Source organism: Heterodontus francisci, chromosome 25 (genome assembly GCF_036365525.1).
Source record: "Heterodontus francisci isolate sHetFra1 chromosome 25, sHetFra1.hap1, whole genome shotgun sequence".
Classification (NCBI taxonomy): domain Eukaryota; kingdom Metazoa; phylum Chordata; class Chondrichthyes; order Heterodontiformes; family Heterodontidae; genus Heterodontus; species Heterodontus francisci.
Genome location: NC_090395.1, coordinates 11,311,603 through 11,378,591, shown reverse-complemented (window position 1 = coordinate 11,378,591; position 66,989 = coordinate 11,311,603).

The following is a 66,989-nucleotide window of genomic DNA, read 5'->3' as shown; positions in this document are numbered from 1 at the left end:
CAGAGAGTGTCAGAGAGTGTCAGAGACTGTCAGAGCGTTTCAGAGAGCGTCACAGACTGTCAGAGAGTGTCAGAGAGCTTCAGAGAGCGTCAGAGTGTTTCAGAGAGTTTCAGAGAGCTTCAGAGAGTGTCAGAGTGTGTCAGAGAGTGACAGAGAGTTTCAGTGAGTGTCGGAGAGTTTCAGAGAGTTTCAGAGAGTGTCAGAGATTGTCTGAGAGTGACAGAGAGTTTCAGTGAGTGTCGGAGAGTTTCAGAGAGTTTCAGAGAGTGTCAGAGATTGTCGGAGAGTTTCTGAGAGTTTCTGTGAGTGTAGGAGAGTGTCACAGAGTGTCAGAGACTGTCAGTGAGTGACAGAGTGTTTCAGAGAGTGTACAGCGTGTCAGATAGTTTCAGAGAGCTTCAGAGACTGTGACAGAGTGTCTGAGAGTTTCAGAGAGTGTCAGAGAGAGTCAGAGAGTGTCAGAGAGTGTCAGAGAGTTTCTGAGTGTTTCAGAGAGTGTCAGAGAGTTTCAGAGAGTTTCAGAGAGTGTCAGAGAGTTTCAGAGAGTTTCAGAGTCTTTCTGAGATTGTCAGAGAGTGCCAGAGAGTGTCAGAAAGTTTCAGAGAGTGTCAGATAGTGTCAGAGAGTTCAGAGAGTGCCACAGAGCGTCAGAGAGTTTCAGAGAGCTTCAGAGAGTGTCAGAGAGTGTCAGAGACTGTCAGAGAGTTTCAGAGAGCGTCACAGACTGTCAGAGAGTGTCAGAGAGCTTCAGAGAGCGTCAGAGAGTTTCAGAGAGTTTCAGAGAGCTTCAGGGAGTGTCAGTGAGTGTCAGAGAGTGACAGAGAGTTTCAGTGAGTGTCGGAGAGTTTCAGAGAGTTTCAGAGAGTGTCAGAGTTTGTCTGAGAGTATCAGAGAGTGTCAAAGAGATTCAGAGAGTGTCAGAGAGTTTCAGAGAGTGTCACAGACTGTCAGAGAGCGTCAGAGAGATTGCAGAGTGTTTCAGTGAGTGTCAGAGAGTTTCAGAGAGTGTCAGAGAGATTCAGAGAGTTTCAGAGAGTGTCAGAGAGTGTCAGAGAGTTTCAGAGAGCTTCTGAGATTGTCTGAGAGAGTCAGAGAGTGTCAAAGAATATCAGATATTGTCAGAGAGTGTCAGAGAGTTTCAGAGAATATCAGAGAGTGCCAGAGAGTGTCTGAGAGTGTCAGAGAATGTCGGAGAGTTTCTGAGAGTTTCTGTGAGTGTAAGAAAGTGTCAGAGGGTTCTGAGAATTTCGGAGTGTGTCAGGGAGCGTCACAGAGTGTCAGAGACTGTCAGAGAGTGTCAGAGAGTGACAGAGAGTTTCAGTGAGTGTCAGAGAGTTTCAGAGAGTTTCAGAGAGCTTCAGAGAGTGTCAGAGATTGTCTGAGTGTGTCAGAGAGTGTCAAAGATTTTCAGAGAGTTTCAGAGAGTGTCACAGAGTTTCAGAGAGTTTCCGAGAATGTCAGAGAGTGTCAGAGATTGTCTGAGAGTGTCAGAGAGTGTCGGAGAGATACTCAGAATATCTGTGAGTGTAAGAGAGTGTCAGAGGGTTCTGCGAGTTTCTGTGTGTGTCAGAGAGTGTCACAGAGTGTCGGAGACTGTCAGAGATTGTCAGAGAGTTTCAAATAGTTTCAGAGAGTGTCAGAGAATGTCTGAGAATGTCATAGAGTGTCAGAGAGTGTCAGAGAATGTCGGAGAGTTTCTGAGAGTTTCCGTGAGTGTCAGAGAGTTTCACAGTGTGACATAGAGTGTCAGAGAGTGTCAGAGAGTTTCAGAGATTGTCAGATAGTGTCGGAGAGTGTTTCAGTATTTCAGAGAGTGTCAGAGAGTTTCAGAGAGTGTCAGAGATTGTCAGAAAGTTTCAGAGAGTGTCAGATAGTGTCAGAGAGTTTCAGAGAGTGTCAGAGAGTGTCAGAGTGTGTCAGGGAGTGTCAGAGAGTTTCAGAGAGTTTCTGAGCGTTTCTGAGAGTGTCAGAGAGTTTCAGAGAGTTTCAGAGAGGGTCAGAGAGTGTCAGAAAGATTCAGAGAGTGTCAGATAGTGTCAGAGAGTTACAGAGAGCTTCAGAGAGTGTCAGAGAGTGTCAGAGAGTGTCAGAGAGTGTCAGAGAGTTTCAGAGAGTGTCAGAGAGTGTCAAAGAGTTTCAGAGAGTTTCAGAGTGTGTCAAAGAGTTTCAGAGAGTGTCAGAGAGTGTCGGAGAGTTTCAGAGAGTGTCAGAGATTGTCAGAGAGTTTCAGAGAGTGTCAGAGAGTTTCAGAGAGTGTCTGAGCGTGTCAAAGATTGCCAGAGAGTTTCTGAGAGTTTCTGACTGTGTCAGAGAGAGTCAGAGACTGTCAGAGAGTTTCAGAGAGTGTCACAGACTGTCAGAGAGTGTCAGGGAGCTTCCGAGAGTGCCAGAGAGTTTCAGAGTGTTTCAGAGAGCTTCAGAGAGTGTCAGAGAGTGTCAGAGAGTGACAGAGAGTTTCAGTGAGCTTCAGAGAGTTTCAGAGAGTTTCAAAGAGTGCCAGAGAGTTTCTGTGAGTGTCAGAGATTGTCCGAGGGTTCTGAGAGATTCTGAGTATGTCAGAGAGTGTCAGCGAGTTTCCGAGAGTTTCAGAGAGTGTCACAGCGTGTCAGAGAGTGTCAGAGAGTTTCACAGAGTGTCACAGAGTGTCACAGAGTGTCAGAGAGTGTCAGATAGTTTCAGAGAGTGTCAGATAGTGTCTGAGAGTGTCAGAGAGTTTCAGAGAGTGTCAGAGAGAGTCAGAGAGTGTCACAGAGTGTCAGAGAGTGTCAGAGAGTTTCAGAGAGCGTCAGATAGTGTCTGAGAGTGTCAGAGAGTTTCAGAGTGTGTCAGATAGAGTCAGAGAGTGTCAGAGAGTGTCAGAGAGTTTCTGAGTGTTTCAGAGAGTGTCAGAGAGTTTCAGTGAGTTTCAGAGAGTGTCAGAGAGTTTCAGAGAGTTGCAGAGTCTTTCTGAGATTGTCAGAGAGTGCCAGAGAGTGTGAGAAAGTTTCACAGAGTGTCACAGAGTGTCAGAGAGTGTCAGAGAGTTTCAGAGAGTGTCAGATAGTGTCTGAGAGTGTCAGAGAGTTTCAGAGAGTGTCAGAGAGAGTCAGAGAGTGTCACAGAGTGTCAGAGAGTGTCAGAGAGTTTCAGAGAGCGTCAGATAGTGTCTGAGAGTGTCAGAGAGTTTCAGAGTGTGTCAGATAGAGTCAGAGAGTGTCAGAGAGTTTCTGAGTGTTTCAGAGAGTGTCAGAGAGTTTCAGTGAGTTTCAGAGAGTGTCAGAGAGTTTCAGAGAGTTTCAGAGTCTTTCTGAGATTGTCAGAGAGTGCCAGAGAGTGTCAGAAAGTTTCAGAGAGTGTCAGAAAGTGTCAGAGAGTTTCAGAGAGTGCCACAGAGCGTTAGAGAGTTTCAGAGAGCTTCAGAGAGTGTCAGAGAGTGTCAGAGACTGTCAGAGAGTTTCAGAGAGCGTCACAGACTGTCAGAGAGTGTCAGAGAGCTTCAGAGAGCGTCAGAGCGTTTCAGAGAGTTTCAGAGAGCTTCAGAGAGTGTCAGAGTGTGTCAGAGAGTGACAGAGAGTTTCAGTGAGTGCCGGAGAGTTTCAGAGAGTTTCAGAGAGTGTCAGAGATTGTCTGAGAGTGTCAGAGAGTGTCAAAGAGATTCAGAGAGTGTCAGAGTGTGTCAGAGAGTGACAGAGAGTTTCAGAGAGTGTCAGAGATTGTCTGAGAGTGTCAGAGAGTGTCAAAGAGATTCAGAGTGTGTCAGAGAGTGACAGAGAGTTTCAGTGAGTGTCGGAGAGTTTCAGAGAGTTTCAGAGAGTGTCAGAGATTGTCTGAGAGTGTCAGAGAGTGTCAAAGAGATTCAGAGAGTGTCAGAGAGTGTCAGAGACTGTCAGAGAGTTTCAGAGAGTGTCACAGACTGTCAGAGAGCGTCAGAGAGATTGCAGAGTGTTTCAGTGAGTGTCAGAGAGTTTCAGACACTTTCAGAGAGTGTCAGAGAGTTTCAGAGAGTGTCAGAGATTGTCAGAAAGTTTCAGAGAGTGTCAGATAGTGTCAGAGAGTTTCAGAGAGTGTCACAGAGTGTCAGAGAGTGTCAGGGAGTGTCAGAGAGTTTCAGAGAGTTTCTGAGAGTTTCTGAGAGGGTCAGAGAGTTGCAGAGAGTTTCAGAGAGGGTCAGAGAGTGTCAGAAAGATTCAGAGAGTGTCAGATAGTGTCAGAGAGTTTCAGAGAGTTACAGAGAGCTTCAGAGAGTATCAGAGAGTTTCAGAGAGTGTCAGAGAGTTTCAGAGAGTGTCAGAGAGTGTCAAAGAGTTTCAGAGAGTTTCAGAGAGTTTCAGAGTGTGTCAAAGAGTTTCAGAGAGTGTCAGAGAGTGTCAGAGAGTGTCGGAGAGTTTCAGAGAGTGTCAGAGATTGTCAGAGAGTTTCAGAGAGTGTCTGAGATTGTCAGATAGTGTCGGAGACTGTTTGAGTGTTTCAGAGAGTGTCAGAGAGTTTCAGAGAGTGTCTGGGCGTGTCAACGATTGCCAGAGTGTTTCAGAGAGTTTCTGACTGTGTCAGAGAGTGTCAGAGACTGTCCGAGAGTTTCAGAGAGTGTCACAGACTGTCAGAGAGTGTCAGAGAGCTTCAGAGAGTGTCAGAGAGTTTCAGCGTGTTTCAGAGAGCTTCAGAGTGTGTCAGAGAGTTTCAGAGAGTGACAGAGAGTTTCAGTGAGTTTCAGAGAGTTTCAGAGAGTTTCAGAGAGTGCCAGAGAGTTTCTGAGAGTTTCTGAGTGCTTCAGATAGTGTCAGAGATTTTCAGAGATTGTCCGAGGGATCTGAGAGATTCTGAGTATGTCAGAGAGTGTCAGCGAGTTTCCGAGAGTTTCAGAGAGTGTCGCAGCGTGTCAGAGAGTGTCAGAGAGTTTCACAGAGTGTCACAGAGTGTCAGATAGTGTCTGAGAGTGTCAGAGAGCTTCAGAGAGTGTCAGAGAGAGTCAGAGAGTGTCAGAGAGTGTCAGAGAGTTTCTGAGTGTTTCAGAGTGTCAGAGAGTTTCAGAGAGTTTCAGAGAGTGTCAGAGAGTTTCAGAGAGTTTCAGAGTCTTTCTGAGATTGTCAGAGAGTGACAGAGAGTGTCAGAAAGTTTCAGAGAGTGTCAGATAGTATCAGAGAGTTTCAGAGAGTGCCACAGAGCGTCAGAGAGTTTCAGAGAGCTTCAGATAGTGACAGAGAGTGTCAGAGACTGTCAGAGAGTTTCAGAGAGCGTCACAGACTGTCAGAGAGTGTCAGAGAGCTTCAGAGAGCGTCAGAGAGTTTCGGAGAGTTTCAGAGAGCTTCAGAGAGTGTCAGAGAGTGTCAGAGAATGACAGAGAGTTTCAGTGAGTGTCGGAGAGTTTCAGAGAGTTTCAGAGAGTGTCAGAGATTGTCTGAGAGTGTCATAGAGTGTCAAAGAGTATCAGATAGTGTCAGAGAGTGTCAGAGAGTTTCAGAGAGTTTCAGAGACTGTCAGAGGGTGTCTGAGAGTGTCAGAGAGTATCGGAGAGATACTCAGAGTATCTGTGAGTGTAAGAGAGTTTCAGAGGGTTCTGCGAGTTTCTGAGTGTGTCAGAGAGTGTCAGAGAGTGTCAGAGACTGTCAGAGTGTGTCAGAGAGTTTCAAATAGTTTCAGAGAGTGTCAGAGAGTGTCTGAGATTGTCATAGAGTGTCAGAGAGTGTCAGAGAATGTCGGAGAGTTTCTGAGAGTGTCCGTGAGTGTCAGAGAGTTTCACAGTGCGTCACAGAGTGTCAGAGAGTGTCAGAGAGTTTCAGAGATTGCCAGATAGTGTCGGAGAGTGTTTGCGTGTTTCAGAGAGTGTCAGAGAGTTTCAGAGAGTGTCAGAGAGTGTCAGAAAGTTTCAGAGAGTGTCAGATAGTGTCAGAGAAATTCAGAGAGTGTCACAGAGTGTCAGAGAGTGTCAGGGAGTGTCAGGGAGTGTCAGTGAGTTTCAGAGAGTTTCTGAGAGTTTCTGAGAGTTTCTGAGAGTTTCTGAGAGTGTCAGAGAGTTTCAGAGAGTTTCAGAGAGGGTCAGAGAGTGTCAGAAAAATTCAGAGCGTTTCAGATAGTGTCAGAGAGTTTCAGAGAGTGTCACAGATTGTCAGAGAGTTACAGAGAGCTTCAGAGAGTGTCAGAGAGTGTCAGAGAGTTTCAGAGAGTGTCAGATAGTGTCAAAGAGTTTCAGAGAGTGTCAGAGAGTTTCAGACAGTTTCTGAGAGTGTCAGAGAGTGCCAGAGAGTTTCAGAGATTGTCAAAGAGTTTCAGAGAGTGTCAGAGAGTGTCAGAGAGTTTCGGAGAGTTTCAGAGAGTGTCAGAGAGTGTCAGAGAGTTTCAGAGAGTGTCAGAGAGTTTCAGAGGGCGTCTGAGCGTGTCAGAGATTGCCAGAGAGTTTTTGAAAGTGTCAGAGAGTGTCAGAGAGTGTCAGAGAGTTTCAGAGAGTTTCACAGAGAGTCAGAGAGATTGCAGAGAGTTTCAGAGAGTTTCAGAGAGTTTCAGAGAGTTTCAGAGAGTGTCACAGATCGTCAGAGAGTTTCAGAGAGCTTCTGAGAGTGTCAGTGAGAGTGAGATAGTGACAGAGTGTTTCATTGAGTGTCAGAGAGTTTCAGAGAGTTTCAGAGAGTGTCAGAGAGTTTCAGAGAGTTTCAGAGAGTGTCAGAGAGTTTCAGAGAGCTTCTGAGATTGTCTGAGAGTGTCAGAGAGTGTCAAAGAGTATCAGATAGTGTCAGAGAGTGTCAGAGAGGTTCAGAGAGTTTCAGAGAATATCAGAGAGTGTCAGAGAGAGTCTGAGAGTGTCAGAGACTGTCGGAGAGTTTCTGAGAGTATCTGTGAGTGTAAGAGAGTGTCAGAGGGTTCTGAGAGTTTTGGAGTGTGTCAGGGAGTGTCACAGAGTGTCAGAGACTGTCAGAGAGTGTCAAAGAGTTTCAGAGAGTTTCACAGAGTGTCAGAGAGTGTCAGAGAGTGTCAGAGAATGTCGCAGAATTTCTGAGAGTATCTGTGCGTGTCAGAGAGAGAGTCAGAGAGTTTCACAGTGTGTCACAGAGTGTCAGAGAGTGTCACAGAGTGTCACAGAGTGTCACAGAGTGTCGGAGAGTGTCACAGAGTGTCAGAGAGTGTCTGAGAGTGTCAGAGTCTGTCAGAGAATGTCGGAATGTTTCTGAGAGTATATGTGAGTTTCAGAGAGTGTCAGAGGGTTTCACAGTGTGTCACAGAGTGTCAGAGAGTGTCAGAGAGTTTCAGAGAGTGACTGAGAGTGTCATAGAGTGTCAGAGAGTGTCAGAGAATGTCGGAGAGTTTCTGAGAGTTCTGTGAGTGTCAGAGAGTGTCAGAGTCTGTCAGAGGGTTCAGAGAGATTCTGAGTGTGTCAGAGAGTGTCACAGAGTGTCAGAGAGTTTCAGAGAAGTTCAGAGAGTTTCAGAGAATATCAGAGAGTGTCAGAGAGTGTCTGAGAGTGTCAGAGAGTGTCAGAGAATGTCGGAGAGTTTCTGAGAGTATCTGTGAGTGTAAGAGAGTGTCACAGAGTGTCAGAGACTGTCAGTGAGTGACAGAGAGTTTCAGAGCGTGTCACAGCATGTCAGAGAGTTTCAGAGAGCTTCAGAGATTGTCAGAGGGTGTCTGAGAGTTTCAGAGAGTTTCAGAGAGTGTCAAAGAGTTTCAGAGAGTGTCAGAGAGTGTCAGAGAGTGTCGGAGATTTTCAGAGAGTATTAGAGAGTGTCAGACACTGTCAGAGATTTTCAGAGAATATCAGAGAGTGTCAGAGAGTGTCTGAGAGAGTCAGAGAGTGTCGGAGAGATACTCAGAGTATCTGTGAGTGTAAGAAAGTGTCAGAGGGCTCTGCGAGTTTCTGAGTGTGTCAGAGAGTATCACAGTGTCAGAGACTGTCAGAGAGTGTCACAGAGTTTCAAAGAGTTTCACAGAGTATCAGAGAGTGTCAGAGAGTGTCTGAGATTGTCATAGTGTGTCAGAGAGTGTCAGATAGTGTCGGTGAGTTTTTGAGTGTTTCAGAGAGTGTCCGAGAGTTTCAGTGAGTGTCAGAGAGTGTCAGAGAGTGTCAGAAAGTTTCAGAGAGTTTCAGATAGTGTCAGAGAGTTTCACAGAGTGTCACAGAGTGTCAGAGAGTTTCAGGGAGTGTCAGAGAGTTTCAGAGAGTTTCTGAGAGTTTCTGAGAGTGTCAGAGAGTTTCAGAGAGCTTCTGAGATTGTCTGAGAGTGTCAGAGAGTGTCAAAGAGTATACAATAGTGTCAGAGAGTGTCAGAGAGTTTCAGAGAGTTTCAGAGAATATCACAGTGTGTCAGAGAGAGTCTGAGAGTGTCAGAGACTGTCGGAGAGTTTCTGAGAGTATCTGTGAGTGTAAGAGAGTGTCAGAGGGTTCTGAGAGTTTTGGAGTGTGTCAGGGAGTGTCACAGAGTGTCAGAGACTGTCAGAGAGTGTCAAAGAGTTTCAGAGAGTTTCACAGAGTGTCAGAGAGTGTCAGAGAATGTCGCAGAATTTCTGAGAGTATCTGTGCGTGTCAGAGAGAGTCAGAGAGTTTCACAGTGTGTCACAGAGTGTCAGAGAGTGTCACAGAGTGTCAGAGAGTGTCACAGAGTGTCGGAGAGTGTCACAGAGTGTCAGAGAGTGTCTGAGAGTGTCAGAGACTGTCAGAGAATGTCGGAATGTTTCTGAGAGTATATGTGAGTTTCAGAGAGTGTCAGAGGGTTTCACAGTGTGTCACAGAGTGTCAGAGAGTGTCAGAGAGTTTCAGAGAGTGTCATAGAGTGTCAGAGAGTGTCAGAGAATGTCGGAGAGTTTCTGAGAGTTCTGTGAGTGTCAGAGAGTGTCAGAGAGTGTCAGAGTCTGTCAGAGGGTTCAGAGAGATTCTGAGTGTGTCAGAGAGTGTCACAGAGATTCAGAGAGTTTCAGAGAGGTTCAGAGAGTTTCAGAGAATATCAGAGAGTGTCAGAGAGTGTCTGAGAGTGTCAGAGAGTGTCAGAGAATGTCGGAGAGTTTCTGAGAGTATCTGTGAGTGTAAGAGAGTGTCACAGAGTGTCAGAGAGTGTCTGAGAGTGTCAGAGAGTGTCAGAGAATGTCGGAGAGTTTCTGAGAGTATCTGTGCGTGTCAGAGAGAGTCAGAGAGTTTCACAGTGTGTCACAGAGTGTCAGAGTGTGTCACAGAGTGTCAGAGAGTGTCAGAGAGTTTCAGAGAGAGTCAGATCGTGTCAGAGAGTGTCAGAGAGGTTCAGAGAGTTTCAGAAAATATCAGACAGTGTCAGAGAGTGTCTGAGAGAGTCAGACAGTGTCGGAGAGATACTCAGAGTATCTGTGAGTGTAAGAGAGTGTCAGAGGGCTCTGCGAGTTTCTGAGTGTGTCAGAGAGTATCACAGTGTCAGAGACTGTCAGAGAGTGTCACAGAGTTTCAAAGAGTTTCACAGAGTGTCAGAGAGTGTCTGAGATTGTCATAGAGTGTCAGAGAGTGTCAGATAGTGTCGGAGAGTTTTTGAGTGTTTCAGAGAGTGTCCGAGAGATTCAGAGAGTGTCAGAGAGTGTCTGAGAGTGTCAGCGAGTGATAGAGAGTGATAGAGAGTGTCAGAGTGTGTCAGATAGTGTCAGAGAGTGATAGAGATTGATAGAGAGTGTCTGAGTCTGTCAGAGTGTGTCAGAGAGTGTCAGATAGTGTCAGAGAGGGTCAGAGTGAGTCAGAGTGTGCCAGAGAGTGATAGAGAGTGATGGAGAGTGTCAGAGAGTTTCATAGTGTGATAGAAAGTGTCAGAGAGTGATATAGAGTGATAGAGAGTGTCTGAGAGTGTCTGAGAGGGTCAGAGAGTGTCTGAGAGTGCTGGAAAGTGTCCGACAGTGTCAGAGAGTGATGGAGAGTGAAAGAGAGTGTCATAGAGAATCTGAGAGTGTTCGGGAGTGATAGGGAGTGTCATAGAGGGATAGAGAGTGAAAGAGAGCGTCTGACAGCGTCAGAGATTGTCAGTCAGTGTCAGAGAGTGATAGAGAGTTTCTGATACTGGCAGAGAGTGTCAGAGTGTGTCAGAGAATGTCAGAGAGCGATAGAGAGTGTCAGAGTGTGTCACAAAGTGACAGAGAGTGTCAGAGAGTGATAGAGATTGTCAGAGAGTGTCAGAGTGTGTCAGAGAGTGTCAGAGAGTGATAGAGAGTGTCAGAGAGAATGTGAGTGTGTCAGAGTGTTTCAGAGAGTGTCAGAGAGTGAGAGAGAGTGTCTGAGAGTGTCTGAGAGTGTCTGAGAGATCCAGAGAGTATCTGAGAGTTTCAGTGAGTGTCGGAGAGTGTTAGAGAGTGTCTGAGAGTGTCTGAAAGTGTCAGCGTGTGATAGAGAGTGATAGAGAGTGTCTGAGAGTGTCTGGGAGTGTCAGCGAGTGATAGAGAGTGATGGATAGTTTCTGAGAATGTCAGAGAGTGTCAGAGAGTGATAGAGAGTGATAGAGAGTGTCTGAGAGTGTCAGAGAGTGACTGCGCGTGTCTGAGAATTTCAGTGAGTGTCAGAGAGTGTTTAGAGAGTGTCTGAGAGTGTCTGAGAGTGTCAGAGATTGTCAGAGTGTGTCAGAGAGTGATAGAGAGTGATAGAGAGTGTCTGAGCGTGTCAGAGTGTGTCAGAGAGTGTCAGTGGGTGATAGAGAATGTCAGAGAGTGATCGAGAGAGTCTGAGATTGTCTGTGAGTGACAGAGTATGTCAGAGAGTGATAGAGAGTGTCAGAGATTGTCAGAGTGTGTCAGAGAGTGTCAGAGAGTGTCAGAGTGTGTCAGAGAGTAACAGAGAGGGATAGAGAGTGATAGAGAGTGTCTGAGAGTGTCAGAGATTGATAGAGAGTGTCAGAGAATGTCAGAGTGTGTCAGAGAGTGTCAGAGAATGTCAGAGTGTGTCAGAGAGTATCAGAGAGTGATAGAGAGTGTCAGTGAGTGATAGAGAGTGTCTGAGAGTGTCAGAGTTTGATAGAGAGTGATAGAGAGTGTCTGAGAGTGTCAGAGAGTGATAGAGAGTGTCTGAGAGTTTCAGAGAATGTCAGAGAGTGATAGAGAGTGTCTGAGAGTGATGGAGATTGTCTGAGAGTGTCTGAGGGTGTCAGTCTGTGTCAGAGAATGACAGAGAGTTTCTGAGAGTGTCAGAGATTGTCAGATTGTGTCAGTGTGTGTCAGAGAGTGATGGAGAGTGATAGAGAGTGTCTGACAGTGTCGGAGAGTGTCAGAGTGTGTCAGAGAATGTCAGAGAGCGATAGAGTGTGTCAGAGTGTGTCAGAGAGTGTCAGAGAGTGTCAGAGAGTGAGCGAGAGAGTCTGAGAGTGTCTGAGAGAGACAGAGAGTGTCTGAGAGTTTCAGTGAGTGTCAGAGAGTGATAGAGAGTTTCTGAGAGTGTCTGAGAGTGTCAGCGTGTGATAGAGAGTGATAGAGAGTGTCTGAGAGTGTCTGAGAGTGTCAGCGAGTGATAGAGAGTGATAGAGAGTTTCTGAGAATGTCAGAGAGTGAAAGAGAGTGATAGAGAATGTCTGAGAGTGACAGAGCGTGTCTGAGAGTGTCAGTGAGTGTCAGAGAGTGATAGAGAGTGTCTGAGAGTGTCAGAGAGTGTCAGCGAGTGACAGAGAGTGATAGAGAGTGATAGAGAGTGTCTGAGAGTGTCAGAGTGTGTCAGAGAGTGATAGAGTGTGATAGAGAGTGTCTGAGAGTGTCTGAGAGTGTCAGAGTGTGTCGGAGAGTGTCAGTGAGTGATAGAGAGTGTCTGAGAGTGTCAGAAAGTGATAGAGAGTGTCAGAGAGTGATAGAGAGTGTCAGAGAGTGTCAGAGACAGTCAGAGTGTGTCAGAGAGTGATAGAGAGTGATAGAGTGTGATAGACAGTGATAGAGAGTGATAGAGAGTGTCTGAGTGTGTCAGAGAGTGTCAGAGAGTGTCAGATAGTGTCAGAGAGGGTCCGAGTGAGTCAGAGTGTGCCAGAGAGTGATAGAGAGTGATGGAGAGTGTCAGAGAGTTTCATAGAGAGTTAGATAGTGTCGGAGAGTGAGATAGAGTGATAGAGAGTGTCTGAGAGTGTCTGAGAGAGTCAGAGAGTGTCTGAGAGTGTCAGAGAATGTCTGACAGTGTAAGAGAGTGATGGAGAGTGAAAGAGAGTGTCATAGAGAATCTGAGAGTGTTAGGGAGTGATAGGGAGTGTCATAGAGGGATAGTGAGTGAAATAGAGTGTCTTAGAGTGTCAGAGATTGTCAGAAAGTGTCAGAGAGTGATAGAAAGTGTCTGAGACTGTCTGAGATTATGTGAGAGTGTCAGAGTGTGATAGAAAGTGTCAGAGAGTGTCTGAGAGAGTCAGAAAGTGCAGAGAGTGATAGAGAGTGTCCGAGAATGTCAGAGAGTGATAGAGATTGATAGAGTGTGATAGAGAGTGTCTTTGAGTGTCAGAGAGTGTCAGAGAGTGATAGAGAATGTCAGAGAGTGATCGAGAGTGTCTGTGAGTGACAGAGTATGTCAGAGAGTGATAGAGTGTCAGAGATTGTCAGAGATTGTCAGAGAGTGTCAGAGTGTGTCAGAGAGTAACAGAGAGGGATAGAGTGTGATAGAGAGTGTCTTTGAGTGTCAGAGAGTGATAGAGAATGTCAGAGAGTGATCGAGAGTGTCTGAGAGTGTCTGTGAGTGACAGAGTATGTCAGAGAGTGATAGAGTGTCAGAGATTGTCAGAGTGTGTCAGAGAGTGTCAGAGATTGCAAGAGAGTGTCAGAGTGTGTCAGAGAGTAACAGAGAGGGATAGAGAGTGATAGAGAGTGTCTGAGAGTGTCAGAGTGTGTCAGACTGTCAGAGATTGATAGAGAGTGTCAGTGAGTGATAGAGAGTGTCTGAGAATGTCAGAGATTGATAGAGAGTGTCTGAGAGTGTCAGAGAGTGACGGAGAGTGTCAGAGAGTGATAGAAAGTGTCAGAATGTGTCAGAGTGTGTCAGAGTGTCAGAGTGTCAGAGAGTGATAGAAAGTGTCAGAGAGTGATAGAGAGTGTGTGAGAGTGTCTGAAAATGACAGAGAGTGTCTGAGGGTGTCAGTCAGTCTCAGAGAGTGATAGAGAGTGTCTGAGAGTTTCAGAGAATGTCAGAGAGTGATAGAGAGTGTCTGAGAGTGATGGAGATTGTCTGAGAGTGTCTGAGGGTGTCAGTCTGTGTCAGAGAATGACAGAGAGTGTCTGAGAGTGTCAGAGATTGTCAGATTGTGTCAGTGTGTGTCAGAGAGTGATGGAGAGTGATAGAGAGTGTCTGACAGTGTCGGAGAGTGTCAGAGTGTGTCAGAGAATGTCAGAGAGCGATAGAGTGTGTCAGAGTGTGTCAGAGAGTGTCAGAGTGTGTCAGAGAGTGAGCGAGAGAGTCTGAGAGTGTCTGAGAGAGACAGAGAGTGTCTGAGAGTTTCAGTGAGTGTCAGAGAGTGATAGAGAGTTTCTGAGAGTGTCTGAGAGTGTCAGCGAGTGATAGAGAGTGTCTGAGAGTGTCTGAGAGTGTCAGCGAGTGATAGAGAGTGATAGAGAGTTTCTGAGAATGTCAGAGAGTGTCAGAGAGTGAAAGAGAGTGATAGAGAATGTCTGAGAGTGACAGAGCGTGTCTGAGAGTGTCAGAGAGTGTCAGCGAGTGACAGAGAGTGATAGAGAGTGTCTGAGAGTGTCAGAGATTGTCAGAGTGTGTCAGAGAGTGATAGAGTGTAATAGAGAGTGTCTGAGAGTGTCTGAGAGTGTCAGAGAGTGATAGAGAGTGATAGAGAGTGATAGAGAGTGGCAGAGAGTGTCTGAAAGTGTCAGAGAGTGTCAGAGAGTGATAGAGAGTGTCAGAGAGTGTCTGAGTGTCTATGAGAATGTCAGAGAGAGATAGAGAGTGTCAGAGTGTATTAGAGAGTATCAGAGAGTATCAGAGGGTGCCAGACAGTGTCAGAGATTGTCAGATAGTGATAGAGAGTGTCTGAGACTGTCTGAGAGTGTCAGCGAATGTCAGATAGTGATAGAGAATGTCAGAGAATGTCTGAGAGTGTAAGAGTGTATCAGAGAGTGTCAGATAGTGTGAGAGAGTGTTAGAGTGTGGTAGAGAGTGTCCGAGTGTGTCAGAGTGTGTCTGACAGTGTCAGAGTGTATCAGAGAGTGTCACAGAGTGATGGAGAGTGTAAAAGAGTGTCTGAAAGTGTCAGAGAGTGTCAGAGAGTGTCAGAGAGTGTCAGAGAGTGATAGAGAGTGATAGAGAGTGGCAGAGAGTGTCTGAAAGTGTCAGAGAGTGTCAGAGAGCGATAGAGAGTGTCAGAGAGTGTCAGAGAGTGTCTGAGTGTGTCTGAGATTGTCAGAGAGTGATAGAGATTGTCAGAGAGGGTCCGAGTGTGTGAGAGTGGCAGAGCGTGTGAGAGTGTGTGAGAGTGGCAGAGCGTGTGAGAGTGTCAGAGAGTGTGAGTGTGTCAGAGAGTGTCAGAGAGTGTGAGAGAGTGTCAGAGAGTGTGAGAGTGTCGGAGAGTGTCAGAGAGTGATAGAGAGTGGAAGAGAGTGTCTGAAAGTGTCAGAGAGTGTCAGAGAGTGATAGAGACTGTCAGAGAGTGACAGAGAGTGTCAGAGAGTGTCAGAGAGGGGCCGAGATTGTGAGAGAGTCAGCGAGTGTGAGAGTGTCAGAGTGTGTCAGAGAGTGTCAGAGAGTGATAGAGAGTGATAGAGAGTGGCAGAGAGTGTCTGAAAGTGTCAGCGAGTGATAGAGAGTGATAGAGAGTGGCAGAGAGTGTCTGAAAGTGTCAGAGAGTGTCAGAGAGTGATCGAGAGTGTCAGAGAGTGTCTGAGTGTGTCTGAGATTGTCAGAGAGTGTCAGAGAGTGTCAGAGAGTGATAGAGAGTGTCAGAGAGTGTCTGAGTGTGTTTGAGATTGTCAGAGAGTGTCAGAGAGTGATAGCGAGTGTCAGAGAGTGTCAGAGAGTGTCAGAGAGAGTGTCAGAGAGTGTCAGAGAGTGATAGAGAGTGTCAGAGAGCGTCAGAGAGTGATAGAGAGTGATAGAGATTGTCAGAGGGTGATAGAGAGTGATCGAGAGTGGCAGAGAGTGGCAGAGAGTGTCTGAAAGTGTCAGAGAGTGTCAGAGAGTGATAGAGAGGGTCAGAGAGCGTCAGAGAGTGATAGAGAGTGTCAGAGAGTGAAAGAGTGTGCCAGAGACTGTCTGAGAGTGTAAGAGAGGGTCAGAGAGTGTCAGAGAGTGATTGAGAGTGATTGAGAATGATTGACAGTGATAGAGAGTGTCAGAGAGTGATAGAGTGTGCCAGAGAGTGGCAGAGAGTGGCAGAGAGTGTCTGAAAGTCTCAGAGAGTGTCTGAGAGTGATAGATAGTGTCAGAGAGTGTCAGAGAGTGTCAGAGAGTGATTGAGAGTGATTGAGAGTGATTGAGAATGATTGACAGTGATAGAGAGTGTCAGAGAGTGATAGAGTGTGCCAGAGAGTGGCAGAGAGTGGCAGAGAGTGACAGAGAGTGACAGAGAGTGGAAGAGAGTGGCAGAGAGTGTCTGAGTGTGTCAGAGAGTGTCAGAGAGTGTCACAGAGGGTCAGAGAGGGTCAGAGAGGGTCAGAGAGTGTGAAAGAGTGTCAGAGAGTCTCAGAGAGTGTGCGAGTGTCAGAGAGTATCAGAGAGAGTCAGAGAGTGACAGAGAGTGGCAGAGAGTGGCAGAGAGTGTCTGAGAGTGTCAGAGAGTATCAGAGAATGTCAGAGACTGATAGAGAGTGTCTGAAAGTGTCAGAGAGTGATATCGAGTGACAGAGAGTGGCAGAGAGTGTCTGAACGTGTCAGAGAGTGATAGAGAGTGTCTGAGAGTGTCAGAGAGTGTCAGAGAGTGATAGAGATTGTCAGAGAGTGTCAAAGATGTCAGAGAGGGTCAGAGAGTGTCAGAGAGTGTGAGAGAATGTCAGAGAGTGTGAGAGAGTGTCAGAGAGTGTCAGATAATGTGAGAGTGTCAGAGAGTGTCAAAGAGTGTGAGTGTCAGAGAGTGTGAGAGTGTCAGAGAGTGTCCGATAGTGTCAGAGAGTGTCAGAGAGTGATAGAGAGTGTCAGAGAGTGTCTGAGTGTGTCTGAGATTGTCAGAGAGTGTCAGAGAGTGATAGAGAGTGTCAGAGAGTGTCAGAGTGTATCAGAGAGTATCAGAGAGTGTCAGAGAGTGTCAGCGAGTGATAGAGACTGTCTGAGACTGTCTGAGAGTGTCAGATTGAGTCAGTGCGTGACAGAGAGTGATAGAGAGTGTCAGAGAGTGAAACAGTGTGCCAGAGACTGTCAGAGAGTGTCAGAGAGTGTGAAAGAGTGTCAGAGAGTGTCAGAGAGTGTGCGAGTGTCAGAGAGTGTCAGAGAGTCTCAGAGAGTGATAGAGATTGGCAGAGAGTGTCTGAAAGTGTCAGAGAGTGTCTGAGAGTGATAGAGAGTGTCAGAGAGTGTCAGAGACTGATTGAGAGTGATTGAGAATGATTGACAGTGATAGAGAGTGTCAGAGAGTGATAGAGTGTGTCAGAGAGTGATAGAGAGTGTCTGAAATTGTCAGAGAGTGATATAGAGTGATAGAGAGTGGCGAGAGTGTCTGAACGTGTCAGAGAGTGATAGAGAGTGTCTGAGTGTGTCAGAGAGTGTCAGAGAGAGATAGAGTTTGTCAGAGAGTGTCAAAGATTGTCAGAGAGGGTCAGAGAGTGTCAGAGAGTGTGAGACTGTCAGAGAGTGTGCGAGTGTCACAGAGTGTCAGAGAGAGTCAGATAGTGTCAGAGAGTGTCAGAGAGGGTCAGAGTGTGTCAGAGAGTGTCAGAGAGTGTCAGAGAGTGTGAGAGTGTCAGAGAGTGTCAGAGAGTGTCAGAGAGTGATATAGAGTGGCAGACAGTGTCAGAGAGTGTCAGAGAGTGATAGAGAGTGTCAGACAGTGTCAGAGAGTGTCAGAGAGTGATAGAGAGTGATAGAGAGTGTCAGAGAGTGTCTGAAAGTGTCAGAGAGTGATATAGAGTGGCAGACAGTGTCAGAGAGTGTCAGAGAGTGATAGAGAGTGTCAGAGAGTGGCAGAGAGTGTCTGAAAGTGTCAGCGAGTGATAGAGAGTGATAGAGAGTGTCAGAGAGTGTCTGAAAGTGTCAGAGAGTGTCAGAGATTGATCGAGATTGTCAGAGAGTGTCAGAGCGTGATAGAGATTGTCAGAGAGTGTCAGAGCGTGATAGAGAGTGTCAGAGAGTGTCAGAGAGTGTCAGAGAGGGTCAGAGAGTGTGAGAGAGTGACAGAGAGTGTGAGAGAGTGTCAGAGAGTGGCAGAGAGTGTCTGAAAGTGTCAGCGAGAGATAGAGAGTGTCAGAGAGTGGCAGAGAGTTTCAGAGAGTGATAGAGATTGGCAGAGAGTGTCTGAAAGTGTCAGAGAGTGTCTGAGTGTGTCTGAGATTGTCAGAGAGTGTCAGAGAGTATCAGAGACTATCAGAGAGTGTCAGAGATTGTCTGAGACTGTCGGAGAGTGATAGAGAGTGATAGAAAGTGGCAGAGAGTGTCTGAAAGTGTCCCAGAGTGTCAGAGAGTGATAGAGAGTGTCAAAGAGTGTCAGAGAGTGTCAGAGAGTGTCAGAGAGTGTCAGAGAGTGTCTGAGTGTGTATGATAGTGTCAGAGAGTGTCAGAGAGAGATAGAGAGTGTCAGAGTGTATTAGAGACTATCAGAGAGTGTCAGAGAGTGTCAGAGAGTGTCAGAGATTGTCAGATAGTGATAGAGAGTGTCTGAGACTGTCTGAGAGTGTCAGCGAGTGTCAGATAGTGATAGAGAATGTCAGAGAGTGTCTGAGAGTGTTAGAGTGTATCAGAGAGTGTCAGACAGTGTGAGAGAGTGATAGAGTGTGGGAGAGTGTGTCTGAGTGTGTCAGAGTGTGTCTGAGAGTGTCACAGTGTATCAGAGAGTGTCAGAGAGTGATACGAGTGTCAGAGAGTGTCAGAGAGTGATAAGAGTGTCAGAGAGTGTCAGAGAGGGTCAGAGAGTGTCAGAGAGTGTCAGAGAGTGTGAGAGAGTGTCAGAGAGTGTGAGAGAGTGTCAGACAGTGTCAGAGAGTGTCAGAGAGAGTGAGAGTGTCAGCGAGTGTGAGAGTGTCAGAGAGTGTCAGACAGTGACAGAGAGTGTCAGAGTGGGTCAGAGAGTGTCAGAGAGTGTGTGGGAGTGTCAGAGAGTGTCCGAGAGTGTGAGAGTGTCAGAGAGTGTCAGAGAGTGTCAGAGAGTGTTAGAGAGTGATAGAGAGTGGCAGAGAGTGTCTGAAAGTGTCAGAGAGTGTCAGGGAGTGTCAGACAGTGTCTGAGTGTGTCTGAGATTGTCAGAGAGTGTCAGAGAGTGTCAGAGAGTGATAGAGAGTGTCAGAGAGTGATAGAGAGTGTCAGAGAGGGTCCGAGAGTGTGAGAGTGTCAGAGAGTGTCAGAGTGTCAGAGAGTGTCTGAAAGTGTCAGTGAGTGATAGAGAGTAATAGAGAGTGGCAGAGAATGTCTGAAAGTGTCAGAGAGTGTCAGAGAGTGATAGTGAGCGTCAGCGAGTGTCTGAGTGGGTCTGAGAGTGTCAGAGAGTTTCAGAGAGTGATAGAGAGTGTCAGAGAGTGTCAGAGAGTGTCAGAAAGTGATAGAGAGTGGCAGAGAGTGTCTGAAAATGTCAGAGAGTGTCAGAGAGTGATAGAGAGTGTCAGAGAGTGTCTGAGTGTGTTTGAGATTGTCAGAGAGTGTCAGAGAGTGATAGCGAGTGTCAGAGAGTGTCAGAGAGTATCAGAGAGTATCAGAGAGTGTCAGAGAGTGTCAGAGAGTGTCAGAGAGTGATAGAGAGTGTCTGAGACTGTCTGAGAGTGTCAGATTGAGTCAGAGAGTGTCAGAGAGTGTCAGAGAGTGTCAGGGAGGGTCAGAGAGTGACAGAGAGTGACAGAGAGTGTGAGAGAGTGTCAGAGAGTGGCAGAGAGTGTCTGAAAGTGTCAGCGAGAGATAGAGAGTGTCAGAGAGTGGCAGAGAGTTTCAGAGAGTGATAGAGAGTGGCAGAGAGTGTCTGAAAGTGTCAGAGAGTGTCTGAATGTGTCTGAGATTGTCAGAGAGTGTCAGAGAGTATCAGAGACTATCAGAGAGTGTCAGAGATTGTCTGAGACTGTCGGAGAGTGATAGAGAGTGATAGAAAGTGTCAGAGAGTGTCTGAAAGTGTCCGAGAGTGTCAGAGAGTGATAGAGAGTGTCAAAGAGTGTCAGAGAGTGTCAGAGAGTGTCAGAGAGTGTCAGAGAGTGTCTGAGTGTGTATGATAGTGTCAGAGAGTGTCAGAGAGAGATAGAGAGTGTCAGAGTGTATTAGAGAGTATCAGAGAGTATCAGAGAGTGTCAGAGAGTGTCAGAGAGTGTCAGAGATTGTCAGATAGTGATAGAGAGTGTCTGAGACTGTCTGAGAGTGTCAGCGAGTGTCAGATAGTGATAGAGAATGTCAGAGAGTGTCTGAGAGTGTTAGAGTGTATCAGAGAGTGTCAGACAGTGTGAGAGAGTGATAGAGTGTGGGAGAGTGTGTTTGAGTGTGTCAGAGTGTGTCTGAGAGTGTCACAGTGTATCAGAGAGTGTCAGAGAGTGATACGAGTGTCAGAGAGTGTCAGAGAGTGATAAGAGTGTCAGAGAGTGTCAGAGAGGGTCAGTGAGTGTCAGAGAGTGTCAGAGAGTGTGAGAGAGTGTCAGAGAGTGTCAGAGAGTGTCAGAAAGTGATAGAGAGTGGCAGAGAGTGTCTGAAAATGTCAGAGAGTGTCAGAGAGTGATAGAGAGTGGCAGAGAGTTTCAGAGAGTGATAGAGAGTGGCAGAGAGTGTCTGAAAGTGTCAGAGAGTGTCTGAGTGTGTCTGAGGTTGTCAGAGAGTGTCAGAGAGTATCAGAGACTATCAGAGAGTGTCAGAGATTGTCTGAGACTGTCGGAGAGTGATAGAGAGTGATAGAAAGTGTCAGAGAGTGTCTGAAAGTGTCCGAGAGTGTCAGAGAGTGATAGAGAGTGTCAAAGAGTGTCAGAGAGTGTCAGAGAGTGTCAGAGAGTTTCAGAGAGTGTCTGAGTGTGTATGATAGTGTCAGAGAGTGTCAGAGAGAGATAGAGAGTGTCAGAGTGTATTAGAGAGTATCAGAGAGTATCAGAGAGTGTCAGAGAGTGTCAGAGAGTGTCAGAGATTGTCAGATAGTGATAGAGAGTGTCTGAGACTGTCTGAGAGTGTCAGCGAGTGTCAGATAGTGATAGAGAATGTCAGAGAGTGTCTGAGAGTGTTAGAGTGTATCAGAGAGTGTCAGACAGTGTGAGAGAGTGATAGAGTGTGGGAGAGTGTGTTTGAGTGTGTCAGAGTGTGTCTGAGAGTGTCACAGTGTATCAGAGAGTGTCAGAGAGTGATACGAGTGTCAGAGAGTGTCAGAGTGTGATAAGAGTATCAGAGAGTGTCAGAGAGTGTCAGAGAGTGTGAGAGAGTGTCAGAGAGTGTCAGAGAGTGTCAGAAAGTGATAGAGAGTGGCAGAGAGTGTCTGAAAATGTCAGAGAGTGTCAGAGAGTGATAGAGAGTGGCAGAGAGTTTCAGAGAGTGATAGAGAGTGGCAGAGAGTGTCTGAAAGTGTCAGAGAGTGTCTGAGTGTGTCTGAGATTGTCAGAGAGTGTCAGAGAGTATCAGAGACTATCAGAGAGTGTCAGAGATTGTCTGAGACTGTCGGAGAGTGATAGAGAGTGATAGAAAGTGGCAGAGAGTGTCTGAAAGTGTCCGAGAGTGTCAGAGAGTGTCAGAGAGTGTCTGAGTGTGTATGATAGTGTCAGAGAGTGTCAGAGAGAGATAGAGAGTGTCAGAGTGTATTAGAGAGTATCAGAGAGTATCAGAGAGTGTCAGAGAGTGTCAGAGATTGTCAGATAGTGATAGAGAGTGTCTGAGACTGTCTGAGAGTGTCAGCGAGTGTCAGATAGTGATAGAGAATGTCAGAGAGTGTCTGAGAGTGTTAGAGTGTATCAGAGAGTGTCAGACAGTGTGAGAGAGTGATAGAGTGTGGGAGAGTGTGTCTGAGTGTGTCAGAGTGTGTCAGAGAGTGATACGAGTGTCAGAGAGTGTCAGAGAGTGATAAGAGTATCAGAGAGTGTCAGAGAGGGTCAGTGAGTGTCAGAGAGTGTCAGAGAGTGTGAGAGAGTGTCAGAGAGTGTGAGAGAGTGTCAGAGAGTGTGAGAGAGTGTCAGACAGTGTCAGAGAGTGTCAGAGAGAGTGAGAGTGTCAGCGAGTGTGAGAGTGTCAGACAGTGACAGAGAGTGTCAGAGTGGGTCAGAGAGTGTCAGAGAGTGTGTGGGAGTGTCAGAGAGTGTCCGAGAGTGTGAGAGTGTCAGAGAGTGTCAGAGAGTGTCAGAGAGTGTTAGAGAGTGATAGAGAGTGGCAGAGAGTGTCTGAAAGTGTCAGAGAGTGTCAGGGAGTGTCAGACAGTGTCTGAGTGTGTCTGAGATTGTCAGAGAGTGTCAGAGGGTGTCAGAGAGTGATAGAGAGTGTCAGAGAGTGATAGAGAGTGTCAGAGAGGGTCCAAGAGTGTGAGAGTGTCAGAGAGTGTCAGAGTGTCAGAGAGTGTGAGAGTGTCAGAGAGTGTCTGAAAGTGTCAGTGAGTGATAGAGAGTAATAGAGAGTGGCAGAGAATGTCTGAAAGTGTCAGAGAGTGTCAGAGAGTGATAGTGAGCGTCAGCGAGTGTCTGAGTGGGTCTGAGAGTGTCAGAGAGTTTCAGAGAGTGATAGAGAGTGTCAGAGAGTGTCAGAGAGTGTCAGAAAGTGATAGAGAGTGGCAGAGAGTGTCTGAAAATGTCAGAGAGTGTCAGAGAGTGATAGAGAGTGTCAGAGAGTGTCTGAGTGTGTTTGAGATTGTCAGAGAGTGTCAGAGAGTGATAGCGAGTGTCAGAGAGTGTCAGAGAGTATCAGAGAGTATCAGAGAGTGTCAGAGAGTGTCAGAGAGTGTCAGAGAGTGATAGAGAGTGTCTGAGACTGTCTGAGATTGTGAGATTGAGTCAGAGAGTGGTAGAGAGTGTCAGAGAGTGTCTGAGAGTGTTAGAGTGTATCAGAGAGTGTCAGAGAGTGATAGAGTGTGGTAGAGAGTGTCTGAGTGTGTCAGAGAGTGATAGAGAGTGTCTGAGAGTGTCATAGAGTGATAGAGTGTGTCTGAGAGTGTCAGAGAGTGATAGAGAGTGTCAAATTGTGTCAGAGAGTGATAGAGAGTGATAGAGAGTGTCAGAGAGTTTCAGAGTGTGTCAGAGAGTGTCAGAGAGTGTCAGAGTGTGTCAGAGAATGTCAGAGAGCGATAGAGTGTGTCAGAGTGTTTCAGAGAGTGTCAGAGAGTTTCAGAGAGTGATAGAGAGTGTCAGAGAGTGTCAGAGAGTGTCAGAGTGTGTCAGAGAGTGTCAGAGAGTGTTAGAGAGTGTCAGAGAGTGTTTGAGTGTGTCAGAGAGATTCAGAGAGTGTCAGAGAGTGAGAGAGAGTGTCTGAGAGTGTCTGAGAGTGACAGAGATTATCTGAGAGTTGCAGTGAGTGACCGAGAGTGATAGAGAGTGTCTGTGAATGTCAGAGAGTGTCAGCGAGTGATAGAGAGTGATAGAGAGTGTCTGAGAATGTCAGAGAGTGTCAGAGAGTGATAGAGAGTGACAGAGAGTGTCTGAGAGTGCCAGTGAGTGTCAGAGAGTGTTTAGAGAGTATCTGAGAGTGTCTGACAGTGTCACAGATTGTCAGAGTGTGTCAGAGAGTGATTGAGAGTGATAGAGAGTGTCTGAGAGGGTCTGAGAGTGTCAGAGTGCGTCCGAGAGTGTCAGTGAGTGAAAGAGAGTGTCAGAGAGTGATAGAGAGTGTCTGAGAGTGTCAGAAAGTGATGGAGAGTGTCAGAGAGTGATAGAGAGTGTCAGAGAGTGTCAGAGAGTGTCAGTGACAGTCAGAGTGTGTCAGAGAGTGATAGAGATTGATAGAGAGTGTCTGAGAGTGTCAGAGAGTGTCAGAGTGTGTCAGAGTGTGTCAGAGAGTGATAGAGAGTGATAGAGAGTGATAGACAGTAATAGAGAGTGATAGAGAGCGTCTGAGTGTTTCAGAGTGTCAGAGAGTGTCAGATAGTGTCAGAGAGTGTCAGAGAGTGTCAGAGAGTGTCCGTGAATTTCAGAGAGTGATGGAGAGTGATAGAGAGTGTCAGAGTGTGATAGAGAGTGATAGAGAGTGTCTGAGAGTGTCTGAGAGTGTTAGAGTGAGTCAGAGTGTGCCAGAGAGTGATAGAGAATGATGGAGTGTGTCAGGGAGTTTCATAGAGTGATAGATAGTGTCACAGAGTGATAGAGATTGATAGAGAGTGTCTGAGAGTGTCTGAGAGAGTCAGTGAGTGTCTGAGAGTGTCAGAGAGTGTCAGAAAGTGTCAGAGAGTGATGGAGAGTGAAATAGAGTGTCATAGAGATTCTGAGAGTGTTAGGGAGTGATAGGGAGAGTCATAGAGGGATAGAGAGTGAAAGAGAGTGTCTGAGAGTGTCAGAGATTGTCAGACAGTGTCAGAGAGTGATAGAAAGTGTCTGAGACAGTCTGAGATTATCTGAGAGTGTCAGAGTGTGATAGAAAGTGTCAGAGAGTGTCTGAGAGATTCAGAGTGTGATATAAAGTGTCAGAGAGTGTATGAGAGAGTCAGAGAGTTTCAGAGAGTAATAGAGAGTGTCCGAGAGTGTCAGAGAGTGACAGAGAGTGATAGAGTGTGATAGAGAGAACCTTTGAGTGTCAGAGAGTTTCAGAGAGTGATAGAGAATGTCAGAGAGTGATCGAGAGTGTCTGAGAGTGTCTGTGAGTGACAGAGTGTGTCAGAGAATGTCTGAGAGTGTCAGAAAGTGTCAGAACGTGTCAGAGAGTGATAGAGAGAGTCAGAGAGTGTCTGAGAGTGTCAGAGAGTGACAGAGAGTGTCAGAGAGTGACAGAAAGTGTCAGAGTGTGATAGAGAGTGTCAGAGAGTGATAGAGAGTTGCAGAGAGTTTCTGAGAGTGTCAGAGAGTGATAGAAAGTGTCAGAGAGTATCTGAGCGGGTCTGAAAGAGTCAGAGAGTGTCTGAGAGTGTCAGAGAGTGTCAGAGAGTGATAGAAAGTGTCAGAGAGTGATAGAGAGTGTCAGAGAGTGACCGAGAGTGGTAGAGAGTGTTAGAGAGTGTCAGAGAGTGACAGAGAGTGTCAGAGAGTGATAGAGAGTGCCTGAGAGTGATAGAGAGTGACAGAGAGTGTCAGAGAGTGACAGAAAGTGTCATAGATTGTCTGAGAGTGTCAGAAAGTGATAAAAAGTGTCAGAGAGAGTCTGCGAGTGTCAGAAAGTTTCAGCAAGTGATAGAGAGTTTCAGAGAATGCCTGAGAGTGTCAGTGTGTGTCAGAGAGTGTCTGAGAGTATCTGAGAGTGTCTGAGAGTGTCTGAGAGCGTCTGAGAGTGTCAGAGAGTGATAGAGAGTGATGGCGAGGGTCTGGGAGTGTCAGAGAGTGTCAGAGTGTGTCAGAGAGTGTTAGAGAGTGTCTGAGAGTTTCATAGAGTGATAGAGAGTGTCTGAGAGTGTCAGAGAGTGAAAGAGAGTGTCAAATTGTGTCAGAGAGTGATAGAGACATAGAGACTGTCAGAGAGTTTCAGAGTGTGTCAGAGAGTGTCAGAGAGTGATTGAAAGTGTCAGAGAGAGATAGAGAGTGTCTGAGAGTGTCTGAGAGTGTCTGAGAGTGACAGAGAGTGTCTGAGGGTGTCAGTCAGTGTCAGAGAGTGATAGAGAGTGTCTGAGAGTGTCAGAGATTGTCAGATTGTGTCAGAGATTGATGGAGAGTGATAGAGAGTGTCTAACAGTGTCAGAGAGAGTCAGAGTGTGACAGAGAATGTCAGAGAGCAATAGAGTGTGTCAGAGTATGTCAGAGAGTGTCAGAGAGTTTCAGAGAGTGATAGAGATTGTCAGAGAGTGTCAGAGTGTGTCAGAGAGTGTCAGAGAGTGTTAGAGAGTGTCAGAGAGTGTGTGAGTATGTCAGAGAGGTTCAGAGAGTGTTAGAGAGTGTCAGAGAGTGATAGAGAGTGATAGCGAGCGTCTGGGAGTGTCAGAGAGTGTCAGAGTGTGTCAGAGAGTGATAGAGAGTGTCAGAGAGTTTCAGAGTGTGTCAGAGAGTGTCAGAGAGTGATAGAGAGTGATAGCGAGCGTCTGGGAGTGTCAGAGAGTGTCAGAGTGTGTCAGAGAGTGATAGAGAGTGTCTGAGTGAGTCTGAGATTGTCAGAGAGTGTCAGAGAGTATCAGAGACTATCAGAGAGTGTCAGAGATTGTCTGAGACTGTCGGAGAGTGATAGAGAGTGATAGAAAGTGTCAGAGAGTGTCTGAAAGTGTCCGAGAGTGTCAGAGAGTGATAGAGAGTGTCAAAGAGTGTCAGAGAGTGTCAGAGAGTGTCAGAGAGTTTCAGAGAGTGTCTGAGTGTGTATGATAGTGTCAGAGAGTGTCAGAGAGAGATAGAGAGTGTCAGAGTGTATTAGAGAGTATCAGAGAGTATCAGAGAGTGTCAGAGAGTGTCAGAGAGTGTCAGAGATTGTCAGATAGTGATAGAGAGTGTCTGAGACTGTCTGAGAGTGTCAGCGAGTGTCAGATAGTGATAGAGAATGTCAGAGAGTGTCTGAGAGTGTTAGAGTGTATCAGAGAGTGTCAGACAGTGTGAGAGAGTGATAGAGTGTGGGAGAGTGTGTTTGAGTGTGTCAGAGTGTGTCTGAGAGTGTCACAGTGTATCAGAGAGTGTCAGAGAGTGATACGAGTGTCAGAGAGTGTCAGAGTGTGATAAGAGTATCAGAGAGTGTCAGAGAGTGTCAGAGAGTGTGAGAGAGTGTCAGAGAGTGTCAGAGAGTGTCAGAAAGTGATAGAGAGTGGCAGAGAGTGTCTGAAAATGTCAGAGAGTGTCAGAGAGTGATAGAGAGTGGCAGAGAGTTTCAGAGAGTGATAGAGAGTGGCAGAGAGTGTCTGAAAGTGTCAGAGAGTGTCTGAGTGTGTCTGAGATTGTCAGAGAGTGTCAGAGAGTATCAGAGACTATCAGAGAGTGTCAGAGATTGTCTGAGACTGTCGGAGAGTGATAGAGAGTGATAGAAAGTGGCAGAGAGTGTCTGAAAGTGTCCGAGAGTGTCAGAGAGTGTCAGAGAGTGTCTGAGTGTGTATGATAGTGTCAGAGAGTGTCAGAGAGAGATAGAGAGTGTCAGAGTGTATTAGAGAGTATCAGAGAGTATCAGAGAGTGTCAGAGAGTGTCAGAGATTGTCAGATAGTGATAGAGAGTGTCTGAGACTGTCTGAGAGTGTCAGCGAGTGTCAGATAGTGATAGAGAATGTCAGAGAGTGTCTGAGAGTGTTAGAGTGTATCAGAGAGTGTCAGACAGTGTGAGAGAGTGATAGAGTGTGGGAGAGTGTGTCTGAGTGTGTCAGAGTGTGTCAGAGAGTGATACGAGTGTCAGAGAGTGTCAGAGAGTGATAAGAGTATCAGAGAGTGTCAGAGAGGGTCAGTGAGTGTCAGAGAGTGTCAGAGAGTGTGAGAGAGTGTCAGAGAGTGTGAGAGAGTGTCAGAGAGTGTGAGAGAGTGTCAGACAGTGTCAGAGAGTGTCAGAGAGAGTGAGAGTGTCAGCGAGTGTGAGAGTGTCAGACAGTGACAGAGAGTGTCAGAGTGGGTCAGAGAGTGTCAGAGAGTGTGTGGGAGTGTCAGAGAGTGTCCGAGAGTGTGAGAGTGTCAGAGAGTGTCAGAGAGTGTCAGAGAGTGTTAGAGAGTGATAGAGAGTGGCAGAGAGTGTCTGAAAGTGTCAGAGAGTGTCAGGGAGTGTCAGACAGTGTCTGAGTGTGTCTGAGATTGTCAGAGAGTGTCAGAGGGTGTCAGAGAGTGATAGAGAGTGTCAGAGAGTGATAGAGAGTGTCAGAGAGGGTCCAAGAGTGTGAGAGTGTCAGAGAGTGTCAGAGTGTCAGAGAGTGTGAGAGTGTCAGAGAGTGTCTGAAAGTGTCAGTGAGTGATAGAGAGTAATAGAGAGTGGCAGAGAATGTCTGAAAGTGTCAGAGAGTGTCAGAGAGTGATAGTGAGCGTCAGCGAGTGTCTGAGTGGGTCTGAGAGTGTCAGAGAGTTTCAGAGAGTGATAGAGAGTGTCAGAGAGTGTCAGAGAGTGTCAGAAAGTGATAGAGAGTGGCAGAGAGTGTCTGAAAATGTCAGAGAGTGTCAGAGAGTGATAGAGAGTGTCAGAGAGTGTCTGAGTGTGTTTGAGATTGTCAGAGAGTGTCAGAGAGTGATAGCGAGTGTCAGAGAGTGTCAGAGAGTATCAGAGAGTATCAGAGAGTGTCAGAGAGTGTCAGAGAGTGTCAGAGAGTGATAGAGAGTGTCTGAGACTGTCTGAGATTGTGAGATTGAGTCAGAGAGTGGTAGAGAGTGTCAGAGAGTGTCTGAGAGTGTTAGAGTGTATCAGAGAGTGTCAGAGAGTGATAGAGTGTGGTAGAGAGTGTCTGAGTGTGTCAGAGAGTGATAGAGAGTGTCTGAGAGTGTCATAGAGTGATAGAGTGTGTCTGAGAGTGTCAGAGAGTGATAGAGAGTGTCAAATTGTGTCAGAGAGTGATAGAGAGTGATAGAGAGTGTCAGAGAGTTTCAGAGTGTGTCAGAGAGTGTCAGAGAGTGTCAGAGTGTGTCAGAGAATGTCAGAGAGCGATAGAGTGTGTCAGAGTGTTTCAGAGAGTGTCAGAGAGTTTCAGAGAGTGATAGAGAGTGTCAGAGAGTGTCAGAGAGTGTCAGAGTGTGTCAGAGAGTGTCAGAGAGTGTTAGAGAGTGTCAGAGAGTGTTTGAGTGTGTCAGAGAGATTCAGAGAGTGTCAGAGAGTGAGAGAGAGTGTCTGAGAGTGTCTGAGAGTGACAGAGAGTATCTGAGAGTTGCAGTGAGTGACCGAGAGTGATAGAGAGTGTCTGTGAATGTCAGAGAGTGTCAGCGAGTGATAGAGAGTGATAGAGAGTGTCTGAGAATGTCAGAGAGTGTCAGAGAGTGATAGAGAGTGACAGAGAGTGTCTGAGAGTGCCAGTGAGTGTCAGAGAGTGTTTAGAGAGTATCTGAGAGTGTCTGACAGTGTCACAGATTGTCAGAGTGTGTCAGAGAGTGATTGAGAGTGATAGAGAGTGTCTGAGAGGGTCTGAGAGTGTCAGAGTGCGTCCGAGAGTGTCAGTGAGTGAAAGAGAGTGTCAGAGAGTGATAGAGAGTGTCTGAGAGTGTCAGAAAGTGATGGAGAGTGTCAGAGAGTGATAGAGAGTGTCAGAGAGTGTCAGAGAGTGTCAGTGACAGTCAGAGTGTGTCAGAGAGTGATAGAGATTGATAGAGAGTGTCTGAGAGTGTCAGAGAGTGTCAGAGTGTGTCAGAGTGTGTCAGAGAGTGATAGAGAGTGATAGAGAGTGATAGACAGTAATAGAGAGTGATAGAGAGCGTCTGAGTGTATCAGAGTGTCAGAGAGTGTCAGATAGTGTCAGAGAGTGTCAGAGAGTGTCAGAGAGTGTCAGAGAGTGTCCGTGAATTTCAGAGAGTGATGGAGAGTGATAGAGAGTGTCAGAGTGTGATAGAGAGTGATAGAGAGTGTCTGAGAGTGTCTGAGAGTGTTAGAGTGAGTCAGAGTGTGCCAGAGAGTGATAGAGAATGATGGAGTGTGTCAGGGAGTTTCATAGAGTGATAGATAGTGTCACAGAGTGATAGAGATTGATAGAGAGTGTCTGAGAGTGTCTGAGAGAGTCAGTGAGTGTCTGAGAGTGTCAGAGAGTGTCAGAAAGTGTCAGAGAGTGATGGAGAGTGAAATAGAGTGTCATAGAGATTCTGAGAGTGTTAGGGAGTGATAGGGAGAGTCATAGAGGGATAGAGAGTGAAAGAGAGTGTCTGAGAGTGTCAGAGATTGTCAGACAGTGTCAGAGAGTGATAGAAAGTGTCTGAGACAGTCTGAGATTATCTGAGAGTGTCAGAGTGTGATAGAAAGTGTCAGAGAGTGTCTGAGAGATTCAGAGTGTGATATAAAGTGTCAGAGAGTGTATGAGAGAGTCAGAGAGTTTCAGAGAGTAATAGAGAGTGTCCGAGAGTGTCAGAGAGTGACAGAGAGTGATAGAGTGTGATAGAGAGAACCTTTGAGTGTCAGAGAGTTTCAGAGAGTGATAGAGAATGTCAGAGAGTGATCGAGAGTGTCTGAGAGTGTCTGTGAGTGACAGAGTGTGTCAGAGAATGTCTGAGAGTGTCAGAAAGTGTCAGAACGTGTCAGAGAGTGTCTGAGAGTGATAGAGAGAGTCAGAGAGTGTCTGAGAGTGTCAGAGAGTGACAGAGAGTGTCAGAGAGTGACAGAAAGTGTCAGAGTGTGATAGAGAGTGTCAGAGAGTGATAGAGAGTTGCAGAGAGTTTCTGAGAGTGTCAGAGAGTGATAGAAAGTGTCAGAGAGTATCTGAGCGGGTCTGAAAGAGTCAGAGAGTGTCTGAGAGTGTCAGAGAGTGTCAGAGAGTGATAGAAAGTGTCAGAGAGTGATAGAGAGTGTCAGAGAGTGACCGAGAGTGGTAGAGAGTGTTAGAGAGTGTCAGAGAGTGACAGAGAGTGTCAGAGAGTGATAGAGAGTGCCTGAGAGTGATAGAGAGTGACAGAGAGTGTCAGAGAGTGACAGAAAGTGTCATAGATTGTCTGAGAGTGTCAGAAAGTGATAAAAAGTGTCAGAGAGAGTCTGCGAGTGTCAGAAAGTTTCAGCAAGTGATAGAGAGTTTCAGAGAATGCCTGAGAGTGTCAGTGTGTGTCAGAGAGTGTCTGAGAGTGTCTGAGAGTGTCTGAGAGTGTCTGAGAGCGTCTGAGAGTGTCAGAGAGTGATAGAGAGTGATGGCGAGGGTCTGGGAGTGTCAGAGAGTGTCAGAGTGTGTCAGAGAGTGTTAGAGAGTGTCTGAGAGTTTCATAGAGTGATAGAGAGTGTCTGAGAGTGTCAGAGAGTGAAAGAGAGTGTCAAATTGTGTCAGAGAGTGATAGAGACATAGAGACTGTCAGAGAGTTTCAGAGTGTGTCAGAGAGTGTCAGAGAGTGATTGAAAGTGTCAGAGAGAGATAGAGAGTGTCTGAGAGTGTCTGAGAGTGTCTGAGAGTGACAGAGAGTGTCTGAGGGTGTCAGTCAGTGTCAGAGAGTGATAGAGAGTGTCTGAGAGTGTCAGAGATTGTCAGATTGTGTCAGAGATTGATGGAGAGTGATAGAGAGTGTCTAACAGTGTCAGAGAGAGTCAGAGTGTGACAGAGAATGTCAGAGAGCAATAGAGTGTGTCAGAGTATGTCAGAGAGTGTCAGAGAGTTTCAGAGAGTGATAGAGATTGTCAGAGAGTGTCAGAGTGTGTCAGAGAGTGTCAGAGAGTGTTAGAGAGTGTCAGAGAGTGTGTGAGTATGTCAGAGAGGTTCAGAGAGTGTTAGAGAGTGTCAGAGAGTGATAGAGAGTGATAGCGAGCGTCTGGGAGTGTCAGAGAGTGTCAGAGTGTGTCAGAGAGTGATAGAGAGTGTCATAGAGTTTCAGAGTGTGTCAGAGAGTGTCAGAGAGTGATAGAGAGTGATAGCGAGCGTCTGGGAGTGTCAGAGAGTGTCAGAGTGTGTCAGAGAGTGATAGAGAGTGTCTGAGAGGTTCATAGAGTGATAGAGTGTGTCTGAGAGTGTCAGAGGGTGATAGAGTGTGTCAAATTGTGTCAGAGAGTGATAGAGAATGATAGAGAGTGTCAGAGAGTTTCAGAGTGTGTCAGAGAGTGTCAGAGAGTGATAGAAAGTGTCAGAGAGAGATAGAGAGTGTCTGAGAGTGTTTGTGAGTGACAGAGAGTGTCTGAGGGTGTCAGTCAGTGTCAGAGAGTGATAGAGAGTGTCTGAGAGAGTCAGAGATTGTCAGATTGTGTCAGAGAGTGATGGAGAGTGATAGAGAGTGTCTGACAGTGTCAGAGAGTGTCAGAGTGTGTCAGAGAATGTCAGAGAGCAATAGAGTGTGTCAGAGTGTGTTAGAGAGTGTCAGAGAGTTTCAGAGAGTGATAGAGAGTGTCAGAGAGTGTCAGAGTGTGTCAGAGAGTGTGGGAGTGTGTCAGAGAGTGAGAAAGAGTGTCTGAGAGTGTCTGAGAGTGACAGATAGTGTCTGAGAGTTTCAGTGAGAGTCAGAGAGTGACAGAGAGTGTCTGAGAGTGTCCGCGAGTGTTCAAGAGTGATAGAGAGTGTCTGAGAGTGTCTGAGAGTGTCAGCGAGTGATAGAGAGAGTTAGAGATTGTCTGAGAATGTCAGAGAGTGTCAGAGAGTGTTAGAGATTGATAGAGAGTGTCAGAGAGTGTTTAGAGAGTGTCTGAGAGTGTCTGAGAGTGTCTGAGAGTGTCAGAGATTGTCAGAGTGTGTCAGAGAGTGATAAAGAGTGATAGAGAATGTCTGAGATTGTCTGAGAGAGTCAGAGTGTGTCCTTCAGTGTCAGTGAGTGATAGAGAGTGTCAGAGAGCGATAGAGAGTGTCTGAGAGTGTCAGAAAGTGATAGAGAGTGTCAGAGAGTGATAGAGAGTGTCAGAGAGTGTCAGAGACAGTCAGAGTGTGTCAGAGAGTGATAGAGAGTGATAGAGAGTGTCAGAGAATTTCAGAGAGTGATGGAGAGTGATAGAGAGTGTCAGAGAGTGATAGAGAGTGTCTGAGAGTGTTAGAGTGAGTCAGAGTGTGCCAGAGAGTGATAGACAGTGATAGAGAGTGATGGAGAGTGTCAGGGAATTTCATAGAGTGATAGAGAGTTTGTGAGAGAGTGATACAGATTGATAGAGAGTGTCTGAGAGTGTCTGAGAGAGTCAGTGAGTGTCTGAGAGTGTCAGCGAGTGTCTGAAAGAGTCAAAGAGTGATGGAGAGTGAAAGAATGTGTCATAGAGAATCTGAGAGTGTTAGGGAGTGATAGGGAGTGTCATAGAGGGATAGAGAGTGAAAGAGAGTGTCTAAGAGTGTCAGAGATTGTCAGACAGTGTCAGAGAGTGATATAAAGTGTCTGAGACTGTCTGAGATTATCTGAGAGTGTCAGAGTGAGATAGAAAGTGTCAGAGAGTGTCTGAGAGATTCAGAGAGTGATATAAAGTGTCAGAGAGTGTCTGAGAGAGTCAGAGAGTGTCAGAGAGTGTCAGAGAGTAATAGAGAGTGTCCGAGAGTGTCAGAGAGTGATAGAAAGTGTCAGAGAGTGTCAGAAAGTGTCAGAGAGTGTCAGAGAGTTTCAGATAGTGATAGAGATTGTCAGAGAGTGTCAGAGTGTGTCAGAGAGTGTCAGAGAGTGTTAGAGAGTGTCAGAGAGTGTGTGAGTATGTCAGAGAGGTTCAGAGAGTGTCAGAGAGTGAGAGAGAGAGTGTCTGAGAGTGTCAGAGAGTGTCAGAGAGTGTCTGAGTGTGTATGATAGTGTCAGAGAGTGTCAGAGAGAGATAGAGAGTGTCAGAGTGTATTAGAGAGTATCAGAGAGTGTCAGAGAGTGTCAGAGAGTGTCAGAGATTGTCAGATAGTGATAGAGAGTGTCTGAGACTGTCTGAGAGTGTCAGCGAGTGTCAGATAGTGATAGAGAATGTCAGAGAGTGTCTGAGAGTGTTAGAGTGTATCAGAGAGTGTCAGACAGTGTGAGAGAGTGATAGAGTGTGGGAGAGTGTGTCTGAGTGTGTCAGAGTGTGTCTGAGAGTGTCACAGTGTATCAGAGAGTGTCAGAGAGTGATACGAGTGTCAGAGAGTGTCAGAGAGTGATAAGAGTGTCAGAGAGTGTCAGAGAGGGTCAGAGAGTGTCAGAGAGTGTCAGAGAGTGTGAGAGAGTGTCAGAGAGTGTGAGAGAGTGTCAGACAGTGTCAGAGAGTGTCAGAGAGAGTGAGAGTGTCAGCGAGTGTGAGAGTGTCAGAGAGTGTCAGACAGTGACAGAGAGTGTCAGAGTGGGTCAGAGAGTGTCAGAGAGTGTGTGGGAGTGTCAGAGAGTGTCCGAGAGTGTGAGAGTGTCAGAGAGTGTCAGAGAGTGTCAGAGAGTGTTAGAGATTGATAGAGAGTGGCAGAGAGTGTCTGAAAGTGTCAGAGAGTGTCAGGGAGTGTCAGACAGTGTCTGAGTGTGTCTGAGATTGTCAGAGAGTGTCAGAGAGTGTCAGAGAGTGATAGAGAGTGTCAGAGAGTGATAGAGAGTGTCAGAGAGGGTCCGAGAGTGTGAGAGTGTCAGAGAGTGTCAGAGTGTCAGAGAGTGTGAGAGTGTCAGAGAGTGTGAGAGTGTCAGAGAGTGTCTGAAAGTGTCAGTGAGTGATAGAGAGTAATAGAGAGTGGCAGAGAATGTCTGAAAGTGTCAGAGAGTGTCAGAGAGTGATAGTGAGCGTCAGCGAGTGTCTGAGTGGGTCTGAGAGTGTCAGAGAGTTTCAGAGAGTGATAGAGAGTGTCAGAGAGTGTCAGAGAGTGTCAGAAAGTGATAGAGAGTGGCAGAGAGTGTCTGAAAATGTCAGAGAGTGTCAGAGAGTGATAGAGAGTGTCAGAGAGTGTCTGAGTGTGTTTGAGATTGTCAGAGAGTGTCAGAGAGTGATAGCGAGTGTCAGAGAGTGTCAGAGAGTATCAGAGAGTATCAGAGAGTGTCAGAGAGTGTCAGAGAGTGTCAGAGAGTGATAGAGAGTGTCTGAGACTGTCTGAGAGTGTCAGATTGAGTCAGAGAGTGTCAGAGAGTGTCAGAGAGTGTCAGGGAGGGTCAGAGAGTGTCAGAGAGTGACAGAGAGTGTGAGAGAGTGTCAGAGAGTGGCAGAGAGTGTCTGAAAGTGTCAGCGAGAGATAGAGAGTGTCAGAGAGTGGCAGAGAGTTTCAGAGAGTGATAGAGAGTGGCAGAGAGTGTCTGAAAGTGTCAGAGAGTGTCTGAGTGTGTCTGAGATTGTCAGAGAGTGTCAGAGAGTATCAGAGACTATCAGAGAGTGTCAGAGATTGTCTGAGACTGTCGGAGAGTGATAGAGAGTGATAGAAAGTGTCAGAGAGTGTCTGAAAGTGTCCGAGAGTGTCAGAGAGTGATAGAGAGTGTCAAAGAGTGTCAGAGAGTGTCAGAGAGTGTCAGAGAGTGTCAGAGAGTGTCTGAGTGTGTATGATAGTGTCAGAGAGTGTCAGAGAGAGATAGAGAGTGTCAGAGTGTATTAGAGAGTATCAGAGAGTATCAGAGAGTGTCAGAGAGTGTCAGAGAGTGTCAGAGATTGTCAGATAGTGGTAGAGAGTGTCTGAGACTGTCTGAGAGTGTCAGCGAGTGTCAGATAGTGATAGAGAATGTCAGAGAGTGTCTGAGAGTGTTAGAGTGTATCAGAGAGTGTCAGACAGTGTGAGAGAGTGATAGAGTGTGGGAGAGTGTGTTTGAGTGTGTCAGAGTGTGTCTGAGAGTGTCACAGTGTATCAGAGAGTGTCAGAGAGTGATACGAGTGTCAGAGAGTGTCAGAGAGTGATAAGAGTGTCAGAGAGTGTCAGAGAGGGTCAGTGAGTGTCAGAGAGTGTCAGAGAGTGTGAGAGAGTGTCAGAGAGTGTCAGAGAGTGTCAGAAAGTGATAGAGAGTGGCAGAGAGTGTCTGAAAATGTCAGAGAGTGTCAGAGAGTGATAGAGAGTGGCAGAGAGTTTCAGAGAGTGATAGAGAGTGGCAGAGAGTGTCTGAAAGTGTCAGAGAGTGTCTGAGTGTGTCTGAGATTGTCAGAGAGTGTCAGAGAGTATCAGAGACTATCAGAGAGTGTCAGAGATTGTCTGAGACTGTCGGAGAGTGATAGAGAGTGATAGAAAGTGTCAGAGAGTGTCTGAAAGTGTCCGAGAGTGTCAGAGAGTGATAGAGAGTGTCAAAGAGTGTCAGAGAGTGTCAGAGAGTGTCAGAGAGTTTCAGAGAGTGTCTGAGTGTGTATGATAGTGTCAGAGAGTGTCAGAGAGAGATAGAGAGTGTCAGAGTGTATTAGAGAGTATCAGAGAGTATCAGAGAGTGTCAGAGAGTGTCAGAGAGTGTCAGAGATTGTCAGATAGTGATAGAGAGTGTCTGAGACTGTCTGAGAGTGTCAGCGAGTGTCAGATAGTGATAGAGAATGTCAGAGAGTGTCTGAGAGTGTTAGAGTGTATCAGAGAGTGTCAGACAGTGTGAGAGAGTGATAGAGTGTGGGAGAGTGTGTTTGAGTGTGTCAGAGTGTGTCTGAGAGTGTCACAGTGTATCAGAGAGTGTCAGAGAGTGATACGAGTGTCAGAGAGTGTCAGAGTGTGATAAGAGTATCAGAGAGTGTCAGAGAGTGTCAGAGAGTGTGAGAGAGTGTCAGAGAGTGTCAGAGAGTGTCAGAAAGTGATAGAGAGTGGCAGAGAGTGTCTGAAAATGTCAGAGAGTGTCAGAGAGTGATAGAGAGTGGCAGAGAGTTTCAGAGAGTGATAGAGAGTGGCAGAGAGTGTCTGAAAGTGTCAGAGAGTGTCTGAGTGTGTCTGAGATTGTCAGAGAGTGTCAGAGAGTATCAGAGACTATCAGAGAGTGTCAGAGATTGTCTGAGACTGTCGGAGAGTGATAGAGAGTGATAGAAAGTGGCAGAGAGTGTCTGAAAGTGTCCGAGAGTGTCAGAGAGTGTCAGAGAGTGTCTGAGTGTGTATGATAGTGTCAGAGAGTGTCAGAGAGAGATAGAGAGTGTCAGAGAGTATCAGAGAGTATCAGAGAGTGTCAGAGAGTGTCAGAGATTGTCAGATAGTGATAGAGAGTGTCTGAGACTGTCTGAGAGTGTCAGCGAGTGTCAGATAGTGATAGAGAATGTCAGAGAGTGTCTGAGAGTGTTAGAGTGTATCAGAGAGTGTCAGACAGTGTGAGAGAGTGATAGAGTGTGGGAGAGTGTGTCTGAGTGTGTCAGAGTGTGTCAGAGAGTGATACGAGTGTCAGAGAGTGTCAGAGAGTGATAAGAGTATCAGAGAGTGTCAGAGAGGGTCAGTGAGTGTCAGAGAGTGTCAGAGAGTGTGAGAGAGTGTCAGAGAGTGTGAGAGAGTGTCAGAGAGTGTGAAGAGTGTCAGACAGTGTCAGAGAGTGTCAGAGAGAGTGAGAGTGTCAGCGAGTGTGAGAGTGTCAGACAGTGACAGAGAGTGTCAGAGTGGGTCAGAGAGTGTCAGAGAGTGTGTGGGAGTGTCAGAGAGTGTCCGAGAGTGTGAGAGTGTCAGAGAGTGTCAGAGAGTGTCAGAGAGTGTTAGAGAGTGATAGAGAGTGGCAGAGAGTGTCTGAAAGTGTCAGAGAGTGTCAGGGAGTGTCAGACAGTGTCTGAGTGTGTCTGAGATTGTCAGAGAGTGTCAGAGAGTGTCAGAGAGTGATAGAGAGTGTCAGAGAGTGATAGAGAGTGTCAGAGAGGGTCCAAGAGTGTGAGAGTGTCAGAGAGTGTCAGAGTGTCAGAGAGTGTGAGAGTGTCAGAGAGTGTCTGAAAGTGTCAGTGAGTGATAGAGAGTAATAGAGAGTGGCAGAGAATGTCTGAAAGTGTCAGAGAGTGTCAGAGAGTGATAGTGAGCGTCAGCGAGTGTCTGAGTGGGTCTGAGAGTGTCAGAGTGCGTCCGAGAGTGTCAGTGAGTGAAAGAGAGTGTCAGAGAGTGATAGAGAGTGTCAGAGAGTGTCTGAGTGTGTTTGAGATTGTCAGAGAGTGTCAGAGAGTGATAGAGAGTGTCAGAGAGTGTCTGAGTGTGTTTGAGATTGTCAGAGAGTGTCAGAGAGTGATAGCGAGTGTCAGAGAGTGTCAGAGAGTATCAGAGAGTATCAGAGAGTGTCAGAGAGTGTCAGAGAGTGTCAGAGAGTGATAGAGAGTGTCTGAGACTGTCTGAGATTGTGAGATTGAGTCAGAGAGTGGTAGAGAGTGTCAGAGAGTGTCTGAGAGTGTTAGAGTGTATCAGAGAGTGTCAGAGAGTGATAGAGTGTGGTAGAGAGTGTCTGAGTGTGTCAGAGAGTGATAGAGAGTGTCTGAGAGTGTCATAGAGTGATAGAGTGTGTCTGAGAGTGTCAGAGAGTGATAGAGAGTGTCAAATTGTGTCAGAGAGTGATGGAGAGTGATAGAGAGTGTCAGAGAGTTTCAGAGTGTGTCAGAGAGTGTCAGAGAGTGTCAGAGTGTGTCAGAGAATGTCAGAGAGCGATAGAGTGTGTCAGAGTGTTTCAGAGAGTGTCAGAGAGTTTCAGAGAGTGATAGAGAGTGTCAGTGAGTGTCAGAGAGTGTCAGAGTGTGTCAGAGAGTGTCAGAGAGTGTTAGAGAGTGTCAGAGAGTGTTTGAGTGTGTCAGAGAGATTCAGAGAGTGTCAGAGAGTGAGAGAGAGTGTCTGAGAGTGTCTGAGAGTGACAGAGAGTATCTGAGAGTTGCAGTGAGTGACCGAGAGTGATAGAGAGTGTCTGTGAATGTCAGAGAGTGTCAGCGAGTGATAGAGAGTGATAGAGAGTGTCTGAGAATGTCAGAGAGTGTCAGAGAGTGATAGAGAGTGACAGAGAGTGTCTGAGAGTGCCAGTGAGTGTCAGAGAGTGTTTAGAGAGTATCTGAGAGTGTCTGACAGTGTCACAGATTGTCAGAGTGTGTCAGAGAGTGATTGAGAGTGATAGAGAGTGTCTGAGAGGGTCTGAGAGTGTCAGAGTGCGTCCGAGAGTGTCAGTGAGTGAAAGAGAGTGTCAGAGAGTGATAGAGAGTGTCTGAGAGTGTCAGAAAGTGATGGAGAGTGTCAGAGAGTGATAGAGAGTGTCAGAGAGTGTCAGAGAGTGTCAGTGACAGTCAGAGTGTGTCAGAGAGTGATAGAGATTGATAGAGAGTGTCTGAGAGTGTCAGAGAGTGTCAGAGTGTGTCAGAGTGTGTCAGAGAGTGATAGAGAGTGATAGAGAGTGATAGACAGTAATAGAGAGTGATAGAGAGCGTCTGAGTGTATCAGAGTGTCAGAGAGTGTCAGATAGTGTCAGAGAGTGTCAGAGAGTGTCAGAGAGTGTCAGAGAGTGTCCGTGAATTTCAGAGAGTGATGGAGAGTGATAGAGAGTGTCAGAGTGTGATAGAGAGTGATAGAGAGTGTCTGAGAGTGTCTGAGAGTGTTAGAGTGAGTCAGAGTGTGCCAGAGAGTGATAGAGAATGATGGAGTGTGTCAGGGAGTTTCATAGAGTGATAGATAGTGTCACAGAGTGATAGAGATTGATAGAGAGTGTCTGAGAGTGTCTGAGAGAGTCAGTGAGTGTCTGAGAGTGTCAGAGAGTGTCAGAAAGTGTCAGAGAGTGATGGAGAGTGAAATAGAGTGTCATAGAGATTCTGAGAGTGTTAGGGAGTGATAGGGAGAGTCATAGAGGGATAGAGAGTGAAAGAGAGTGTCTGAGAGTGTCAGAGATTGTCAGACAGTGTCAGAGAGTGATAGAAAGTGTCTGAGACAGTCTGAGATTATCTGAGAGTGTCAGAGTGTGATAGAAAGTGTCAGAGAGTGTCTGAGAGATTCAGAGTGTGATATAAAGTGTCAGAGAGTGTATGAGAGAGTCAGAGAGTTTCAGAGAGTAATAGAGAGTGTCCGAGAGTGTCAGAGAGTGACAGAGAGTGATAGAGTGTGATAGAGAGAACCTTTGAGTGTCAGAGAGTTTCAGAGAGTGATAGAGAATGTCAGAGAGTGATCGAGAGTGTCTGAGAGTGTCTGTGAGTGACAGAGTGTGTCAGAGAATGTCTGAGAGTGTCAGAAAGTGTCAGAACGTGTCAGAGAGTGTCTGAGAGTGATAGAGAGAGTCAGAGAGTGTCTGAGAGTGTCAGAGAGTGACAGAGAGTGTCAGAGAGTGACAGAAAGTGTCAGAGTGTGATAGAGAGTGTCAGAGAGTGATAGAGAGTTGCAGAGAGTTTCTGAGAGTGTCAGAGAGTGATAGAAAGTGTCAGAGAGTATCTGAGCGGGTCTGAAAGAGTCAGAGAGTGTCTGAGAGTGTCAGAGAGTGTCAGAGAGTGATAGAAAGTGTCAGAGAGTGATAGAGAGTGTCAGAGAGTGACCGAGAGTGGTAGAGAGTGTTAGAGAGTGTCAGAGAGTGACAGAGAGTGTCAGAGAGTGATAGAGAGTGCCTGAGAGTGATAGAGAGTGACAGAGAGTGTCAGAGAGTGACAGAAAGTGTCATAGATTGTCTGAGAGTGTCAGAAAGTGCTAAAAAGTGTCAGAGAGAGTCTGCGAGTGTCAGAAAGTTTCAGCAAGTGATAGAGAGTTTCAGAGAATGCCTGAGAGTGTCAGTGTGTGTCAGAGAGTGTCTGAGAGTGTCTGAGAGTGTCTGAGAGTGTCTGAGAGCGTCTGAGAGTGTCAGAGAGTGATAGAGAGTGATGGCGAGGGTCTGGGAGTGTCAGAGAGTGTCAGAGTGTGTCAGAGAGTGTTAGAGAGTGTCTGAGAGTTTCATAGAGTGATAGAGAGTGTCTGAGAGTGTCAGAGAGTGAAAGAGAGTGTCAAATTGTGTCAGAGAGTGATAGAGACATAGAGACTGTCAGAGAGTTTCAGAGTGTGTCAGAGAGTGTCAGAGAGTGATTGAAAGTGTCAGAGAGAGATAGAGAGTGTCTGAGAGTGTCTGAGAGTGCCTGAGAGTGACAGAGAGTGTCTGAGGGTGTCAGTCAGTGTCAGAGAGTGATAGAGAGTGTCTGAGAGTGTCAGAGATTGTCAGATTGTGTCAGAGATTGATGGAGAGTGATAGAGAGTGTCTAACAGTGTCAGAGAGAGTCAGAGTGTGACAGAGAATGTCAGAGAGCAATAGAGTGTGTCAGAGTATGTCAGAGAGTGTCAGAGAGTTTCAGAGAGTGATAGAGATTGTCAGAGAGTGTCAGAGTGTGTCAGAGAGTGTCAGAGAGTGTTAGAGAGTGTCAGAGAGTGTGTGAGTATGTCAGAGAGGTTCAGAGAGTGTTAGAGAGTGTCAGAGAGTGATAGAGAGTGATAGCGAGCGTCTGGGAGTGTCAGAGAGTGTCAGAGTGTGTCAGAGAGTGATAGAGAGTGTCAGAGAGTTTCAGAGTGTGTCAGAGAGTGTCAGAGAGTGATAGAGAGTGATAGCGAGCGTCTGGGAGTGTCAGAGAGTGTCAGAGTGTGTCAGAGAGTGATAGAGAGTGTCTGAGAGGTTCATAGAGTGATAGAGTGTGTCTGAGAGTGTCAGAGAGTGATAGAGTGTGTCAAATTGTGTCAGAGAGTGATAGAGAATGATAGAGAGTGTCAGAGAGTTTCAGAGTGTGTCAGAGAGTGTCAGAGAGTGATAGAAAGTGTCAGAGAGAGATAGAGAGTGTCTGAGAGTGTTTGTGAGTGACAGAGAGTGTCTGAGGGTGTCAGTCAGTGTCAGAGAGTGATAGAGAGTGTCAGAGAGTGTCAGAGTGTGTCAGAGAGTGTCAGAGTGTGTCAGAGAATGTCAGAGAGCAATAGAGTGTGTCAGAGTGTGTTAGAGAGTGTCAGAGAGTTTCAGAGAGTGATAGAGAGTGTCAGAGAGTGTCAGAGTGTGTCAGAGAGTGTGGGAGTGTGTCAGAGAGTGAGAAAGAGTGTCTGAGAGTGTCTGAGAGTGACAGATAGTGTCTGAGAGTTTCAGTGAGAGTCAGAGAGTGACAGAGAGTATCTGAGAGTGTCCGCGAGTGTTCAAGAGTGATAGAGAGTGTCTGAGAGTGTCTGAGAGTGTCAGCGAGTGATAGAGAGAGTTAGAGATTGTCTGAGAATGTCAGAGAGTGTCAGAGAGTGTTAGAGATTGATAGAGAGTGTCAGAGAGTGTTTAGAGAGTGTCTGAGAGTGTCTGAGAGTGTCTGAGAGTGTCAGAGATTGTCAGAGTGTGTCAGAGAGTGATAAAGAGTGATAGAGAATGTCTGAGATTGTCTGAGAGAGTCAGAGTGTGTCCTTCAGTGTCAGTGAGTGATAGAGAGTGTCAGAGAGCGATAGAGAGTGTCTGAGAGTGTCAGAAAGTGATAGAGAGTGTCAGAGAGTGATAGAGAGTGTCAGAGAGTGTCAGAGACAGTCAGAGTGTGTCAGAGAGTGATAGAGAGTGATAGAGAGTGTCAGAGAATTTCAGAGAGTGATGGAGAGTGATAGAGAGTGTCAGAGAGTGATAGAGAGTGTCTGAGAGTGTTAGAGTGAGTCAGAGTGTGCCAGAGAGTGATAGACAGTGATAGAGAGTGATGGAGAGTGTCAGGGAATTTCATAGAGTGATAGAGAGTTTGTGAGAGAGTGATACAGATTGATAGAGAGTGTCTGAGAGTGTCTGAGAGAGTCAGTGAGTGTCTGAGAGTGTCAGCGAGTGTCTGAAAGAGTCAAAGAGTGATGGAGAGTGAAAGAATGTGTCATAGAGAATCTGAGAGTGTTAGGGAGTGATAGGGAGTGTCATAGAGGGATAGAGAGTGAAAGAGAGTGTCTAAGAGTGTCAGAGATTGTCAGACAGTGTCAGAGAGTGATATAAAGTGTCTGAGACTGTCTGAGATTATCTGAGAGTGTCAGAGTGAGATAGAAAGTGTCAGAGAGTGTCTGAGAGATTCAGAGAGTGATATAAAGTGTCAGAGAGTGTCTGAGAGAGTCAGAGAGTGTCAGAGAGTAATAGAGAGTGTCCGAGAGTGTCAGAGAGTGATAGAAAGTGTCAGAGAGTGTCAGAAAGTGTCAGAGAGTGTCAGAGAGTTTCAGATAGTGATAGAGATTGTCAGAGAGTGTCAGAGTGTGTCAGAGATTGTCTGAGAGTGTTAGAGAGTGTCAGAGAGTGTGTGAGTATGTCAGAGAGGTTCAGAGAGTGTCAGAGAGTGAGAGAGAGAGTGTCTGAGAGTGTCAGAGAGTGTCAGAGAGTGTCTGAGTGTGTATGATAGTGTCAGAGAGTGTCAGAGAGAGATAGAGAGTGTCAGAGTGTATTAGAGAGTATCAGAGAGTGTCAGAGAGTGTCAGAGAGTGTCAGAGATTGTCAGATAGTGATAGAGAGTGTCTGAGACTGTCTGAGAGTGTCAGCGAGTGTCAGATAGTGATAGAGAATGTCAGAGAGTGTCTGAGAGTGTTAGAGTGTATCAGAGAGTGTCAGACAGTGTGAGAGAGTGATAGAGTGTGGGAGAGTGTGTCTGAGTGTGTCAGAGTGTGTCTGAGAGTGTCACAGTGTATCAGAGAGTGTCAGAGAGTGATACGAGTGTCAGAGAGTGTCAGAGAGTGATAAGAGTGTCAGAGAGTGTCAGAGAGGGTCAGAGAGTGTCAGAGAGTGTCAGAGAGTGTGAGAGAGTGTCAGAGAGTGTGAGAGAGTGTCAGACAGTGTCAGAGAGTGTCAGAGAGAGTGAGAGTGTCAGCGAGTGTGAGAGTGTCAGAGAGTGTCAGACAGTGACAGAGAGTGTCAGAGTGGGTCAGAGAGTGTCAGAGAGTGTGTGGGAGTGTCAGAGAGTGTCCGAGAGTGTGAGAGTGTCAGAGAGTGTCAGAGAGTGTCAGAGAGTGTTAGAGAGTGATAGAGAGTGGCAGAGAGTGTCTGAAAGTGTCAGAGAGTGTCAGGGAGTGTCAGACAGTGTCTGAGTGTGTCTGAGATTGTCAGAGAGTGTCAGAGAGTGTCAGAGAGTGATAGAGAGTGTCAGAGAGTGATAGAGAGTGTCAGAGAGGGTCCGAGAGTGTGAGAGTGTCAGAGAGTGTCAGAGTGTCAGAGAGTGTGAGAGTGTCAGAGAGTGTGAGAGTGTCAGAGAGTGTCTGAAAGTGTCAGTGAGTGATAGAGAGTAATAGAGAGTGGCAGAGAATGTCTGAAAGTGTCAGAGAGTGTCAGAGAGTGATAGTGAGCGTCAGCGAGTGTCTGAGTGGGTCTGAGAGTGTCAGAGAGTTTCAGAGAGTGATAGAGAGTGTCAGAGAGTGTCAGAGAGTGTCAGAAAGTGATAGAGAGTGGCAGAGAGTGTCTGAAAATGTCAGAGAGTGTCAGAGAGTGATAGAGAGTGTCAGAGAGTGTCTGAGTGTGTTTGAGATTGTCAGAGAGTGTCAGAGAGTGATAGCGAGTGTCAGAGAGTGTCAGAGAGTATCAGAGAGTATCAGAGAGTGTCAGAGAGTGTCAGAGAGTGTCAGAGAGTGATAGAGAGTGTCTGAGACTGTCTGAGAGTGTCAGATTGAGTCAGAGAGTGTCAGAGAGTGTCAGAGAGTGTCAGGCAGGGTCAGAGAGTGTCAGAGAGTGACAGAGAGTGTGAGAGAGTGTCAGAGAGTGGCAGAGAGTGTCTGAAAGTGTCAGTGAGAGATAGAGAGTGTCAGAGAGTGGCAGAGAGTTTCAGAGAGTGATAGAGAGTGGCAGAGAGTGTCTGAAAGTGTCAGAGAGTGTCTGAGTGTGTCTGAGATTGTCAGAGAGTGTCAGAGAGTATCAGAGACTATCAGAGAGTGTCAGAGATTGTCTGAGACTGTCGGAGAGTGATAGAGAGTGATAGAAAGTGTCAGAGAGTGTCTGAAAGTGTCCGAGAGTGTCAGAGAGTGTCTGAGTGTGTATGATAGTGTCAGAGAGTGTCAGAGAGAGATAGAGAGTGTCAGAGTGTATTAGAGAGTATCAGAGAGTATCAGAGAGTGTCAGAGAGTGTCAGAGAGTGTCAGATAGTGATAGAGAGTGTCTGAGACTGTCTGAGAGTGTCAGCGAGTGTCAGATAGTGATAGAGAATGTCAGAGAGTGTCTGAGAGTGTTAGAGTGTATCAGAGAGTGTCAGACATTGTGAGAGAGTGATAGAGTGTGGGAGAGTGTGTTTGAGTGTGTCAGAGTGTGTCTGAGAGTGTCACAGTGTATCAGAGAGTGTCAGAGAGTGATACGAGTGTCAGAGAGTGTCAGAGAGTGATAAGAGTGTCAGAGAGTGTCAGAGAGGGTCAGTGAGTGTCAGAGAGTGTCAGAGAGTGTGAGAGAGTGTCAGAGAGTGTCAGAGAGTGTCAGAAAGTGATAGAGAGTGGCAGAGAGTGTCTGAAAATGTCAGAGAGTGTCAGAGAGTGATAGAGAGTGGCAGAGAGTTTCAGAGAGTGATAGAGAGTGGCAGAGAGTGTCTGAAAGTGTCAGAGAGTGTCTGAGTGTGTCTGAGATTGTCAGAGAGTGTCAGAGAGTATCAGAGACTATCAGAGAGTGTCAGAGATTGTCTGAGACTGTCGGAGAGTGATAGAGAGTGATAGAAAGTGTCAGAGAGTGTCTGAAAGTGTCCGAGAGTGTCAGAGAGTGATAGAGAGTGTCAAAGAGTGTCAGAGAGTGTCAGAGAGTGTCAGAGAGTTTCAGAGAGTGTCTGAGTGTGTATGATAGTGTCAGAGAGTGTCAGAGAGAGATAGAGAGTGTCAGAGAGTGTCAGAGAGTGTCAGAGAGTATCAGAGAGTATCAGAGAGTGTCAGAGAGTGTCAGAGAGTGTCAGAGATTGTCAGATAGTGATAGAGAGTGTCTGAGACTGTCTGAGAGTGTCAGCGAGTGTCAGATAGTGATAGAGAATGTCAGAGAGTGTCTGAGAGTGTTAGAGTGTATCAGAGAGTGTCAGACAGTGTGAGAGAGTGATAGAGTGTGGGAGAGTGTGTTTGAGTGTGTCAGAGTGTGTCTGAGAGTGTCACAGTGTATCAGAGAGTGTCAGAGAGTGATACGAGTGTCAGAGAGTGTCAGAGAGTGATAAGAGTGTCAGAGAGTGTCAGAGAGGGTCAGTGAGTGTCAGAGAGTGTCAGAGAGTGTGAGAGAGTGTCAGAGAGTGTCAGAGAGTGTCAGAAAGTGATAGAGAGTGGCAGAGAGTGTCTGAAAATGTCAGAGAGTGTCAGAGAGTGATAGAGAGTGGCAGAGAGTTTCAGAGAGTGATAGAGAGTGGCAGAGAGTGTCTGAAAGTGTCAGAGAGTGTCTGAGTGTGTCTGAGATTGTCAGAGAGTGTCAGAGAGTATCAGAGACTATCAGAGAGTGTCAGAGATTGTCTGAGACTGTCGGAGAGTGATAGAGAGTGATAGAAAGTGTCAGAGAGTGTCTGAAAGTGTCCGAGAGTGTCAGAGAGTGATAGAGAGTGTCAAAGAATAGATAGGGTAGACAGTCAGAAACTTTTTCCCCGGGTGGAGCAAAGCGTTACAAGGGGTCATAAATTTAAGGTGAAGGGTGGGAGATATAAGGGGGATGTCAGGGGAAGGTTCTTTACCCAGAGAGTGGTCGGGGCATGGAATGCCTTGCCTGGGGAAGTTGTTGAGTCAGAAACTTTAGGGACTTTCAAACGGCTTTTAGATAGGTATATGGATAAAGGAGAATGATGGGGTATAGATTAAATTGTCCTTGACAGAGGACAAAGGATCGGCACAACATCGTGGGCCGAAGGGCCTGTTCTGTGCTGTATTTTTCTATGTTCTATGTTCTATGTAAAGAGTGTCAGAGAGTGTCAGAGAGTGTCAGAGAGTTTCAGAGAGTGTCTGAGTGTGTATGATAGTGTCAGAGAGTGTCAGAGAGAGATAGAGAGTGTCAGAGAGTGTCAGAGAGTGTCAGAGAGTATCAGAGAGTATCAGAGAGTGTCAGAGAGTGTCAGAGAGTGTCAGAGATTGTCAGATAGTGATAGAGAGTGTCTGAGACTGTCTGAGAGTGTCAGCGAGTGTCAGATAGTGATAGAGAATGTCAGAGAGTGTCTGAGAGTGTTAGAGTGTATCAGAGAGTGTCAGACAGTGTGAAAGAGTGATAGAGTGTGGGAGAGTGTGTTTGAGTGTGTCAGAGTGTGTCTGAGAGTGTCACAGTGTATCAGAGAGTGTCAGAGAGTGATACGAGTGTCAGAGAGTGTCAGAGTGTGATAAGAGTATCAGAGAGTGTCAGAGAGTGTCAGAGAGTGTGAGAGAGTGTCAGAGAGTGTCAGAGAGTGTCAGAAAGTGATAGAGAGTGGCAGAGAGTGTCTGAAAATGTCAGAGAGTGTCAGAGAGTGATAGAGAGTGGCAGAGAGTTTCAGAGAGAGATAGAGAGTGGCAGAGAGTGTCTGAAAGTGTCAGAGAGTGTCTGAGTGTGTCTGAGATTGTCAGAGAGTGTCAGAGAGTATCAGAGACTATCAGAGAGTGTCAGAGATTGTCTGAGACTGTCGGAGAGTGATAGAGAGTGATAGAAAGTGGCAGAGAGTGTCTGAAAGTGTCCGAGAGTGTCAGAGAGTGTCAGAGAGTGTCTGAGTGTGTATGATAGTGTCAGAGAGTGTCAGAGAGAGATAGAGAGTGTCAGAGTGTATTAGAGAGTATCAGAGAGTATCAGAGAGTGTCAGAGATTGTCAGATAGTGATAGAGAGTGTCTGAGACTGTCTGAGAGTGTCAGCGAGTGTCAGATAGTGATAGAGAATGTCAGAGAGTGTCTGAGAGTGTTAGAGTGTATCAGAGAGTGTCAGACAGTGTGAGAGAGTGATAGAGTGTGGGAGAGTGTGTCTGAGTGTGTCAGAGTGTGTCAGAGAGTGATACGAGTGTCAGAGAGTGTCAGAGAGTGATAAGAGTATCAGAGAGTGTCAGAGAGGGTCAGTGAGTGTCAGAGAGTGTCAGAGAGTGTGAGAGAGTGTCAGAGAGTGTGAGAGAGTGTCAGAGAGTGTGAGAGAGTGTCAGACAGTGTAAGAGAGTGTCAGAGAGAGTGAGAGTGTCAGCGAGTGTGAGAGTGTCAGACAGTGACAGAGAGTGTCAGAGTGGGTCAGAGAGTGTCAGAGAGTGTGTGGGAGTGTCAGAGAGTGTCCGAGAGTGTGAGAGTGTCAGAGAGTGTCAGAGAGTGTCAGAGAGTGTTAGAGAGTGATAGAGAGTGGCAGAGAGTGTCTGAAAGTGTCAGAGAGTGTCAGGGAGTGTCAGACAGTGTCTGAGTGTGTCTGAGATTGTCAGAGAGTGTCAGAGAGTGTCAGAGAGTGATAGAGAGTGTCAGAGAGTGATAGAGAGTGTCAGAGAGGGTCCAAGAGTGTGAGAGTGTCAGAGAGTGTCAGAGTGTCAGAGAGTGTGAGAGTGTCAGAGAGTGTCTGAAAGTGTCAGTGAGTGATAGAGAGTAATAGAGAGTGGCAGAGAATGTCTGAAAGTGTCAGAGAGTGTCAGAGAGTGATAGTGAGCGTCAGCGAGTGTCTGAGTGGGTCTGAGAGTGTCAGAGAGTTTCAGAGAGTGATAGAGAGTGTCAGAGAGTGTCAGAGAGTGTCAGAAAGTGATAGAGAGTGGCAGAGAGTGTCTGAAAATGTCAGAGAGTGTCAGAGAGTGATAGAGAGTGTCAGAGAGTGTCTGAGTGTGTTTGAGATTGTCAGAGAGTGTCAGAGAGTGATAGCGAGTGTCAGAGAGTTTCAGAGAGTATCAGAGAGTATCAGAGAGTGTCAGAGAGTGTCAGAGAGTGTCAGAGAGTGATAGAGAGTGTCTGAGACTGTCTGAGATTGTGAGATTGAGTCAGAGAGTGGTAGAGAGTGTCAGAGAGTGTCTGAGAGTGTTAGAGTGTATCAGAGAGTGTCAGAGAGTGATAGAGTGTGGTAGAGAGTGTCTGAGTGTGTCAGAGAGTGATAGAGAGTGTCTGAGAGTGTCATAGAGTGATAGAGTGTGTCTGAGAGTGTCAGAGAGTGATAGAGAGTGTCAAATTGTGTCAGAGAGTGATAGAGAGTGATAGAGAGTGTCAGAGAGTTTCAGAGTGTGTCAGAGAGTGTCAGAGAGTGTCAGAGTGTGTCAGAGAATGTCAGAGAGCGATAGAGTGTGTCAGAGTGTTTCAGAGAGTGTCAGAGAGTTTCAGAGAGTGATAGAGAGTGTCAGAGAGTGTCAGAGAGTGTCAGAGTGTGTCAGAGAGTGTCAGAGAGTGTTAGAGAGTGTCAGAGAGTGTTTGAGTGTGTCAGAGAGATTCAGAGAGTGTCAGAGAGTGAGAGAGAGTGTCTGAGAGTGTCTGAGAGTGACAGAGAGTATCTGAGAGTTGCAGTGAGTGACCGAGAGTGATAGAGAGTGTCTGTGAATGTCAGAGAGTGTCAGCGAGTGATAGAGAGTGATAGAGAGTGTCTGAGAATGTCAGAGAGTGTCAGAGAGTGATAGAGAGTGACAGAGAGTGTCTGAGAGTGCCAGTGAGTGTCAGAGAGTGTTTAGAGAGTATCTGAGAGTGTCTGACAGTGTCACAGATTGTCAGAGTGTGTCAGAGAGTGATTGAGAGTGATAGAGAGTGTCTGAGAGGGTCTGAGAGTGTCAGAGTGCGTCCGAGAGTGTCAGTGAGTGAAAGAGAGTGTCAGAGAGTGATAGAGAGTGTCTGAGAGTGTCAGAAAGTGATGGAGAGTGTCAGAGAGTGATAGAGAGTGTCAGAGAGTGTCAGAGAGTGTCAGTGACAGTCAGAGTGTGTCAGAGAGTGATAGAGATTGATAGAGAGTGTCTGAGAGTGTCAGAGAGTGTCAGAGAGTGTCAGAGTGTGTCAGAGTGTGTCAGAGAGTGATAGAGAGTGATAGAGAGTGATAGACAGTAATAGAGAGTGATAGAGAGCGTCTGAGTGTATCAGAGTGTCAGAGAGTGTCCGTGAATTTCAGAGAGTGATGGAGAGTGATAGAGAGTGTCAGAGTGTGATAGAGAGTGATAGAGAGTGTCTGAGAGTGTCTGAGAGTGTTAGAGTGAGTCAGAGTGTGCCAGAGAGTGATAGAGAATGATGGAGTGTGTCAGGGAGTTTCATAGAGTGATAGATAGTGTCACAGAGTGATAGAGATTGATAGAGAGTGTCTGAGAGTGTCTGAGAGAGTCAGTGAGTGTCTGAGAGTGTCAGAGAGTGTCAGAAAGTGTCAGAGAGTGATGGAGAGTGAAATAGAGTGTCATAGAGATTCTGAGAGTGTTAGGGAGTGATAGGGAGAGTCATAGAGGGATAGAGAGTGAAAGAGAGTGTCTGAGAGTGTCAGAGATTGTCAGACAGTGTCAGAGAGTGATAGAAAGTGTCTGAGACAGTCTGAGATTATCTGAGAGTGTCAGAGTGTGATAGAAAGTGTCAGAGAGTGTCTGAGAGATTCAGAGTGTGATATAAAGTGTCAGAGAGTGTATGAGAGAGTCAGAGAGTTTCAGAGAGTAATAGAGAGTGTCCGAGAGTGTCAGAGAGTGACAGAGAGTGATAGAGTGTGATAGAGAGAACCTTTGAGTGTCAGAGAGTTTCAGAGAGTGATAGAGAATGTCAGAGAGTGATCGAGAGTGTCTGAGAGTGTCTGTGAGTGACAGAGTGTGTCAGAGAATGTCTGAGAGTGTCAGAAAGTGTCAGAACGTGTCAGAGAGTGTCTGAGAGTGATAGAGAGAGTCAGAGAGTGTCTGAGAGTGTCAGAGAGTGACAGAGAGTGTCAGAGAGTGACAGAAAGTGTCAGAGTGTGATAGAGAGTGTCAGAGAGTGATAGAGAGTTGCAGAGAGTTTCTGAGAGTGTCAGAGAGTGATAGAAAGTGTCAGAGAGTATCTGAGCGGGTCTGAAAGAGTCAGAGAGTGTCTGAGAGTGTCAGAGAGTGTCAGAGAGTGATAGAAAGTGTCAGAGAGTGATAGAGAGTGTCAGAGAGTGACCGAGAGTGGTAGAGAGTGTTAGAGAGTGTCAGAGAGTGACAGAGAGTGTCAGAGAGTGATAGAGAGTGCCTGAGAGTGATAGAGAGTGACAGAGAGTGTCAGAGAGTGACAGAAAGTGTCATAGATTGTCTGAGAGTGTCAGAAAGTGATAAAAAGTGTCAGAGAGAGTCTGCGAGTGTCAGAAAGTTTCAGCAAGTGATAGAGAGTTTCAGAGAATGCCTGAGAGTGTCAGTGTGTGTCAGAGAGTGTCTGAGAGTGTCTGAGAGTGTCTGAGAGTGTCTGAGAGCGTCTGAGAGTGTCAGAGAGTGATAGAGAGTGATGGCGAGGGTCTGGGAGTGTCAGAGAGTGTCAGAGTGTGTCAGAGAGTGTTAGAGAGTGTCTGAGAGTTTCATAGAGTGATAGAGAGTGTCTGAGAGTGTCAGAGAGTGAAAGAGAGTGTCAAATTGTGTCAGAGAGTGATAGAGACATAGAGACTGTCAGAGAGTTTCAGAGTGTGTCAGAGAGTGTCAGAGAGTGATTGAAAGTGTCAGAGAGAGATAGAGAGTGTCTGAGAGTGTCTGAGAGTGACAGAGAGTGTCTGAGGGTGTCAGTCAGTGTCAGAGAGTGATAGAGAGTGTCTGAGAGTGTCAGAGATTGTCAGATTGTGTCAGAGATTGATGGAGAGTGATAGAGAGTGTCTAACAGTGTCAGAGAGAGTCAGAGTGTGACAGAGAATGTCAGAGAGCAATAGAGTGTGTCAGAGTATGTCAGAGAGTGTCAGAGAGTTTCAGAGAGTGATAGAGATTGTCAGAGAGTGTCAGAGTGTGTCAGATAGTGTCAGAGAGTGTTAGAGAGTGTCAGAGAGTGTGTGAGTATGTCAGAGAGGTTCAGAGAGTGTTAGAGAGTGTCAGAGAGTGATAGAGAGTGATAGCGAGCGTCTGGGAGTGTCAGAGAGTGTCAGAGTGTGTCAGAGAGTGATAGAGAGTGTCAGAGAGTTTCAGAGTGTGTCAGAGAGTGTCAGAGAGTGATAGAGAGTGATAGCGAGCGTCTGGGAGTGTCAGAGAGTGTCAGAGTGTGTCAGAGAGTGATAGAGAGTGTCTGAGAGGTTCATAGAGTGATAGAGTGTGTCTGAGAGTGTCAGAGAGTGATAGAGTGTGTCAAATTGTGTCAGAGAGTGATAGAGAATGATAGAGAGTGTCAGAGAGTTTCAGAGTGTGTCAGAGAGTGTCAGAGAGTGATAGAAAGTGTCAGAGAGAGATAGAGAGTGTCTGAGAGTGTTTGTGAGTGACAGAGAGTGTCTGAGGGTGTCAGTCAGTGTCAGAGAGTGATAGAGAGTGTCTGAGAGAGTCAGAGATTGTCAGATTGTGTCAGAGAGTGATGGAGAGTGATAGAGAGTGTCTGACAGTGTCAGAGAGTGTCAGAGTGTGTCAGAGAATGTCAGAGAGCAATAGAGTGTGTCAGAGTGTGGTAGAGAGTGTCAGAGAGTTTCAGAGAGTGATAGAGAGTGTCAGAGAGTGTCAGAGTGTGTCAGAGAGTGTGGGAGTGTGTCAGAGAGTGAGAAAGAGTGTCTGAGAGTGTCTGAGAGTGACAGATAGTGTCTGAGAGTTTCAGTGAGAGTCAGAGAGTGACAGAGAGTGTCTGAGAGTGTCTGAGAGTGTCAGCGAGTGATAGAGAGAGTTAGAGATTGTCTGAGAATGTCAGAGAGTGTCAGAGAGTGTTAGAGATTGATAGAGAGTGTCAGAGAGTGTTTAGAGAGTGTCTGAGAGTGTCTGAGAGTGTCTGAGAGTGTCAGAGATTGTCAGAGTGTGTCAGAGAGTGATAAAGAGTGATAGAGAATGTCTGAGATTGTCTGAGAGAGTCAGAGTGTGTCCTTCAGTGTCAGTGAGTGATAGAGAGTGTCAGAGAGCGATAGAGAGTGTCTGAGAGTGTCAGAAAGTGATAGAGAGTGTCAGAGAGTGATAGAGAGTGTCAGAGAGTGTCAGAGACAGTCAGAGTGTGTCAGAGAGTGATAGAGAGTGATAGAGAGTGTCAGAGAATTTCAGAGAGTGATGGAGAGTGATAGAGAGTGTCAGAGAGTGATAGAGAGTGTCTGAGAGTGTTAGAGTGAGTCAGAGTGTGCCAGAGAGTGATAGACAGTGATAGAGAGTGATGGAGAGTGTCAGGGAATTTCATAGAGTGATAGAGAGTTTGTGAGAGAGTGATACAGATTGATAGAGAGTGTCTGAGAGTGTCTGAGAGAGTCAGTGAGTGTCTGAGAGTGTCAGCGAGTGTCTGAAAGAGTCAAAGAGTGATGGAGAGTGAAAGAATGTGTCATAGAGAATCTGAGAGTGTTAGGGAGTGATAGGGAGTGTCATAGAGGGATAGAGAGTGAAAGAGAGTGTCTAAGAGTGTCAGAGATTGTCAGACAGTGTCAGAGAGTGATATAAAGTGTCTGAGACTGTCTGAGATTATCTGAGAGTGTCAGAGTGAGATAGAAAGTGTCAGAGAGTGTCTGAGAGATTCAGAGAGTGATATAAAGTGTCAGAGAGTGTCTGAGAGAGTCAGAGAGTGTCAGAGAGTAATAGAGAGTGTCCGAGAGTGTCAGAGAGTGATAGAAAGTGTCAGAGAGTGTCAGAAAGTGTCAGAGAGTGTCAGAGAGTTTCAGATAGTGATAGAGATTGTCAGAGAGTGTCAGAGTGTGTCAGAGAGTGTCAGAGAGTGTTAGAGAGTGTCAGAGAGTGTGTGAGTATGTCAGAGAGGTTCAGAGAGTGTCAGAGAGTGAGAGAGAGAGTGTCTGAGAGTGTCTGAGAGTGTCTGAGAGTGTCTGAGAGTGTCAGAGATTGTCAGAGTGTGTCAGAGAGTGATAAAGAGTGATAGAGAATGTCTGAGATTGTCTGAGAGAGTCAGAGTGTGTCCTTCAGTGTCAGTGAGTGATAGAGTGTCAGAGAGCGATAGAGAGTGTCTGAGAGTGTCAGAAAGTGATAGAGAGTGTCAGAGAGTGATAGAGAGTGTCAGAGAGTGTCAGAGACAGTCAGAGTGTGTCAGAGAGTGATAGAGAGTGATAGAGAGTGTCAGAGAATTTCAGAGAGTGATGGAGAGTGATAGAGAGTGTCAGAGAGTGATAGAGAGTGTCTGAGAGTGTTAGAGTGAGTCAGAGTGTGCCAGAGAGTGATAGACAGTGATAGAGAGTGATGGAGAGTGTCAGGGAATTTCAAAGAGTGATAGAGAGTTTGTGAGAGAGTGATACAGATTGATAGAGAGTGTCTGAGAGTGTCTGAGAGAGTCAGTGAGTGTCTGAGAGTGTCAGAGAGTGTCTGAAAGAGTCAAAGAGTGATGGAGAGTGAGTGTGTCATAGAGAATCTGAGAGTGTTAGGGAGTGATAGGGAGTGTCATAGAGGGATAGAGAGTGAAAGAGAGTGTCTGAGAGTGTCAGAGATTGTCAGACAGTGTCAGAGAGCGATATAAAGTGTCTGAGACTGTCTGAGATTATCTGAGAGTGTCAGAGTGTGATAGAAAGTGTCAGAGAGTGTCTGAGAGATTCAGAGAGTGATATAAAGTGTCAGAGAGTGTCTGAGAGAGTCAGAGAGTGTCAGAGAGTAATAGACAGTGTCCGAGAGTGTCAGAGAGTGATAGAGAGTGATAGAGTGTGATAGAGAGTGTCTTTGAGTGTCAGAGAGTGTCAGAGAGTGATAGAGAATGTCAGAGAGTGATCAAGAGTGTCTGAGAGTGTCTGTGAGTGACAGAGTGTCTCAGAGAGTGATAGAGAGTGTCTGAGAGTGTCAGAGTGTGTCAGAGAGTGTTAGAGAGTGTCTGAGAGTTTCATAGAGTGATAGAGAGTGTCTGAGAGTGTCAGAGAGTGAAAGAGAGTGTCAAATTGTGTCAGAGAGTGATAGAGACTGTCAGAGAGTTTCAGAGTGTGTCAGAGAGTGTCAGAGAGTGATTGAAAGTGTCAGAGAGAGATAGAGAGTGTCTGAGAGTGTCTGAGAGTGTCTGAGAGTGACAGAGAGTGTCTGAGGGTGTCAGTCAGTGTCAGAGAGAGATAGAGAGTGTCTGAGAGTGTCAGAGATTGTCAGATTGTGTCAGAGATTGATGGAGAGTGATAGAGAGTGTCTAACAGTGTCAGAGAGAGTCAGAGTGTGACAGAGAATGTCAGAGAGCAATAGAGTGTGTCAGAGTATGTCAGAGAGTGTCAGAGAGTTTCAGATAGTGATAGAGATTGTCAGAGAGTGTCAGAGTGTGTCAGAGAGTGTCAGAGAGTGTTAGAGAGTGTCAGAGAGTGTGTGAGTATGTCAGAGAGGTTCAGAGAGTGTCAGAGAGTGAGAGAGAGTGTCTGAGAGTGTCTGAGAGTGACAGAGAGTGTCTGAGAGGTTCAGTGAGTGTCAGTGTGGTAGAGAGTGTCTTTGAGTGTCAGAGAGTGTCAGCGAGTGATAGAGAATGTCAGAGATTGATTGAGAGTGTCTGAGAGTGTCTGTGAGTGACAGAGTGTGTCAGAGAATGATCGAGAGTTTCAGAGATTGTCAGAGTGTGTCAGAGAACGTCAGAGAGTGTCAGAGAGTGTCAGAGTCTGGCAGAGAGTAACAGGGAGGGATAGAGAGTGATAGAGAGTGTCTGAGAGGGTCAGAAAGTGTCAGAGAGTGTCAGAGAGTGATAGAGTGTTTCAGAGAGTGTCTGAGAGTGTCAGAGAGTGACAGAGAGTGTCAGAGAGTGACAGAAAGTGTCAGAGTGTCATAGAGAGTGTCAGAGAGTGATGGAGAGTGCCAGAGAGTGTCTGAGATTGTCAGAGAGTGATAGAAAGTGTCAGAGAGTGTCTGAGAGGGTCTGAGAGAGTCAGAGATTGTCTGAGAGTGTCAGAGAGTGTCAGAGAGTGACAGAAAGTGTCAGAGTGTGATAGAGAGTGTCAGAGAGTGATAGAGAGTGTCTGAGATTGTCTGAGAGTGTCAGAAAGTGATACAAAGTGTCAGAGTGTGTCTGCGAGTGTCAGAAAGTTTCAGCGAGTGATAGAGAGTTTCACAGACTGCCTGAGAGTGTCAGTGTGTGTCAGAGATTGTCTGAGAGTGTCTGAGAGTGTCAGAGAGTGATAGAGAGTGATAGCAAGCGTCTGGGAGTGTCAGAGAGTGTCAGAGTGTGTCAGAGAGTGATAGAGAGTGTCTGAGAGGTTCATAGAGTGATAGAGTGTGTCTGAGAGTGTCAGAGAGTGATAGAGAGTGTCAAATTGTGTCAGAGAGTGATAGAGAGTGATAGAGAGTGTCAGAGAGTTTCAGAGTGTGTCAGAGAGTGTCAGAGAGTGATAGAAAGTGTCAGAGAGAGATAGAGAGTGTCTGAGAGTGTTTGTGAGTGACAGAGAGTGTCTGAGGGTGTCAGTCAGTGTCAGAGAGTGATAGAGAGTGTCTGAGAGAGTCAGAGATTGTCAGATTGTGTCAGAGAGTGATGGAGAGTGATAGAGAGTGTCTGACAGTGTCAGAGAGTGTCAGAGTGTGTCAGAGAATGTCAGAGAGCAATAGAGTGTGTCAGAGTGTGTCAGAGAGTGTCAGAGAGTTTCCGAGAGTGATAGAGAGTGTCAGAGAGTGTCAGAGAGTGTCAGAGTGTGTCAGAGAGTGTTAGAGAGTGTCAGAGAGTGTGGGAGTGTGTCAGAGAGTGAGAAAGAGTGTCTGAGAGTGTCTGAGAGTGACAGAGAGTGTCTGAGAGTTTCAGTGAGAGTCAGAGAGTGACAGAGAGTGTCTGAGAGTGTCCGCGAGTGTTCGAGAGTGATAGAGAGTGTCTGAGAGTGTCTGAGAGTGTCAGCGAGTGATAGAGAGAGTTAGAGATTGTCTGAGAATGTCAGAGAGTGTCAGAGAGTGATAGAGATTGATAGAGAGTATCTGAGAATGTCAGAGAGTGTTAGAGATCGATAGAGAGTGTCTGAGAGTGTCTGAGAGTGCCAGAGATTGTCAGAGTGTGTCAGAGAGTGATAAAGAGTGATAGAGAATGTCTGAGATTGTCTGAGAGAGTCAGAGTGTGTCCTTCAGTGTCAGTGAGTGATAGAGAGTGTCAGAGAGCGATAGAGAGTGTCTGAGAGTGTCAGAAAGTGATAGAGAGTGTCAGAGAGTGATAGAGAGTGTCAGAGAGTGTCAGAGACAGTCAGAGTGTGTCAGAGAGTGATAGAGAGTGATAGAGAGTGTCAGAGAATTTCAGAGAGTGATGGAGAGTGATAGAGAGTGTCAGAGAGTGATAGAGAGTGTCTGAGATTGTTAGAGTGAGTCAGAGTGTGCCAGAGAGTGATAGACAGTGATAGAGAGTGATGGAGAGTGTCAGGGAATTTCATAGAGTGATAGAGAGTTTGTGAGAGAGTGATACAGATTGATAGAGAGTGTCTGAGAGTGTCTGAGAGAGTCAGTGAGTGTCTGAGAGTGTCAGAGAGTGTCTGAAAGAGTCAAAGAGTGATGGAGAGTGAAAGAGAGTGTCATAGAGAATCTGAGAGTGTTCGGGAGTGATAGGGAGTGTCATAGAGGGATAGAGAGTGAAAGAGAGTGTCTGAGAGTGTCAGAGATTGTCAGACAGTGTCAGAGAGTGATATAAAGTGTCTGAGACTGTCTGAGATTATCTGAGAGTGTCAGAGTGTGATAGAAAGTGTCAGAGAGTGTCTGAGAGATTCAGAGAGTGATATAAAGTGTCAGAGAGTGTCTGAGAGAGTCAGAGAGAGTCAGAGAGTGTCAGAGAGTAATAGAGAGTGTCCGAGAGTGTCAGAGAGTGATAGAGAGTGATAGAGTGTGATAGAGAGTGTCTTTGAGTGTCTTTGAGTGTCAGAGAGTGATAGAGAGTGATCAAGAGTGTCTGAGAGTGTCTGTGAGTGACAGAGTGTCTCAGAGAGTGATAGAGAGTGTCTGGGAGTGTCAGAGTGTGTCAGAGAGTGTCAGAGAGTGACAGAGAGTGTCAGTGAGTGATAGAGAGTGTCTGAGAGTGACACAGATTGGTAGAGAGTGTCTGAGAGTGTCAGAGAGTGATAGAGAGTGTCAGAAAGTGATAGAAAGTGTCAGAGATTGTCAGAGTGTGTCAGAGAGTGTCAGAAAATGTCAGAGTGTGTCAGAGAGTGATAGAGAGTGATAGAGAGTGTCAGAGAGTGATAGAGTGTGTCAGAGAGTGATAGAGAGTGTCTGAGAGTGTCAGAGAGTGATAGAGAGTGTCAGAGAGTGTCAGAGAGTGATAGAGAGTGTCAGAGAGTGATAGAAAGTGTCTGAGACTGTCTGAGACTCTCTGAGAGTGTCAGCGAGTGATAGAAAGTGTCAGAGAGTGTCTGAGAGTGTCAGAGAGTGATAGAAAGTGTCTGAGAGTGTCTGAGAGTGTCAGAGTGTGTCAGAGAGTGTCAGAGAGAGATAGAAAGTGACAGAGAGTGTCTGAGAGAGTCCGAGAGTGAAAACAAAGTGTCAGAGAGTGTCTGAAAGGGTCTGAGAGAGTCAGAGAGTGTCTGACAGTGTCAGAGAGTGATAGAGAGTGCCTGAGAATGATAGAGAATGACAGAGAGTGTCAGAGAGTGACAGAGAGTGGTAGAGAATGGTAGAGAGTGTCAGAGAGTGACAGAGTGTCAGTGAGTGTCAGAGAGTGATAGAGAGTGCCTGAGAGTGATAGAGCGTGACAGAGAGTGATAGAGCGTGTCTGAGAGTGTCAGAGAGTGATAGAGAGTGTCAGAAAGTGATAGAAAGTGTCAGAGATTGTCAGAGTGTTTCAGAGAGTGTCGGAAAATGTCAGAGTGTGTCAGAGAGTAACAGAGAGTGATAGAGAGTGATAGAGAGTGTCAGAGAGTGTCAGAGACTGTCAGAGTGTGCCAGAGTTTGATAGAGAGGGAAGAGAGTGTGCCTGAGAGTGTCCGAAAGTGTCAGAGTGTGTCAGAGAGTGATAGAGAGTGTCAGAGAGTGATAGAGAGTGCCTGAGAATGATAGAGAGTGACAGAGGGTGTCAGAGAGTGACAGAGTGTGGTAGAGAATGGTAGAGAGTGTCAGAGAGTGATAGAGAGTGCCTGAGAGTGATAGAGAGTGACAGAGAGTGATAGAGAGTGTCTGAGAGTGTCAGAGCGTGATAGAGAGTGTCAGAAAGTGATAGAAAGAGTCAGAGATTGTCAGAGTGTGTCAGAAAATTTCAGAGTGTGTCAGAGAGTAACAGAGAGTGATAGAGAGTGATAGAGAGTGTCAGAGAGTGTCAGATACTGTCAGAGTGTGCCAGAGAGTGATAGAGAGTGTCAGAGAGTGATGGAGAGTGTCTGAGAGTGTCAGAGTGATAGAGAGTGTCTGAGAGTTTCAGAGAATGTCAGAGAGTGATAGAGAGTGTCTGAGAGTGATAGAGAGTGTCTGAGAGTGATAGAGAGTGTCTGAGAGTGTCAGAGACTGTCAGAGAGTGTCAGAGAGTGATAGAGAGTGTCAGAGGGTGTCAGCGAGTGATAGAGAGGGATAGAGAGTGTCTGAGAGTGTCAGAGAGTGTCAGAGAGTGTCAGAGAGAGATAGAAAGTGACAGAGAGTGTCTGAGAGAGTCCGAGAGTGAAAACAAAGTGTCAGAGAGTGTCTGAAAGGGTCTGAGAGAGTCAGAGAGTGTCTGACAGTGTCAGAGAGTGATAGAGAGTGCCTGAGAATGATAGAGAATGACAGAGAGTGTCAGAGAGTGACAGAGAGTGGTAGAGAATGGTCGAGAGTGTCAGAGAGTGACAGAGTGTCAGTGAGTGTCAGAGAGTGATAGAGAGTGCCTGAGAGTGATAGAGAGTGACAGAGAGTGATAGAGCGTGTCTGAGAGTGTCAGAGAGTGATAGAGAGTGTCAGAAAGTGATAGATAGTGTCAGAGATTGTCAGAGTGTTTCAGAGAGTGTCGGAAAATGTCAGAGTGTGTCAGAGAGTAACAGAGAGTGATAGAGAGTGATAGAGAGTGTCAGAGAGTGTCAGAGACTGTCAGAGTGTGCCAGAGTTTGATAGAGAGGGAAGAGAGAGTGCCTGAGAGTGTCAGAAAGTGTCAGAGTGTGTCAGAGAGTGATAGAGAGTGTCAGAGAGTGATAGAGAGTGCCTGAGAATGATAGAGAGTGACAGAGGGTGTCAGAGAGTGACAGAGTGTGGTAGAGAATGGTGGAGAGTGTCAGAGAGTGAGAGAGTGTCAGTGAGTGTCAGAGAGTGATAGAGAGTGACAGAGAGTGACAGAGAGTGATAGAGAGTGTCTGAGAGTGTCCGAGAGTGGTAGAGAGTGTCAGAAAGTGATAGAAAGTGTCAGAGATTGTCAGAGTGTGTGAGAGAGTGTCAGAACATTTCAGAGTGTGTCAGAGAGTAACAGAGAGTGATAGAGAGTGATAGAGAGTGAAAGAGAGTGTCAGAGAGTGTCAGAGAGTGTCAGAGTGTGCCAGAGAGTGATAGAGAGTGTCAGAGAGTGATGGAGAGTGTCTGAGAGTGTCAGAGTGATAGAGAGTGTCTGAGAGTTTCAGAGAATGTCAGAGAGTGATAGAGAGTGTCTGAGAGTGATAGAGAGTGTCTGAGAGTGATAGAGAGTGTCTGAGAGTGTCAGAGACTGTCAGAGAGTGTCAGAGAGTGATAGAGAGTGTCAGGGGGTGTCAGCGAGTGATAGAGAGGGATAGAGAGTGTCTGAGAGTGTCAGAGTGTGTCAGAGTGTGTCAGAGAGTGTCCGAGAGTGATAGAGAGTGTCAGAGAGTGGTAGAGAGTGTCTGAGAGTTTCAGAGAGTGACAGAGAGTGTCTGAAAGTGTCATAGATTGTCAGAGTGTGTTGGAGAGTGATAGAGAGTGTCAGAGAGTGTCTGAGAGTGTCAGAGAGTGGTAGAGATGTCTGAGGTGTCAGAGAGTGTCAGAGAGAGTCAGACAGTGTATGAGAGTGTCAGAGAGTGTCAGAGAGTGATGGAGAGTGAAAGAGATTGTCAGACAGAATCTGAGAGTGTCAGGGAGTGATGGGGAGTGTCATAGAGTGGTAGAGAGCGAAAGAGAGTGTCTGCGAGTGTCAGAGAGTGTCAGTGAGTGATAGTGTGAGAGAGTGTCAGAGTGTATCAGAGAGTGTCAGAGATTGTCAGAGAGTGATAGAGAGTGTCAGAGTGTGTCAGAGAGTGAGAGAGTGTGTCAGAGAGTGAGAGAGTGTGTAAGAGAGTGATAGAGTGTGAAAGAGAGTTTCAGAGAGAGTCTGAGAGTGTCAGAGAGTGATGGAAAGTGTCTGAGAGTATCCGAGAGTGAAAGAGAGTGTCAGGGAGTGTCAGAGAGTGTCAGAGAGTGATAGAGAGTGTCAGAGAGTGATAGCGAGTGTCATAGAGTGATGGAGAGTGTCTGAGAGTGTCAGAGAGTGTCAGAGTGTGTCAGAGAGTGATAGAGAGTGATGGAGATTGATCGAGAGTGTCAGAGAGTGTCAGAGAGTGATAGAGATTGTCAGAGAGTGTCATTGAGTGATATAGAGTGCCGCAGAGTGCCAGAGAATGCCAGAGTGTGTCAGAGGGTGTAAGGGAGTGTCAGCGAGTGTCAGTGTGTGATCGAGTGTGTCAGAGAGTGATAGAGAGTGTCTGAGATTGTCTGAGAGTGTCAGAAAGTGATACAAAGTGTCAGAGTGTGTCTGCGAGTGTCAGAAAGTTTCAGCGAGTGATAGAGAGTTTCAGAGACTGCCTGAGAGTGTCAGTGTGTGTCAGAGATTGTCTGAGAGTGTCTGAGAGTGTCAGAGAGTGATAGAGAGTGATAGCAAGCGTCTGGGAGTGTCAGAGAGTGTCAGAGTGTGTCAGAGAGTGATAGAGAGTGTCTGAGAGGTTCATAGAGTGATAGAGTGTGTCTGAGAGTGTCAGAGAGTGATAGAGAGTGTCAAATTGTGTCAGAGAGTGATAGAGAGTGATAGAGAGTGTCAGAGAGTTTCAGAGTGTGTCAGAGAGGGTCAGAGAGTGATAGAAAGTGTCAGAGAGAGATAGAGAGTGTCTGAGAGTGTTTGTGAGTGACAGAGAGTGTCTGAGGGTGTCAGTCAGTGTCAGAGAGTGATAGAGAGTGTCTGAGAGAGTCAGAGATTGTCAGATTGTGTCAGAGAGTGATGGAGAGTGATAGAGAGTGTCTGACAGTGTCAGAGAGTGTCAGAGTGTGTCAGAGAATGTCAGAGAGCAATAGAGTGTGTCAGAGTGTGTCAGAGAGTGTCAGAGAGTTTCCGAGAGTGATAGAGAGTGTCAGAGAGTGTCAGAGAGTGTCAGAGTGTGTCAGAGAGTGTTAGAGAGTGTCAGAGAGTGTGGGAGTGTGTCAGAGAGTGAGAAAGAGTGTCTGAGAGTGTCTGAGAGTGACAGAGAGTGTCTGAGAGTTTCAGTGAGAGTCAGAGAGTGACAGAGAGTGTCTGAGAGTGTCCGCGAGTGTTCGAGAGTGATAGAGAGTGTCTGAGAGTGTCTGAGAGTGTCAGCGAGTGATAGAGAGAGTTAGAGATTGTCTGAGAATGTCAGAGAGTGTCAGAGAGTGATAGAGATTGATAGAGAGTATCTGAGAATGTCAGAGAGTGTTAGAGATCGATAGAGAGTGTCTGAGAGTGTCTGAGAGTGCCAGAGATTGTCAGAGTGTGTCAGAGAGTGATAAAGAGTGATAGAGAATGTCTGAGATTGTCTGAGAGAGTCAGAGTGTGTCCTTCAGTGTCAGTGAGTGATAGAGAGTGTCAGAGAGCGATAGAGAGTGTCTGAGAGTGTCAGAAAGTGATAGAGAGTGTCAGAGAGTGATAGAGAGTGTCAGAGAGTGTCAGAGACAGTCAGAGTGTGTCAGAGAGTGATAGAGAGTGATAGAGAGTGTCAGAGAATTTCAGAGAGTGATGGAGAGTGATAGAGAGTGTCAGAGAGTGATAGAGAGTGTCTGAGATTGTTAGAGTGAGTCAGAGTGTGCCAGAGAGTGATAGACAGTGATAGAGAGTGATGGAGAGTGTCAGGGAATTTCATAGAGTGATAGAGAGTTTGTGAGAGAGTGATACAGATTGATAGAGAGTGTCTGAGAGTGTCTGAGAGAGTCAGTGAGTGTCTGAGAGTGTCAGAGAGTGTCTGAAAGAGTCAAAGAGTGATGGAGAGTGAAAGAGAGTGTCATAGAGAATCTGAGAGTGTTCGGGAGTGATAGGGAGTGTCATAGAGGGATAGAGAGTGAAAGAGAGTGTCTGAGAGTGTCAGAGATTGTCAGACAGTGTCAGAGAGTGATATAAAGTGTCTGAGACTGTCTGAGATTATCTGAGAGTGTCAGAGTGTGATAGAAAGTGTCAGAGAGTGTCTGAGAGATTCAGAGAGTGATATAAAGTGTCAGAGAGTGTCTGAGAGAGTCAGAGAGAGTCAGAGAGTGTCAGAGAGTAATAGAGAGTGTCCGAGAGTGTCAGAGAGTGATAGAGAGTGATAGAGTGTGATAGAGAGTGTCTTTGAGTGTCTTTGAGTGTCAGAGAGTGATAGAGAGTGATCAAGAGTGTCTGAGAGTGTCTGTGAGTGACAGAGTGTCTCAGAGAGTGATAGAGAGTGTCTGGGAGTGTCAGAGTGTGTCAGAGAGTGTCAGAGAGTGACAGAGAGTGTCAGTGAGTGATAGAGAGTGTCTGAGAGTGACAGAGATTGGTAGAGAGTGTCTGAGAGTGTCAGAGAGTGATAGAGAGTGTCAGAAAGTGATAGAAAGTGTCAGAGATTGTCAGAGTGTGTCAGAGAGTGTCAGAAAATGTCAGAGTGTGTCAGAGAGTGATAGAGAGTGATAGAGAGTGTCAGAGAGTGATAGAGTGTGTCAGAGAGTGATAGAGAGTGTCTGAGAGTGTCAGAGAGTGATAGAGAGTGTCAGAGAGTGATAGAGAGTGTCTGAGAGTGTCAGAGAGTGATATAGAGTGTCAGAGAGTGATAGAAAGTGTCTGAGACTGTCTGAGACTCTCTGAGAGTGTCAGCGAGTGATAGAAAGTGTCAGAGAGTGTCTGAGAGTGTCAGAGAGTGATAGAAAGTGTCTGAGAGTGTCTGAGAGTGTCAGAGTGTGTCAGAGAGTGTCAGAGAGAGATAGAAAGTGACAGAGAGTGTCTGAGAGAGTCCGAGAGTGAAAACAAAGTGTCAGAGAGTGTCTGAAAGGGTCTGAGAGAGTCAGAGAGTGTCTGACAGTGTCAGAGAGTGATAGAGAGTGCCTGAGAATGATAGAGAATGACAGAGAGTGTCAGAGAGTGACAGAGAGTGGTAGAGAATGGTAGAGAGTGTCAGAGAGTGACAGAGTGTCAGTGAGTGTCAGAGAGTGATAGAGAGTGATCAAGAGTGTCTGAGAGTGTCTGTGAGTGACAGAGTGTCTCAGAGAGTGATAGAGAGTGTCTGGGAGTGTCAGAGTGTGTCAGAGAGTGTCAGAGAGTGACAGAGAGTGTCAGTGAGTGATAGAGAGTGTCTGAGAGTGACAGAGATTGGTAGAGAGTGTCTGAGAGTGTCAGAGAGTGATAGAGAGTGTCAGAAAGTGATAGAAAGTGTCAGAGATTGTCAGAGTGTGTCAGAGAGTGTCAGAAAATGTCAGAGTGTGTCAGAGAGTGATAGAGAGTGATAGAGAGTGTCAGAGAGTGATAGAGTGTGTCAGAGAGTGATAGAGAGTGTCTGAGAGTGTCAGAGAGTGATAGAGAGTGTCAGAGAGTGATAGAGAGTGTCTGAGAGTGTCAGAGAGTGATAGAGAGTGTCAGAGAGTGATAGAAAGTGTCTGAGACTGTCTGAGACTCTCTGAGAGTGTCAGCGAGTGATAGAAAGTGTCAGAGAGTGTCTGAGAGTGTCAGAGAGTGATAGAAAGTGTCTGAGAGTGTCTGAGAGTGTCAGAGTGTGTCAGAGAGTGTCAGAGAGAGATAGAAAGTGACAGAGAGTGTCTGAGAGAGTCCGAGAGTGAAAACAAAGTGTCAGAGAGTGTCTGAAAGGGTCTGAGAGAGTCAGAGAGTGTCTGACAGTGTCAGAGAGTGATAGAGAGTGCCTGAGAATGATAGAGAATGACAGAGAGTGTCAGAGAGTGACAGAGAGTGGTAGAGAATGGTAGAGAGTGTCAGAGAGTGACAGAGTGTCAGTGAGTGTCAGAGAGTGATAGAGAGTGCCTGAGAGTGATAGAGCGTGACAGAGAGTGATAGAGCGTGTCTGAGAGTGTCAGAGAGTGATAGAGAGTGTCAGAAAGTGATAGAAAGTGTCAGAGATTGTCAGAGTGTTTCAGAGAGTGTCGGAAAATGTCAGAGTGTGTCAGAGAGTAACAGAGAGTGATAGAGAGTGATAGAGAGTGTCAGAGAGTGTCAGAGACTGTCAGAGTGTGCCAGAGTTTGATAGAGAGGGAAGAGAGTGTGCCTGAGAGTGTCCGAAAGTGTCAGAGTGTGTCAGAGAGTGATAGAGAGTGTCAGAGAGTGATAGAGAGTGCCTGAGAATGATAGAGAGTGACAGAGGGTGTCAGAGAGTGACAGAGTGTGGTAGAGAATGGTAGAGAGTGTCAGAGAGTGATAGAGAGTGCCTGAGAGTGATAGAGAGTGACAGAGAGTGATAGAGAGTGTCTGAGAGTGTCAGAGCGTGATAGAGAGTGTCAGAAAGTGATAGAAAGTGTCAGAGATTGTCAGAGTCTGTCAGAAAATTTCAGAGTGTGTCAGAGAGTAACAGAGAGTGATAGAGAGTGATAGAGAGTGTCAGAGAGTGTCAGATACTGTCAGAGTGTGCCAGAGAGTGATAGAGAGTGTCAGAGAGTGATGGAGAGTGTCTGAGAGTGTCAGAGTGATAGAGAGTGTCTGCGAGTTTCAGAGAATGTCAGAGAGTGATAGAGAGTGTCTGAGAGTGATAGAGAGTGTCTGAGAGTGATAGAGAGTGTCTGAGAGTGTCAGAGACTGTCAGAGAGTGTCAGAGAGTGATAGAGAGTGTCAGAGGGTGTCAGCGAGTGATAGAGAGGGATAGAGAGTGTCTGAGAGTGTCAGAGAGTGTCAGAGAGTGTCAGAGAGAGATAGAAAGTGACAGAGAGTGTCTGAGAGAGTCCGAGAGTGAAAACAAAGTGTCAGAGAGTGTCTGAAAGGGTCTGAGAGAGTCAGAGAGTGTCTGACAGTGTCAGAGAGTGATAGAGAGTGCCTGAGAATGATAGAGAATGACAGAGAGTGTCAGAGAGTGACAGAGTGTCAGTGAGTGTCAGAGAGTGATAGAGAGTGCCTGAGAGTGATAGAGAGTGACAGAGAGTGATAGAGCGTGTCTGAGAGTGTCAGAGAGTGATAGAGAGTGTCAGAAAGTGATAGATAGTGTCAGAGATTGTCAGAGTGTTTCAGAGAGTGTCGGAAAATGTCAGAGTGTGTCAGAGAGTAACAGAGAGTGATAGAGAGTGATAGAGAGTGTCAGAGAGTGTCAGAGACTGTCAGAGTGTGCCAGAGTTTGATAGAGAGGGAAGAGAGAGTGCCTGAGAGTGTCAGAAAGTGTCAGAGTGTGTCAGAGAGTGATAGAGAGTGTCAGAGAGTGATAGAGAGTGCCTGAGAATGATAGAGAGTGACAGAGGGTGTCAGAGAGTGACAGAGTGTGGTAGAGAATGGTGGAGAGTGTCAGAGAGTGAGAGAGTGTCAGTGAGTGTCAGAGAGTGATAGAGAGTGCCTGAGAGTGATAGAGAGTGACAGAGAGTGATAGAGAGTGTCTGAGAGTGTCCGAGAGTGGTAGAGAGTGTCAGAAAGTGATAGAAAGTGTCAGAGATTGTCAGAGTGTGTGAGAGAGTGTCAGAAAATTTCAGAGTGTGTCAGAGAGTAACAGAGAGTGATAGAGAGTGATAGAGAGTGAAAGAGAGTGTCAGAGAGTGTCAGAGAGTGTCAGAGTGTGCCAGAGAGTGATAGAGAGTGTCAGAGAGTGATGGAGAGTGTCTGAGAGTGTCAGAGTGATAGAGAGTGTCTGAGAGTTTCAGAGAATGTCAGAGAGTGATAGAGAGTGTCTGAGAGTGATAGAGAGTGTCTGAGAGTGATAGAGAGTGTCTGAGAGTGTCAGAGACTGTCAGAGAGTGTCAGAGAGTGATAGAGAGTGTCAGGGGGTGTCAGCGAGTGATAGAGAGGGATAGAGAGTGTCTGAGAGTGTCAGAGTGTGTCAGAGTGTGTCAGAGAGTGTCCGAGAGTGATAGAGAGTGTCAGAGAGTGGTAGAGAGTGTCTGAGAGTTTCAGAGAGTGACAGAGAGTGTCTGAAAGTGTCATAGATTGTCAGAGTGTGTTGGAGAGTGATAGAGAGTGTCAGAGAGTGTCTGAGAGTGTCAGAGAGTGGTAGAGATGTCTGAGGTGTCAGAGAGTGTCAGAGAGAGTCAGACAGTGTATGAGAGTGTCAGAGAGTGTCAGAGAGTGATGGAGAGTGAAAGAGATTGTCAGACAGAATCTGAGAGTGTCAGGGAGTGATGGGGAGTGTCATAGAGTGGTAGAGAGCGAAAGAGAGTGTCTGCGAGTGTCAGAGAGTGTCAGTGAGTGATAGTGTGAGAGAGTGTCAGAGTGTATCAGAGAGTGTCAGAGATTGTCAGAGAGTGATAGAGAGTGTCAGAGTGTGTCAGAGAGTGAGAGAGTGTGTCAGAGAGTGAGAGAGTGTGTAAGAGAGTGATAGAGTGTGAAAGAGAGTTTCAGAGAGAGTCTGAGAGTGTCAGAGAGTGATGGAAAGTGTCTGAGAGTATCCGAGAGTGAAAGAGAGTGTCAGGGAGTGTCAGAGAGTGTCAGAGAGTGATAGAGAGTGTCAGAGAGTGATAGCGAGTGTCATAGAGTGATGGAGAGTGTCTGAGAGTGTCAGAGAGTGTCAGAGTGTGTCAGAGAGTGATAGAGAGTGATGGAGATTGATCGAGAGTGTCAGAGAGTGTCAGAGAGTGATAGAGATTGTCAGAGAGTGTCATTGAGTGATATAGAGTGCCGCAGAGTGCCAGAGAATGCCAGAGTGTGTCAGAGGGTGTAAGGGAGTGTCAGCGAGTGTCAGTGTGTGATCGAGTGTGTCAGAGAGTGATAGCGTGTGAAAGAGAGTGTCAGAGCGAGTCTGAGAGTGTCAGCGAGTGTCAGAGTGTATCCGAGAGCGACAGAGAGTGTCAGGGAGTGTTAGAGAGTGTCAGAAAGTGATAGAGAGTGTCAGAGAGTGTCAGAGTGTGTCAGAGAGCGATAGAGAGTTTCAGAGAGTGTCAGAGAGTGACATAGTGTGTCAGAGAGTGCGAGAGAGTGCGAGAGAGTGCCAGAGAGTGTCAGAGAGTGTCTGAGAGTGTCAGAGAGTATCGGAGAGTGATAGAGAGTATCAGAGAGTGTCAGAGAGTGTCTGTGATTGTCAGAGTGTGTTAGAGAGTGTCAGAGAGTGATACAGAGTGTCAGAGAGTGTCTGAGAGTGTCAGAGAGTCCCAGAGAGTTTCAGAGAGTGTCAGAGTGTGATAGAGAGTGTCAGAGAGTGTCTGAGAGTTTCAGAGTGTATCAGAGAGCGACAGAGATTGTCAGAGAGTGATAGAGAGTGTCAGAGAGTGATAGAAGGGTCAGAGACTGTCTGAGAGTGATGCAGTGTGTCAGAGAGTGTCTGAGAGTGTCAGAGTGTTTCAGAGAGTTTCAGAGAGTGTCAGAGAGTGATAGAGACTGCCAGAGAGTGTCTGAGAGTTTCAGAGTGTAGCAGAGTGTGTCAGAGAGTGATAGAGAGTATCAGAGAGTGATAGAGAGTGATAGAGATGTCTGAGGTGTCAGAGAGTGGCAGAGAGTGTCAGAGAGTGTTGGAGAGTGAAAGAGATTGTCAGACAGAATCTGAGAGTGTCAGGGAGTGATAGGGAGTGTCATAGAGTGATAGAGATAGAAAGAGAGTGTCTGAGAGTGTCAGAGAGTGTCAGAGTGTGTCAGAGAGTGTCTGAGAGTGTCTGAGAGTGTCTGAGAATATCAGAGAGAGTCAGACAGAGTCAGAGAGTGTCAGAAAGTGATAGAGAGTGTCAGAGAGTCCC